The sequence below is a fragment of the Myxocyprinus asiaticus genome, chromosome 31 (genome assembly GCF_019703515.2).
Source record: "Myxocyprinus asiaticus isolate MX2 ecotype Aquarium Trade chromosome 31, UBuf_Myxa_2, whole genome shotgun sequence".
Lineage (NCBI taxonomy): Eukaryota > Metazoa > Chordata > Actinopteri > Cypriniformes > Catostomidae > Myxocyprinus > Myxocyprinus asiaticus.
The window spans coordinates 5,347,481-5,419,569 of record NC_059374.1 but is presented as its reverse complement, the minus strand read 5'-3'; the positions used below and the strand labels follow the sequence as shown (position 1 = coordinate 5,419,569).

Sequence of the window (72,089 nt, the reverse complement as noted above, 5' to 3'; positions counted from 1 at the left end):
ACGTCGCAACGCTATGAGGACGCGTCCATTGTAGACAGCGTCATTGATTATAATGGGAAATTTGTTTTTGTCACATCATGCCGCACAGCTCGTGTCTGATGTAGACAGAACGTTATTTTGCTCTGCTGATCATGTGCTTGATAATGCAGCAGGAGCATACATCCATATGGGTTATAAAGCACGCGTGCGATGTGTTTTTTTTAGGGACAACTGGGAACAATATCTTAACTAAAATAAGCCTAAACACGCTTCTAAACACAGAGATAAGGTACAGCTTCACTTTTTATTGCACGAATCTAATGATCTTAATTCTTTTGTCAGTGTACTGTAAGCTACAGAATATACTGAACTAAAAATCCATGCAGGACTTTTGTGAAATAGTGACATGATGTGTTAATAATGCATGATCTTACTTTGATTCATAATTAAGAATATACAATATCATACATAATAGTATGATTGAGCCTGTGAGACATTTAGTTTTTCTCTGTAATAATTGCTAGGATCGTTTCCAAACTTTCAAACCTGATCTGTCAAACATTCTTAAAGTGAAAGTTCACCCATAGCATGGCTGTGACGTGGCATGGAGCAGGCTCAGGCGAGGCTGTGACATGGCATGGAGCAGGCTCAGGCGTGGCTGTGACGTGGCATGGAGCAGGCTCAGGCGTGGCTGTGACGTGGCATGGAGCAGGCTGAGGCGTTGCTGTGACGTGGCATGGAGCAGGCTGAGGCTTTGCTGTGACATGGCATGGAGCAGGCTGAGGCATTGCTGTGACATGGCATGAAGCAGGCTGAGGATCCGGGGCAAAAGATGGTGCTAGCTCAGCGACCATGACGAGGAACTCTGGCTTAGCGACCATGACAAGGAACACTGGCTCGGCGGCCATGATGTGGAACGCTGGCTCGGCGGCCATGTCGTGGAACTCTGGCTCGGCATCTGCCTCCCCCACAGTGAAAATAGAACCAGTGATCTGCAGGGCAAGGTCGATATACTGAGTGAGGCTGAGGGAACTGCGACCGCCAGGCATCAAAGTGGAGATTTGCTCACTCAATCCAAAACGGAAAATGTCTTTGAGGGCCACCTCATTAAAGTCCACCTGGCAGGCCAGATTGCAGAAGTCCTCTACATAATGCTCCAGGGGACGATTCCCCTGATGTAGGCGGATGAGTTGAATTGCTGGGTTCATTGTTCGGTCAGGTATTTCTGTAACGATGCTGCTGCTGGCAATGATGATGACGATGAAGTAAAGAGAACCCAGGTGCAGTTTATTTACAAAGAGCAATTATTCAAACGTGAGTACAAAACAAAACCAACATAAATGAATTGACTATAAAATAAAACAAAACATAAACATGAACATGAAATTGACTTGGCTTGGCTTGGCTTGGCTTGAACAATAACACGACGTTACACAACACATCTACAATACTTGACAAACAGAACTCTAAACAAGATAATTAAACAATAAACCAATGAAAACAAGACACATGAACATGGAGGGAAAACAGGAATCACATGACATGAACCAGGAACTAGAATTTTCAAAATAAAAGACATGAAATACAAGGATCAACAAAATACACGACATATCACTAAAGGACGGCTCCCGATGCCCCAATACATATAGAAAATAGGAAAAAAGCACAAAATACAGTCAGTAAGGCACTTACAATGGAAGTAAATGGGGCCAGTCCATAAACATTAAAATACACACTGTTTCAAAAGTATAGCCACAAGAGGTAAACATTATATGTGCTAACATTATTTTAACAAAATAAATTTGCTTACTAACCTTATCTGTGTAAAGTTATATCCAATATTTTACAACTTTGTTGCCATAGCGATGTAACACCCATACAGTAAGGTTGTCACGATACCATAATCATATCTTACAATACTATACCAGCTAAAGTATCATGATACTACATGATGTTAATTCTTAACGCAGTTTGTCATAGCAAACAGAGCATTGGCTTTTGGACTCGGAGGACCACGGTTCAAAGCCAGACATGAACTCAAGCTGACAAGTGACACGACAGAGACATAGAAGCGACACAGATTGATGTGGTTGCTTCAGAAAATATGCTTTTCATTTTTAAAACACTATGATTAAGGTTAGATGTTGGTTAAGGGTAAGGATGTCTGTTTTGTTAAATTCTCATTTCTCTTTTCGGACACTATTGTTTAAGTTTAGGGTAAAGTTTGGTGCCTGGGTAGCTCAGCAAGTAAAGATGCTGACTACCACACCTGGAGTCGCAAGTTCGAATCTAGGGTGTGTTGAGTGACTCCAGTCAGGCTTCCTAAGCAACCAATTGGCCCGGTTGCTAGGGTAGGTAGAGTCACGTTGGGTAACCTCCTCGGGGTCGCCATAATGTGGTTATCGCTCTTGGTGGGGCGTGTGGTGAGTTGTGCGTGGATGACGTGGAGAATAACGTGAAGCCTCCACACGCGCTATGTCTCCGCAGTAGCGAGCTCAACAAGCCACGTGATAAGATGCGCAGATCGACAGTCTCAGACGTGGAGGCAACTGAGATTCATCCTCTGCCACCCAGACTGAGGCGAGTCACTACACCACCATTTAGAGCGCATTGGGAATTGGGCATTCCAAACTGGGGAGAAAAAGCGGAGGTAAAAAAAAGAAAAAAAAAGATATGGGGATTAGGTAAGGGCATAATATTAATAAGTATGTCCTTAACGCCTCTTGCACGAAACTTGCGCTTCCGCATTAGATACCTGGGAATTTGCACGTGATGAAGTCTTACAGTTTATGCGAACAACATCGTGCGAGACCATACGAAATAGCCAACTCTATGACTTTTCGTGAGATCAGGTTGTCTATAACTGGATCTACATGTAGTGTTACTGAGTTCAAACACAAGCTTCTCATGAGACACATCCAGACATGGCGCATCCTCTCTGGCACGGTACATCTGAACAAATGGCACAAAGATGTTCATGACAGATCTACACCTGTGCCTAATAAAGATGCTACTTTTAGTAGTACATTTGTCAGAAGTTTGTTTACAAACACTGCAAATTCCTGGGGATATTTAGCTTAATCTGAACCTTTTAAAACTATTTTAAATCTTAATATCATTATGTGTTTTGTAAGTATGTGAGTAAGGGGGCGGTAAAGTGTGTGGGATTGAGGAAGAATCAGGCAATACCAATGACATTTTTGCAGAGCCAATGATGCCCTCTGTTGATTACATATGATATTGTGCATTTTATATTACACATGGGTGACACTTTACATTATGTTCCCTTTTTTTAAAGGAATAGTTCACCAAAAAATGAAAATTCTCTCATCATTTATTCACCATCATGCCATCCCAGATATGTACCGTATGACTTTCTGTCTTGTGCAGAACACAAACGAAGGTTTTTGGAAAAATATCTCAGCTCTATAGGTCCATACAATGTAAGTGAATGGGGTCCAAAATTTTGAAGCTCCAAAAAGCACACACAGGCAGCATAAAAGTAATCCATAAGACTTCAGTGGTTTAATCCATATCTTCTGAAGTGATCCAATCAGTTTTGGGTGAGAACCATTGGAGCCTTATGGATAATTTTATGCTGCCTTTATGTGCTTTTTGGAGCTTGAAAGTGGTGGATCCCATTCACTTGTATTGTATGGACCCATGGAGCTGAGATATTCTTCTAAAAATCTTTGTTTGTGTTCTGCAGAAGAAAGAAAGTCATATACATCTCGGATGGCATGAGGGTGAGTAAATAATGAGAGAATTTTCATTATTGGGTGAACTATTCCTTTAAGAGTTTATAAAGGGGTTCATTAATGACTAATAAATCATTTACAAATGCATTATAAATCACTGATATGCAGTTACAACAATGTGAATAAAACAACTTTCATGCAATACTTGTTAAAGAGTGAGCATTATAAATTATGTGTAATAAATACTTAATAAATACACTTATTAATACTTATATTAATCAAAAACATAAAATGCCCTAATTCATGATTAATGTCACAATGCACCAAAAATAGACTAGATTAAAAGGAGGGATTATGTCATTTTGCTACAGTCCTCTTTGTGTATATGTTTATAGGAATTACTGAAATATCTTCAAAAAAGATGTCAAAAGAAAGGTGCTACTTCGAGTGATGTCCCAACTTAGTCCTTGTTACCTAAAGTTCTTTTCAAAAACACTTTTCAGGTCTTCATGCTCATTCACAGCATCATATACTGTAATAAAGCCTGATGACCATTAAAACATATGGAACTTTATATACATAGGTTTCTAATGCTGGCAACTCTTAATAAATGCTTCATATATGTGTTCAAGTTACAATAAGGTACATTTTCATAGGTAACTAATGTTGAATAAGTGTTATTAAGTATTTATAACGGTAGTATGGCTCAATATTTGGCAAATGTTGTATGAAAGTTATCCTTTTTGTACATGTTATTATAATCACATGGTTTATAATGCATTTGAAAATGAATCATTAATCAATAATGAACCCCTTTATAAACACTTAACAAAGGGAACATTAATGTAAAGTGTACCCACATGGGCTATGCTCAGAATGAAAGACTAGTGTAGTGCTTACTGAATTCTGTGCAGTGTAAACTGTATACTGCTGACTATTTTTTAAATAATAGCATGCAAAACAGAATGCATCATGCAATAATAAACTTTCAAACAGTAGTATTCTACATTATTGTCACATGACCTCACTGCACAACATGTTTAATTCAGCAAGTGACATCCAGTTATATTGGAATGAAAAGTTATTTTGCATTTGTAATCTAATTTTGTGGAGAAATGTCTTAGCTTTATACAGCTTGATGAAACAGTGAGTTAGAAAGAGATTTACAATTGTGGTTGATATTACTTCCTGTTCATTCATCACATTAGTTCATCATACTATATTCCACGCAGTGTGCTCTGATAGACATCACTCAGAGTATCCGGGTATTCCATGCATACAGAAAATCTGCATACTATGTGCAGTATACAGTATATACTGTATACTGCAGAAGAAGTAAGAGAAGTTAGAAGTATATGATAGTATATTCCGAACATGCCACTGATGCATTCACCGTCTGAATCACCAATTCCCTAGATATTATCTGAGTAGATTATGCTAAGTAGATTTAAATTAAGTATTAAATTCAGTAGACTTAATTATGAGCTGAAGGTGAGTGTAAAGTGAAATTATATGATGCCTCAAGGCTGGACACAATTTTAAATAAAAATAATTAATAGTCACTGTATACCCAGATGAATTGAATAAAATAAAAGTCTAACTGCACTTAAAAAATTAAGGAGACGGCCAGCTTGTAAAATTTCAAAACTGAGCAGCATAGCTGTATTGATACCAAGTAACTTACTTGAATGAGGACCGTTATCTGTGATAATTAAATACCTTCAACCATTATGCAAATTATATTACAAAACTTTAACTTACAGTGGCAAAAAATAAAAAATAAATCCCCTTTGGAATTACCTGCATTTATGTATACATTTGATCTGGTTTGATCTTCATCTAAGTTACAACAATGAAAATGTTTTAACTAATAACACATAAATTATTATATGTTTCTTGTACATATTGAATACATCATTCAAACATTCACAGTGTAGGTTGGAAAAATGATGTGAACCCCTAGTCTAATGATGTCAACAAAAGCTAATTAGAGTCAGGAGTTGGCAAACCTGGTGTCCAATTAATGAAACAACATTGGAGGTGAATGTTAGAGCAACTTTGACTTATAAAAAGCACTCAAACATTTTGAGTTTGCTATTCACAAGATGCATCTGCCGAAATGAACCGTGCCTTGCAAAAAATAGATCTCAGAAGACCAACGATCAAGAATTGTTGCTTTGCAAAAAGCTGGAATGTGTTACAAAGTTATCTCGAAGAGCTTAGATATTCATGTGCCCACAGTTAGACAAACTGTCTATAAATGGAGACGATTTAGTACTGTGGAGACTCTCCCTAGAAGTGGCTGTCCAGCCAAGATGATTTAAAGGGGACACTGTAGAATGCTCAATGAGGTAAAAAAGAACCCTAGACTGACAGCTAAAGATTTGAAGGAATCATTGGAGCTGGTTAACATCTATGTTTATGAGTCTACTATACGGAAAACATTAAACAGGTATGGTGTCCATGGCAGGACACCACGAAGGTAGCCGCTGCTTTCCAACAGAAACATTGCTGCATGCCTGAAGTTTGCCAAAGACCTTGATACTCCACAACGCTACTGGGAAAATGTTTTGTGGACTGATAAAACTAAGGTTGAATTGTTTGGGAAGAACACGCAGTACTACGTATGACGTAAAAAGGCACCACATGTCAACATAAAAACATCATCCCAATGGTGAAGTACAGTGGAGGGAGAATCATAATTTGGGGCTGCTTTGCTGCTTTGAGGCAGCATCATCAAGGGAAAAATGAATTCTCATGTTTATCAAGATATCGTACAGAATAATGTGAGGGCAGCTGTGCGCCAGCTGAAGCTCATTAGAATTTGGGTGATGCAGCAGGACAATGACCCTAAACATCAAAGTAAATCCACTACAGAATGACTTCAAAATAAGAAAATCCACCATTTGGAGTGGCCCAGTAAGAGCCCAGACCTTAACTCAATAGAAATGCTGTGGAATGACCTCAAGAGAGCCGTTCACACCAGGCATCCTAAGAATATGGCTGAGATGATGCAGTTCTGTAAGGAAGAAAGGTCCTAAATTCCTTCAATATTTTGTGCAGGTCTAATCCTCAGCTACCAGAAATGGTTGGTTGAGGTTACTGCTGCCAAAGGAGAATCGACCAGTTATTAAATCCAAGGGTTCACTTATTTTTTCCACAGCACTGTGAATGTTTTATGGGATGTGTCCAATAAAGACATGAAAGATTATAACTGTTTGTGTGTTGTTAGCTTAAATGCATTGTGTTTGTCTATACTTGTGACTTTGATGAAGATGAACTCAACTAATTCCAAAGTGTTTGCATACTTTTTCTTCCCAATGTATATCTTAAGCTTAAACTAGAAAAAGCAATGGTTTTATGTATTTTTATAAACCTGTTATAACCCTATAACAGGACCTTTTAGATACTATATAATATAAGATCTAAATATTTTGCTCTATACTGCAGCTGATTGGACCAGCCGGTCATATGGCTCCTTCTTCTGTTTATAAGCCTAACTCTTATTGGTCATGATGTCACAAAGCTCCGCGTTGCTGAACACAACCCACTGCTCATTGTATTGGACACTTCCCATGAAAATATCAGCCAAGCTCTGCATCAGTTCAGTCTTGCCATCCAGTTTTACAGGGGTCTCACAGCATCCGAAATCTTTGCCCACCTCCATCTCATTCCCCATGAGTAGAGTGGCCTCCACTGCTGCAAATGCTTCCTTCACTTCTGCTACACACTGACGACACACACACTGTTATGCAGTACCTTTTGAATCTGTCATTTTGGAAAAAGATGTGTGTGTTAATTTAAAGAAGTGTTTGTATAAAAGGTATACCAGACTTTAAGAAATATGCTATGGTAAAGCTCTGGGCATGTAAAAAAACACACACAAACCTTAAATGTGCTCTTATCTTTTTAGAGCCACCCACTGCCTCATTCATAAGACTATGACCAACCACCTGAAAATTTAAAGACAGTTACACAATATATACAATATAAACAACTATATACAATAATAACTGAAAGGGTTGTGATCTAGTTCATTAGATTAACTAGATTAAATGATCTCCACCGGTGTTTCTGCAAAAGAGACTGCAAACCCCTCACTCTGTTATATGAGCTGAAGACCAGTTGAGCAAGAACGGGCAGAGGACACCACCACTCCATAGATAAGATGAGGAAACTAGAAGAGAACGAAATATTCTCAACAACAGTGCACACAAAATACAAACCGAATAAAATAATTAAAGGAATAGTTCACTCAAAAATGACAGAAAAACTGAATTTTCATTTTTGGGTTAACTATTCCTGTAAGATGCACATAACAGACCTACTGTAGGTGGAGATTTAGTCCACCAAAAATGTATTGTTTAAGGAATAATATCATACATTTAATATATCCCGCTTACTGTAGGTCACTTAAACTGTTAGTCAAGGATTTTGCACTGAAAACTACCATTAATTACCAAAAATACAGATTTCCATTTCCCTCTCTCTGACCCATAAAATATAAAGCCTTTTAGATGTCTGTTGAAATGCCTCACGGGTTAGTTTGTACTCCTCTTTTTTGTAAAAAAAAAACTAAAAACTAAAAACAAAAAAACACCTGGAATAATAGCATCTTACTGGTGTTTACGAATAATAGAATAAATCTCATTTCCTTCTTATTATGTCAGCGTGACTGGGTGTGCCCAATTGCTGAATACTGAATAGGTGTCATTGATGTGTTAATATTATCATACTGGTGTCGTCAGAAAGTTTTACTGAATGGTGTTTTGGGACTGGATAAGAAGTTCCAGTTTTGAAAGTATATGTATGTTTTCTAATTACTTGGCTAATTTTATTTTTCATGATATGACCACTTTAAACTAAAGATAAAATAAAATGTATATATAAAGTTGAATTACTTTTATTTTTTTTTTATTTTTATTTTTTTTTTACAAATTTACATTTAATGTCCTGCAAAACACAGTAATTACACAAATAAAAAAAATAGACTCCAATTATTCATAAATTATATTGTATGTGTTAATAATCTTATGATAAACAGAAAAACTTTTTTTCCCCCCTAAATTTGTAAACATGTAGTTCTGGTTCTGTTCACTCACTTTGAAAAGTCTTATTTCATTCCACTAGATAGCAACAAGCCCTAGAAATGTTTTTTTCTTTATCACATTCCATCACAATATACAGATGTGAAATGTTGGTGGCACTCTAATGCATTTTAGCCCTCACAGATGTGCTCATCCACAGACATTCAGTCTAATTTTCAGTTCATGCACCACCCTCGTTATTTCATCAAATATCTCAGCCTCTGAGTGTAATAGAAGCTCAATCTAGATGTCATTAGAGAGCTAAGATCCTCCCATTTGCTGTTCGATGATATAACATTTTATCTTCAGTAGTCAAAAACATATTTTTCTGATGATTTGTTTAGCTTGCTTTTCCTGCTGGATGGCATATTTTGTTCTGGACATCTAAGATGTTACATTGGATTATTCATCCAAGCAAGCTCACAGACAAGTGAGCTCTAAGGTAAAAGCAGATATAAAGTTTTTGACTACTATGGGTTTACAGCAGCAATGATCGGCGCATTCACATTCCTGAGAATGAGAGCTTTCATTTGAAATAGGTCTATGACATCCATTTTAGTGCTATGTAAAAGACATTTATTTTCATATAAATATTTCTACTGTTTTACCTCTAGAGGGTACTAATTTGCTAATTTTTTTAAGGATTACTTTTGTTATTTTATGTAACATAAATGTACAAGTGAAGGTTATCTCTGAAAAGTTCTGATTCTAAGCTTACAAATGATACCTCACATACCTGGCTTTTGTATATGGGGACCTTAACATTTTAAACGAAAACATTTTCACGATATAGCGCCTCCCTTTGGACCCACCGGCAGGTCCATAGAGTATAAAATGATTAGGGAACAAACCTTTCCTCTTAACCAAGCTGAGAGAGCTCCAGGATAGGAACCCCCAAAACTGATCTAAGTGTTCTTATGGGAGAGACTGAAATACTGGCTGATCCAATGATGGAACGCAGCCAGGTCAGCCAGAATGAAACAGGAAGATCCGGATGTGTGGAACAGAGGTCTGTCAGAAGCACTTACGCCTGCTGGCTGGAGAGATTTCTCTGATTCTCTGTCTCTAGACCATCAGGGTCGATGCTCTCCCCATAGAAACGATGTTCCAGTGCTACCAGTAGCACCCTGTGTCTCTCTGCCATGTCCATGTGATGACCTTAGAGACAGAGTTAAATAAGTATTATTGAACTAAATAACTATTATTGAACTATTAAATATGTTGGATAAATGATCTAACATACAATTAACCTAGCATGAAATGTAGCTGGATTTAAACACATGAAATGTCTGTAATCCCTCAACAATGTCATAATCTGTTAAACTAATATTTGATTAATTGTGGTAAACAACTATAATAAATAAACAAGAAAATGCATATATCAATGCACTTACAGTGGAAGTCTGTGGGGCAAAGGATTTCCACGTGATTAACATTAAAATGTGTACATTACCCTATTTTAACGTTATTTTAACGTTACATTTTTAACAGTGTTTTTTTTATTTATTTTTTATTATTAACATTTTTATTGATTCATATGCACATGACAGTGAAAAACTCAACACATATATAAAGAATCAACAAAGGCTTTGCAGTGGCAAAATAGGGGCAAGGATTTCCTGTTCAATAGAAAACCAGGGAGGGGCTCTTTTAGGTGGAAATGACCAATGAGCCAAATGTCTGAGACTGAAAGCATAGTAATAAAACAAAATCTTGGGTAGGCCTAGCCCACCTTTGTCTATCGGCCTATGTAACTTATTAAAATGCAATCTGGGACGTTTACCATTCCAAATGAAGGACTTCACTATGCTATCAAATTGCTTGAAATAAGAGAGGGGTACATTGACAGGGAGAGATTGTAGCAGGTAGTTAAATTTTTGGAATACAATTCATTTGAATAACATTAACCTTCCCAATCATCGATAAATGTAATGAAGCCCACCTGCCCACATCGCTCGAAAATCTTTTTATTAAAGGGTCAAAATTAACACTAACTAAATCAGACAAATTTGCTGGGAATAAAATCCCCAAATACTTAATGCTCTGTTTGGGCCACTGGAAGGTGTCCGGCTGGAAAGCCGTTACTGGACAGTACGCTGTCAGAGCCAAAGCTTCGGATATAGACCAATTGAATTTGTATCCTGAGAACTTGGAAAAGGAATTAATAATTCTGTGGAGTCAAGGCATAGATCTAGTAGGTTCAAATAATAAAATATCATCTGTGTAAAGCAGAAGCTTATGTGCCACACCTCCAGAAATCACCCCTGGAAAATCATCCTCCTTTCTTATCTCGGCTGCTAATGGTTTCAGGGCAAGACAGAACAATAATGGGGAAAGTGGGCAACCCTACCGAGTGCCCCTGTCTAGAGTAAAATAATCTGAAATTAATCAATTTGTTTGTACCGCTGCTACAGGGTGTCTATAAAGTAACTTAATCCAACCAATTCTCCTGAATTATGGGTACTCCCGAACCCATACATTTCCAAAATCTTAAAAAGATAATCCCATTCTACCATATCAAACGCCTTTTCAGCGTCAAGTGAGATGGCAGCGACCTGAGACTGATCATTCGCTACTGACCACATGATATTGATGAAACGCCTGATGTTATCAGAAGAGCTATGGCCCCGAATAAACCCCACCTGATCTATATGTATAAGAGATGTCTTAACCTTACTTAATCGGTTAGCCCGAATTTTTGACAATATTTTTACATCTAGTTGGATCAGGGAGATTGGACAGTAACTTTTACACTCGCTTGGATCTTTGTCCTTTTTAAGAATCAGACTGATCCGGGCTTGTGTCATGGTTGGAGGAATCTTTCCATTCTTTAATGATTCAGTATAAACTTCTAACAAAAGTGGAGCCAGTTCTGTAGCATAGGATCTAAAAAATTCTGCGGCAAAACCATCTGTCCCCGGAGCCTTGCCAGTAGGTAGGGACTTAATTACCTCATCAAGCTCCTCCAAGGTTATCTCAAGAGAGTTTTTTTGCTCAGTCGTCAGTTTAGGAATATCTAATGGTTCCACAAAGTTTCTAATATCTTCATCAGTAGACGAAGACATGGAACTATAAAGATCAAGATAGAACTCTTTATAGGCATTATTAATATCAATGGCTGTGGTAAAAATTTCACTGAGGGAATGATAGAAAGAGACTCTCTCTGCTTTATATATCTAGCCAAAAGCTTCCCTGCTTTGTCACCCGACTCAAAGTATGACTGTCTTGCCCTGAATAACCAAAACTCCACTTTCCGCGACAAAATAGTATTATATCTATATTTCAGTCGGGTCAATTCTCTGAGGCCATCAGCTGACATACGGCGCTTCAGCTCTGCCTCTGCACTTTTAATATTCTCTTCCAACTCCACGAGTTCTCGTGCTTTGGATTTTTTGATGAATGAGGCATACTGTTTGATCCGACCCCTAAGAACCGCCTTAAGTGCCTCCCAAGCCACGCCCACAGAGGATACTGAGGACCAGTTGGTCTCCATATAAACACTGATTTCAGTCTTTATCATTTGTTGGAAATCAGGATTTTGCAAAAGGGACACATTAAGGTGCCAACTATGTGATTTATTTTTCTCTGTATATGGCAACACTTCTAAATTCATCAGGGCATGATCTGAGACTAAGATATTTCCAATTGAGCAATCAACAACAGATGAAATGAGGAATTTGGATATAAAAAAAAAATCTATTCTAGAATAAATCTTATGGACTGATAAAAAAAATGTATAGTCCCTACCAGATGGGTTCAAAAGTCTCCAAATATCCATAAGACCAAGATTTTTACACATCCTGTGAAGCGTCAATGTTGCTCTAGGGGGTTTACACACTTTTGCTTCACTGTGATCAAGGACTGAGTCCATCAAAAGATTAAAGTCTCCTCCCAATATTATATCATGAGGGGTGCCAGCGGTTTGCAGCATCCTTTCAAGATCTATAAAAAAGCCCTGATCATCAGCATTAGGTGCGTAAATATTAGCCAAAATCAACCTTTGCCCTTGAATTTCAGCTAAAACAAATGTGGAAATGGGGCGTCAAGGAAACGCGCCTTGTCAACCTCTCTCATCTCGACCAGGTTGAGCCAAAGGTGGCGCTGCTGGACCACCAGGGTGGACATCGCCTGCCCGAGAGACCGCGCCGTGACCTTCGTCGCCTGGAGAGCGAGGTCGGTCGCTAAGCGCAGTTCCTGCATCAATCCTGGGTCAGAACTACCCTCGTGCAGCTCTTTTAGCGCCTTGGCTTGGTGTACCTGCAGGAGAGCCATGGCGTGCAGGGCGGAGGCAGCTTGTCCAATGGCACCATAGGCCTTAGCCGTCAGAGACGACGTAAACCTACAGGCCCTGGATGGGAGCTTCTGGCGCCCGCGCCAGGTGGCGGCACTCTGCGGGCACAAGTGCACCGTGAGCGCCTTATCCACCTGGGGGATCACCAAATACCCCCTGAAAGACCGGGATCGGATAGTAAAAGGTGCCTCGTCAGCTCCTCATGCACCTTCAGGAAGAAAGGGACCGGGGCGGGGCGCGGCCGTGAGCGGCGCTCTGGGCCCAGGAACCAATCATTGAGCTGCGAGGGTTCAGGGGAAAGTGGAGGGTTCCACTCTAGCCTGACGCTTGCGGCTGCCTGGGAAAGCATGTCCGTCAGCTCCGCGTCGGCCTGAGACTGGGCAACCATACCTGAAGGAGGAAGCCCTGTCGAAGCCTCCGTGTCAGACTGGATAAGTCCGCTCTCCGATGCTGCGATCGAGAGCTCATAATCTTTCCGGGCTCCAAATAAGAGGTCAAACTCACCCTGAGATGAGCCGGCGGTCTCATCCGAGAGCCCGATCGGGGCAAGCAAGCGTGCTGAGGAATGGGAGGTCCATGGGGGATTACCCAGCGGAGGTGCTCCCACTGAAGTCCCCAAATCGCCCCCAGTGCTAACTGACACGGCCTCATACCTGTAGGTAGAAAGACTGAGGCGGGGAGCCGCTGGGGTGGCTTGCCCTCTTACAAAGGAAAGCCGCGACCACAACGTTGCCATAGTCATGTTCTCGCAATGAGGACATGACCCATCCATGAATGATGTCTCCGTGTGGGCAGCGCCCAGACACATAAGACAGCGATCAAGGCCGTCAGAAGCGGAGAGATAACGACCGCAACCAGGAATAATACACAAACGGAAGGGCATGTTTAAAAAGACGTTCCGTGAGTGCCACTCTTTTAGTTAGGAAGAGAAAATCTGAATAAGTGGTTGCGAGCCATCTCCTTTTATACCCATATGTTCGGGGAAGTGGCATGCAAATTCCACTGGCCAATTCCCATTTGCCTTTTTTCAAAATCAGAGGTGTTTGGGGCTCCCAAGAGTGATCCCTAGTGTCACTACATCGACACAACGTCGAGTGGGTGACAGATAGGGAAAACTTGTTTAAATGAATCTCTGTGCAGAAAAAATGTTTAACAAAATTAATGAATAACTGAGGATAACAAAATCAGTATTTTGACAGGCGGAATGATTTAACAAAAAATCACAAGTTAATTATGTGTCACCATATTAAAGACCCCATGAAATGGTTTGACAAGATAGATTTTCTTTCCCTGCATTTGCATATTTCTTTTTATTGAAACAGGAATTTGTTGGTGATATAAGTTTTGATTTGACAGCTGATACATTACTTGCTATTTGCAGTTGCTAGTCTGTGGTATGGTATTAAATGGAGGGACATTCTTCATAGAGAGCATTTAAATAGAAAAAATAATAATTTACTATGGTACAGGCAGCAAAGATATTTATAAATGTGCATATATTATTATAAATCCTTTATGATAGCACTTAAATCTTTAAAAAACAATAACATTAAAACTACTCATTTATCTTTTTTGCACTTACACCTCTGTACTCATACTCTGTACTCAGTACACACATTTACATTGAAGACATATTTTGATAAAAACGAATTGCATTTTCAGGACACACCATTTGTCTTGCGCATCCACAAGTTTCTGACTGACATGTGTCTGACCTGTTGGCTAGTGAGCATTGCTGTAGTATGTGTGAATCAGTAGCACAGCATTATGGTATACGATTCCCATGGTATAAGCTACTGACGCAGCTTTGAAGTGACCGACTCGAAAGGGAACGTCTGTCTCATGAGACACTGCATAGCTTGCCTTACTACTGGTTTCTCGCTGTCAAGGGACAAAGAGATGGCTTCTCCCTTCAGTCAAAAAATCCTTACGAAATGCTGCTATACTCCAGTTTGTATGTGTTATGAATCCAGCCTCTGTTGTTCCTCCCACTCACCACCAGAGGGCTCCATCACCTGGAGATTGACTTTAACTCTCTGGTCTCCATTTCCCATAATCCCCATACCTGTCAATGATTATCTGTTCACCTGTTTCCAATTCACCCAACTATTTAAGTCTCACTCATTGTCATTGCCAAGTCTTGTTTTGCCCTGGCTGACATCTCTGAGCATTCTCTGTATTTACTGCCTTTTCTGTGTATTATTCTGGACTGTTTTCCCTGATTTGACCCGTTGCTGCCTGCCTACTGTTACTACCCTGTTTACCCGGATATTACCTGTGATTGCCTGCCGCCTACCCTGACCTCTTGCCTGTTTAATAACTATCTCTCTGGTTTGCCTTGTATATTACTATTGCTGGTGATTTATCCCTGCCTGTCTACATTACTACGTTTATTGTAAATAAAGCTGCACTTGGATCTCTACTCCGATGACTCATCATTACAGTATGCCACATGATGACACACGTATAAGGGGCGGAGTGCCAAGCACCATCTGCCAAAAAGATTGGTGTGATTTCATATGGGCTTCAGAGATTATCACTCCTGATAGGATTTCCATAGAGTCACCCTTACAAAAATCGAGAGTTCATGGCAAATTTGCTGCAAACTTTCCTCAACTTTGCCACTCATTATTTTCACATGCAAATGAGCTTGTGATTTGCCACAAATGTTTGCCAGAAGTTTGCAGTTCTTCACCAATAGTGTTGAACCTGCAGCAAACCTTTGGCAACAATGGACAACTTGCCGCAAGTTTGCTGCAAAGCTCATTTGCATGTGAAAATAATCAGTGGCGAATTGACACATTTGTGGCAAATTTGCCATGAACTTTCGATTTTTGTAAGGGCAGCTACTGACGCAAAGTCTCATTTCATCCTTTCAGGGGACCAAGGTTACAACCATAATCAAGACGTGGTACATGTATGTTAATTTGTGGCTCTTACAACAAAAAATGTTTACCACATATTTATTGCAGTTTTACTGAAGTGTACCCCAAATTACCCATGGTATTACTATAGTAAAACTGTAGTAACCATGTTTTTTTGCAAGATTTTGATTTTTATTACCATAGTTTATGTTTCCCTGTATCATAACTGTGGTTTTATTTTACCATGGTAAATGTTGTGGATATGTTTTACGACAAATACCAACAATAGTTGAACTGTAGTTACAGTAGTAAAACCATAGTCAATTTTGTGGGAACTGTGATTTTACTACAAATATCATAGTTCAGCTATGGTTACTGTAATAAAACCATGGTTCATTTTTGTAAGGGATGGAAGGTAGGCCTATTGAGAGGGAATGCAAACTATTGCCAGGGAATGCCAAACCTATTGTGAGGGAACACAAAACTATTTCAGAAAATAAATTCCCTCCCTGTCCTCTAATGTCATCAACTTTTTTGGTCAATTTTCCAGGAAGTGAAAGACTGTAAATTGTAAATGCGTATCTCAGTCCATTTCATGGGGTCATTGACAATATTGGATTTTGTTTGAGTTGTTTTGTGACCCGATGGATGAAATTACATTGAAAGCAGGGTGTGGGTGTATGGCCCAGGTCCATGTCTCTAATTTATACCTGAGGGAAGATTTTTGTTTTGTTTTTCCTGTCTATATGGTTCAGAGGTTGGTGAATCCTGCCTCCTTTGGGAATGACAGCAGAAGCTTGCATCATCATATGCTGTTTTACTCTAGCCGTTGAATTTCACGCACACACCCTTTCATTTTCCAGAGAACTCGACCTAGAAAATGTATGATATACAGTATCATGATGGTGTGAGTGTTTGGTAATATAATATTGCCAAGGTAAGCATAAAACGATAGCACACGCTTCAGTTATCTACACAGATCTAAACAGATTCACCAAATGAAATACAAACTATACTGCACATAAGATTAATCGTATTGACATTAAAGTTTATTTATGACACTTTAATTAGTCAATAACCAATTTGATATAATGGTCAGGAGGTCAGCAGTTGTACATTAAAATATGACTATATGGAAATATATAAATCAAACTTTCATGAATGTACAGTGCATCCGGAAAGTATTCACAGAGCTTCACTTTTTCCACATTTTGTTATGTTACAGCCTTATTCCAAAATGGATTAAATTCATTATTTTCCTCAAAATTCTACAAACAGTACCCCATAATGACAACATCAAAGAAGTTTGTTTGAAATCTTTGCAAATTTATTAAAAATAAAAAATGCAAAAAAATCACATGTACATAAGTATTCACAGCCTTTGCCATGACACTCAAAATTGAGCTCAGGTGCATCCTGTTTCCACTGATCATCCTTGAGATGTTTCTACAACCTGATTGGAGTACACCTGTGGTAAATTCAGTTGATTGGTCGTGATTTGGAAAGGCACACACCTATCTATATAAGGTCCCACAGTTAACAGTGCATGTCAGAGCACAAACCAAGCCATGAAGTCCAAGGAATTGTCTGTAGACCTCAGAGACAGGATTGTATCGAGGCACAGATCTGGGGAAGGGAACAGAAACATTTCTGCAGCACTGAAGGTCCCAATGAGCACAGTGGCCACCATCATCCGTAAATGGAAGAAGTTTGGAACCACCAGGACTTTTTCTAGAGCTGGCCACCTGGCCAAACTGAGCGATCGGGGGAGAAGGGCTTTAGTCAGGGAGGTGACCAAGAACCCGATGGTCACTCTGACAGAGCTCCAGCATTTCTCTGTGGAGAGAGGAGAAACTTCCAGAAGAACAACCATCTCTGCAGCACTCCACCAATCAGGCCTGTATGGTAGAGTGGCCAGACAGAAGCCACTCCTCAGTAAAAGGCACATGACAGCCCGCCTGGAGTTTGCCAAAAGGCACCTGAAGGACTCTCAGACCATGAGAAACAAAGATTGATCTCTTTGGCCTGAATGGCAAGCGTCATGTCTGGAGGAAACCAGGCACCGCTCATCAACTGGACAATACCATCCCTACAGTGAAGCATGGTGGTGGCAGCATCATGCTGTGGGGATGTTTTTCAGCGGCAGGAACTGGGAGACTAGTCAGGATCGAGGGAAAGATGAATGCAGCAATGTACAGAGACATCCTTGATGAAAACCTGCTCCAGAGTGCTCTGGACCTCAGACTGGGGCGAAGGTTCATCTTCCAACAGGACAACGACCCTAAGCACATAGCCAAGATAACAAAGGAGTGGCTACGGGACAACTCTGTGAATGTCCTTGAGTGGCCCAGCCAGAGCCCAGACTTGAACCCGATTGAACATCTCTGGAGAGATCTGAAAATGGCTGTGCACCGACGCTCCCCATCCAACCTGATGGAGTTTGAGAGGTCCTGCAAAGAAGAATGGGAGAAACTGCCCAAAAATAGGTGTGCCAAGCTTGTAGCATCATACTCAAAAAGACTTGAGGCTGTAATTGGTGCCAAAGGTGCTTCAACAAAGTATTGAGCAAAGGCTGTGAATACTTATGTACATGTGATTTCTTTCATTTTTTATTTTTAATAAATTTCAAACAAACTTCTTTCATGTTGTCATTATGGGGTATTGTTTGTAGAATTGAGGAAAATAATGAATTTAATTCATTTTGGAATAAGTCTGTAACATAACAAAATGTGGAAAAAGTGAAGCTCTGTGAATACTTTCCAGATGCACTGTATATTATGCAAATAAGGATCCATTCGTTAACATTAGTTGATGCATTAGGTATCCTGAACTAACAATGAACAATATACTGTATATATTTTACAGAATTAAATAATCTTTGTTAATGTTAGTTAATAAAAATACAATTGTTCATTGTTAGTTCATGTAAGTTCATTGTGTATTAGATATATATATATAGACATTATTTTATTTGTTAGGGGAAAAATTTAAATGTTTGTGAAAAGTGTTTTAGAAAGAAACTTAAAAATAAAGTAATATGCATAAAATGTGATTACTTTTTGATAAAGTAATCAGAGCAGTTTTCTGAAAACTGTTTCAAAATTTGAGTGAAGTAATTAGTAATTTATAGAGGATTACTTTTTTGAGTAACTTACCCAACATTGAATTTATTAGATAGTTATAGAGTGTAAAGTATTACACTTTAAGATTTCATATAAAGATTTGTTGGGTTTAAAATGATAGCACAATAGATATACTGTTTAAAATGAAGCCAAAAAGTATTTGGACACTTTCTGGTTATCAAATGTTGGTGGAAAACGTTCATAGTTAATGTAATGAACACCTGTGGTTACTCTGCTAGGACTTTGTGAACTTGAGGGAAATTGACTTTCACAACAACAACAACAAAAAGGCTCAGAAAAGTTAAATTAGTTTCGAGAAAAGATTTAACATTATTTTAATTTTTTAAAGAGAAGCTTGACTGTAGTGTAACTACTTGAAGTTGTACAGTTTCAAAGTAGCTTCCCTAACAGTTTGCAAATGCCACTTGGTATGATATTTTATAATCTGATGCAATGACAATTTTAAAAGTGTGGCTTAATTTTCAAAATGGTCACTCATGGTTTAGGCAGTGCATAACTATTTAACAGTCTATCTAAATGTGAAAGAGCTAAATAAATCCATTTCTTATTATAACTGCATTAGAACAGCAAGTAATGTTTTCAAAAAAATGAGGAAGACAATGCACAGATCATTCTGGAATTCACTCACTGAAAAACTTTGGATTCAAATAATCCAACTGTGGATAGATTTAGCATATTCATTCAGTGTATTTTTAAGACATTGAATAGGTAAGTTCCACAGCCTATTGAGGTAAAAGATGCTGCTTTTTTAGAAATTGTATTCCTATAGAGAATGCAGAATCAGTCTTACCTGGGCAAACCTGGTCAATAAGCAGGACTACTGTTACCCATCTCATTATAGCTGATTATCATATAGTCATCTGTCTATATGAACTGTATGGTTTGGTGGTTTATGTGGTCTGCAATGTAGTATTTATACCCAACTGAGGGGCCAATCAGCTGTATGATGTCCACAGTTTTGTGTTTGCCTTCATAAATGTGTCTAATAGTGTATGATAATGATAACCTGAAACCTGGATGTTAAATAAGCCATGAAGGGATGCACATGGTTAGCAACAATACTCAAATAGGCTGTGGCATTCAAGCAATGATTGATTGGTATTAACAGGCCCAAAGTGTGCCAGGAAAACATTCCTCACACCATTACACTAGGCAGGTTGGGTCCACGGATTCATGCTGTTGGCACCAAATTCTGACCCTGCCATCTGTGTGCCTCAGCAGAAATTGAGATTCATCAGACCAGGCTAAGATTTTCCAGTCTTCAACTGTCCAGTTTTGGTGTGCCCACTGCAGCCTCAGCTTTCTGTTTTTGGCTGACAGAAATGGAACCCAACTTGGTCTTCTGCTGTTGTAGCCCATCTGCCTCAAGGTTCAACATGTTGTGCATACCAAGATTCTGTTCTGCTCGCTACAGTTGTACAGAGGGGTTATCGGAGTCACCGTAGCCTTTCTGTCAGCTCGAACCAGTCTGGCCATTTTCCGTTGACCTCTCTCATCAACGAGGCATTTCCGTCCACAGAACTGGCGCTCACTGGATGTTTTTTTTTTTTTTTGTATTTGGAACCATTCTGTGTAAATTCTAGAGACTGTTGTTTGTGAAAATCCCAGGAGATCAGCTGTTACAGAAATACTCTAACCAGCCCATCTGGCACCAACTATCATGCTAAGTTTGAAATCCCTGAGATCAAATTTTTTCCACATTCTAATGGTTGATGTGAACATTAACTAAAGCTCCTGACCTGTATCTGAATGATTTTATGCACTGCACTGCTGCCACATGATTGGCTGATTAGATAATCGCATGAATAAGTAGGTGTCCAGGTGTACCTAATAAAGTGCTAAGTGAGTGTACTTTCTCTTTACAAATGCTCCATACATAATATTCATCTATGACTTACAATTAAGAATTCATTATTGCCTGGGCCAATGGGGTCAGTTCTGAGAGACCTACTATTGCTCGACAAATTAGACTATAGTTAAACTACAGTCAAGCTTCTCTTTTAAAAAAATTAGTTAGCTACACTACATTAAAACTATTTCAATATAAGAAAATATTTTTAGATATAGTATAACAGTCAGATGATATTATTTAATTCTGAAATCAGAAGTTCTGATTGCAGAATTAAATAATAACACCTGATAGTTATATAGTTAAAAGCTAAAATTAAAAATTAATTTATAAACGTTTTCTACCAAAGAAATGAATAATAATTTTGAAATGTGAATAAAATCATGAGCACTCGCATGAGATAAAGACTCCAGTCACATCAGTAACCTTATAAAAGTGTTTTTATTCTACATGGAGATGGTCCCCTCATGGGGGCTGCCATGTTTGGATCACATGACCATCAGATGCTTGCTGATGATGTGTTCAAGTCATGTCGGAATGATCGTATTTACGAGTTTAACGCACATGAATGCCACCACAAAGTTGTAATTATGGGTGGGAAACTCTCCGAGTTGGGGGCGTTTCAATTCAAGAATCATGGTGGAAGAAAATTTTTTGTAATAATTTAGTTTTACTTGAGGATTTTGACGGTGCAGTTCAGTTTGTATACATTTTTGCACTGTTAATGAAGGATAACAATAAAACTTGCCAGAAAATAAGCCTCATTTAGTTGGTTAATGCAGCGAAAAATGTTTGCAAGAAACTTACATTTCCCATTATTATATACTGTATGGCCGCACAAGAATGCTAAAATAGACAAAACACTAATTACACACCAAATGTGTGGTTTTGCTCTTCATTTTGTTGCAATGGTACTAAAAAAATATTCCTGCCTTGGCTAGCAAGTGAAAAAGAGAGAAAGAAGTCTGAAATTGCAAAGTTCCAATCCCAAGTAAAATCACTTGAACGCACATCACATTGGATTTACGATTTCCATCCTTGTAAGTACAAACGTCCCAGGAGGATTTAAACGCACCATTAATCTCAATAACCGCCATTATTGGACACTTTCACTCATGGATTAAATGAATCATGGCTATCTGTGAATCGAGAAGTTCCACAATATCATTGGTAACTCAAAACTGTTGTGTTTGAATGATGCTATATACAGGCGTGTAAGTCCAAGTCGACATATTCAAAAAATTACTGAGTGCACCTTTAATTAAAGTGACAAGAGGTTGAGTATTTTGAGTGGCCCACCAGGAAAAGTCCCCATGCTCCCAATTGCCAGTCCATCCTTGTAATTACCTAAATATTTCACTTCAAGAAAGAAGGCAAAGTCCCTTTAAGACTGCATTGAGCTCAATTGAATCAGTAAATAATTTCTGTGTACTAGTTCGTGTACACGAACCATCCGAAAGAACCGACTCAATAAAATTAGTTTCCTCATGTTAAATATAAGGGAATCATTTAATTTAACCGGTTCATTTACATGAATTATCAGAAAGAACTGATTCACTTATATGATTTGGTTTTCCCAGCTCTACTTTAGAGGGCAATTAGGTGAGCGCATTTGTTTACTCCCTCGGCTCCATTGCTGCGCTTGCAATACAATGTCACAAATGTTGCGAATTGTGACGCTAGAGTGCTACTCATCGGAAAATGTAGCTTGTTACTGGAAAAGCTACACTTTTGTGAAAATAGCTGAGCTACTGTCACGCTACTGAAAAATATAGTTAAGTTGGTAGCTTTGCTACTTTTAGTTAGTTACTCCCCAAGACTGCTGTGAAATAAACAAAAGAAATTAAAAATGTTATCTTTTCCCAGTGCCTCACAGAACCATAACCTTGCCTACAAATATACTTCAGTATTAGTTTTTACTGGAAGTGCAAAAATATTGTCACAGTTCATACAAGTTCTACTGTCAAATGTAATTTAATGCAGAACAAAAAAAATCATAAGATTGATAAGGCATAGGTCAAACAGTCATACTGTGCATCTAAATATCAAGTTTTATTGTACGTTCAGCACTGAACATGTTTTGTAGTTTTTGGTTAATTAACTAACATTTATGTGCCAAACAATATTTAAGGCACCCATAAAAATATTACATCACCCTGCAATTGTAGTAAAGCAATTCCAGAAAGAGTTTGCTTTCACTGAAGTTGATGAACGAATTAAATTTGTGCTGGCACGAAGCACTTTAGTTATAGAAATCATGTTTACAAAGACATGCACATGAAATATAAATCAGCAGGCGGTCTTCATGGAACTTTTTAAGCTGGTTTGAGTAAGCATGCATTCCCCTGTAGATTCTCAGAGCTTAGAGAAAGTAATTTCTTTAGGGCTTTTCTTCTCCATGGCAGCCTGAGCTGACTTCATCAGATCATGGGTTTGAAGCATGCTCATATTCCAGGTGGCCTGCAGACACAAACAGGAAGTAAGGGTCAGAACAGTGTTGTGTATTAATCACTAGGTGGCAAATCTTGATGGCAACTAACTGTTTCCTATAAGAATAATGTCTGAACATTTTTTGGAATCTTTAGAGTCCATTTTCTCAAAAACAAATTTAAATGATAATATCTATGCAACAGTTTGGGATATAAACATAAAAAACTATATCTTTAGAAAGCTGCGACCTTCTTTTTTACTGCAGTGCATTAAATTATGATTCTGTAATTCTGTGAAAGGTGATTGTGGATCAGTATGACTCAAAACGATTTTTGCAATTTGCAACGTACAGTCTTTCTCTTTCCCAAAAGAAACGGACCAAAAATATTGATTACTCATCTTGTTTTCATATAGAGATTTTTTTCTAATAAAAGATCTTTAGAATGAGAACATAAGATCTCACCATGTAATTCAGGCCATCTGGAACACTGTGATCTCTGGAGTAAATTAGATTGACTTTGGTTCCCTGTACTGCAACAGGACTCCTGCTTGCGATCTCTTCTGCCATCTCCATAGCTCCGGCCATCATCGTCTCTTTATCTGGAAACACACGGCTGTGTGCGAGAAGAGAAATGCACACATATAACCGTGTCTAATAAAGTTCACAACTACAACAAAAAAAACTTTTATTCATTTTTATCACGCATACACAGAATTCATCACACCATTTATTAAAACTAATCTGCAAAAATTGGTCATTTTACAAATCTTTATGTGTGTGATAAGTTTGAGTGGCACATTTCAGCATGGATTGTTATGGGAATCTGTCACAATGTTATGCAGGCTTTCTAAAGTGTCTGTAATTGAAGGATGGGGCAGTAACTATATTGGACACAACAGCAAACCCGAAGGCAAGTGCTCTACCCCATTCTACATATGAAGAGATTACACAATCATAATAAAGGTAATTTACATAAACAAGACTTCGGGTACAGTAGCAAAAAAATGGCTTGTTTAGTACTAAGGGACCGTGGCCTAACTAGGCATAATCCAAACAATCCATCTGTCCACTGAACGCAGAACTGCTGTGCATTATGACACAATCAGAACGATCAACACAATCACAGCCAATCAGAAGATATATGATGTGTCATGTACAGTGGGGGCAAGAGTTAACAGTGGGTTGGAGTACCCAGGCCACCGCCAAAGAGATACAAACAAAGTGATTAATGAAATGTTCTGTCACTCATCATGACGAAAAAGATTTACATTGGAAGAGACAACTTGAATCACTTGTCACTTTACTGCATCACAAAAAGTGTAAGACACGTCCCATTTAAATTCAAATTCACATATCTCACCTGACTAATCCACAACTCTTGGCTTCATCAGCGTACATCTTCCTCGCAGTCAAAGCCAGCTCATTCACCAGACTGAAAGACAATGCAAGCAAATTTCACTTCTAAATTACAAAATGATCCATAATACAGTTTCTGATTAAGGCTATCCCCTTAAACTATACTTTGGCTGCCGCATGCCATTTTCCACACCCAAATTTAAAAGCTCACCTAATAGAAAATTATTGGTTTCATTTTACAGAACACCCACCCACCCCCCTAAAAAATGATTCCAACTATTCATTAACAACCTTTTATATGTTTACAATCTTTACATTTAGCAGACACTTTCATCCAAAGCGACTTACAAATGAGGAACATGGCAAGCAATTTGTCATACAACGTTCAACAACTGTGTTGTTGCTGTGGCAGTGTTGTACTGCCAGGTTTTCAAAGTGGCTGGATTAGTATAGCCACTAGCGCAGAAGAAAGAGACAGAGTTTTTTTTATTTTTTTTACATGAAGTGCAAGTTCAATAGTAAGTGCAGTTAGTGTGGACTGGTTAAGTGCTCGCGGAACAGATGTGTTTTCAGCTAGTTCTTGAATGTTGAGATGGTATCAGCAGATCGTGTAGATGTTGGAAGCTTATTCCACCACAGTGGAACAGAGAAAGTGAACGATTGTGAAACAGACTTTGAGCCTCTTTGTGATGGGACCACCAGGCACCGCTCGTTCATAGACCGCAGAGTGCGAGTTCGAGCATAGACCTGTAGAAGTGGGTGCGGTTCCATTGGCTGTCCTAAATGCCAGAGTCAAAGCTTTTAATTTGATGCAGGCAGCAACAGGTAGCCAGTGACGTGAAATCAAGAGTGGAGTGACATGAGCCCTTTTTGGCTGATTGAAGACCAGATGCGCTGCTGCATTCTGGACCATCTGCAGTGGCTTAATTGTGTAAGCTGGTAGGCCAGTCAACAAAGCGTTACAGGGGTCCAGTCTTGAAATGACCAGCGCTTGAACCAGGAGCTGTGCAGCATGTTCAGACAGAAAAGGTCTAATTTTCCTGATGTTATAAAGTGTGAATCTACAAGACCGGTGGTAGATGAGTTGTGGGTGGTAAAATTTAGCTGGTCATCTACCACCACTCCCAGGTTCCGAGCTGGTCTGAGTAGTGTTAGTGTAGTTGAACCAAGATGAATAGTGAGGTTGTGGTCAGCAGATGGGTTGGCTGGGATCACGAGGAGTTCTGTCTTAGCAAGGTTGAGCTGAAGGTGGCATTCCTTCATCCAGGCTGAAATGTCTGAGAGGCAGGCAGAGATACGAGCTGAGACAGTAAGGTCATCAGGTTGGAACGACAGGTAGAGCTGCGTATCATCTCCATAGCAGTGGTAGGAAAAGCCATGGGCCTCAATGATCAGTCCGAGTGATGCTGTATACATTGAGAAGAGAAGTGGCCCAAGCACTGATCCTCGAGGAACACCAGTGATCAACAGATGTGACTTGGACACCTCTCCTCTCCAGGAGACCTTGAAAGATCTGCCAATGAGGTACGACTCAAACCATCCAAGTGCAGTTCCTGTGATGCCCAGATCATAGAGGGTGGACAGGAGGATCTTGTGGTTCATCTTATGATGACCTGTCTTTGAAAGGCTGTGATTTAGGCTCTGTTTGCTCTATGTCCTTGCAAAGAGTTTATACCACTAGATGGCAACCAGTAATAAAACTATATTTTCCTCTATCATTTTCTATCATAATATACAGATCTGAAATGTAGGTGGCGCTCTAACGCAGCTGAGCGCTCACCATGTGCTCATCCATAGGCATTCAGTCTATTTTGTGATCCCATACACCTTCCCCACAGTTTTGTCCAATATCTCTGCCTCTGAGTGGACAAGAAGTTTAATTTTAAAAGGTGAGATTAAAGGCAAGATCCTCAGCTTTACAAAGATGCATAATATTTCATCATCGATAGTCATATTTTGATAGAACCTATTTTGCCTGTGTTTTGTTGATCATACATTTTCTGCTGGAGTGCATATTTTGTTCTAGACATCGGAGACATACCATTAGATTATTTACCCAAGCAAGCTTGCAGACAAGTATAATATGGCTCATTTTAAAGAAAACAGCCTAAGATAAGAGCTGATATGGAGTACAAAGATATAGATATATAATTTAGTTGCATTTCTCATAATGAGAGTTTTCATTTGCTATATGACTTGACTATTTAAGTGCTATCTGAAAAACGTATATTTTCATTTTTATATTTCGACATTACCATAAGGTGGAACTCATTTCCGACACAGAGGTTTTCAGGTCTTAACTTGTTATATTATGATAAATAAATACAAAAGTAATGGGGTTCTGTGAAAAGTTCAGATTCTAAGTGCTCAAATGCTACCACATATATCTATATATCCCTCAGGCCAAAGTTTAAGGGTTAAATCTCATACCTACGACTTCCAATCACTTTGGGGAGACGCTGCAAAGTACCGACATCAGCTGCCAGGCCAATGTCGACTTCCTGAAGAGAAACGGCTAACAGTTTACAATCATATTTAAATCTAAATGAATCTAAGATGGTTTTATATGCATAAGAATAGAGCTTTCTATTGGGACTACAATGAGCTTTGCTTTAGGGCTTAAAGTGATTAATAAATAGACAGCCCTAATAATATAATACGATGATTAAAAAGCATTAAAGGAAAAATTCCAGGTTCAAAAAAGGAAAGAAAAAAAAAAGGCAAAAATCTGGGTTACAGTGAGGTACTCACTATGGAAGTGAATGGGCCCAATCCGTAAGCGTTAAAAATACAGTTTCAATGACTACCACCCCTGGAGTCATGAGGTCGAATCCAGGGCGTGCTGAGCAACTCCAGTCAGGTCTCCTAAGCATCCAAATTGGCCCGATTGCTAGGGAGGGTAGAGTCACATGGGGTAACCTCATCGTGATCGCTATAATGTGTGGTTCTCGCTCTCGGTTGGGCGCGTGGTGAGTTGTGCGTGGATGCCGCGGAGAATAGCGTGGGCCTCCACACGTGCTACATCTCTGCGGTAACACTCAACAAGCCACTTGATAAGATGCGTGGATTGACAGTCTCAGACGCAGAGGCAACTGAGATTCGTCCTCCGCCACCCAAATTGAGGCGAGTCACTACGCCACCACGAGGACTTAGAGCACATTGGGAATTGGGTATTATATATAATATGGGGAGAAAAGGGGAGAAAATAAAATAAATAAAATAAAAAATACAGTTTCAAATGTAAAGCCACAAGATATAAGCAATATGCATGTTAACATGATTTTAGTGTGACAAAATCTCTTACTAACTTTTTTGTGTAAAGTTTTTACAATTGTACAACTTCATTCCCATGTGTGTCATCGGCATAGCAATGATAGGAAAAGCCATGTTCCTGAATGACAGATCCCAGTGATGTATTGTATATGAAGAAGAGAAGAGTCCCAAGCACTGAACCCTGAGGTACCCCAGTAGCTAGTCTGTGTGATTTGGACACCACTTCCACCCAGGACACCCTGAAGGACCCACCTGTGAGGCAAGACTCACACCAGCGAAGTACGGTTCCTGAGATGCCCATAGTCGACAAGGTGGAAAGGAGGATATGGTGGTTAACCGTAAGTAAATAAAATTATAAGATTCACAATTCTGCCTTTAAACCCTCCAAAAATGTATTCCGTTGTAAGTGCCTCACTGTAACTTAAATTTTTGCTTTTTTTATAGAAAAGAAGAGACGAGTCGCAATTATTTTTGTGGTAATCAACATTATGCTACAAATGCTGTCGATTGAGCTTAACTTGTATTGAACCCAGAATATTCCTTTAAATCACAACAACAATCTAATAAGAGCATCCAGGGCCCTGGGTAGCTCAGTGGTAAAAGACGCTGGCTACCACCCCTGGAGTTCACGAGTTCGAATCCCAGGGCGTGCTGAGTAACTCCAACCAGGTCCTAAGCAACCAAATTGGCCCGGTTGCTAGGGAGTGTAGAGTCACATGGGGTAACCTCCTCGTGGTCGCCATAATGTGGTTCGTTCTCAGTGGGGCGCGTGGTGAGTTGAGCGTGGTTGCCGCGGTGGATGGCGTGAAGCCTCCACACGCGCTATGTCTCTGTGCCAACGCGCTCAACAAGCCACATGATAAGATGCATGGGCTGATGGTCTCAGACGCGGAGGCAACTGAGATTCATCCTCCACCACCCAGACCGAGGCCAATCACTACGCGACCACGAGAACTTAAAAGCGCACTGGGAATTGGGCATTCCAAATTGGGAGAAACTCTAAAAAAAAATAAAAAAAATAAAAAGAGTATAATAATAATAATTCCACACCTTGACCTGAAACCAGGCATCCTGTGTACAGAGCCGTATATCGCATGCTGTGATCAGATCCACTCCTTTAATACAAAACACAAATTATACAAACACGACTGCTTAGAAAAATATGTTTAAAACAGAGAATAAACTTCATTGTGAAGTACTAAACAAATTGGTGCCAACAATTAAAGAAAAAGCATGGAGTGTGGTGGACCTGTAGAAACTAACCCCCTCCAATACATGCTCCATGTATGGCAACAATCACTGGTTTTGGACACTGTAAAAGAAAAAAAGAAGACATGATGAGACATGATGACACAGACTAGTTTTTATCACAAATACACCACCAACAGGATGATCAGGACCCCAACAAGATCTCACCTACTTTTCTACTACTACTGTTTGCCATGATAGTTCTCAATTATGCAAACAATGTTCTGAGCCAGATTTGAACAGGTGAGAGTAAATAAATTAAGTGAATAACAACTTAAATTTTGGTCTGTTCCTCACACAATATGACATCAGAAGACATGGAGAATAGTGCACAAGTTGTTTTGGCTACTTTTATGATACATTTTGGTGCAGCTTGACAGCCCCAGTTTTTAATCACTTTTGTATGGAAAAGAGCAGAATTTTCATATCTGGGTGAAGTATTCCTCTAATTCCTTTACCTCCCATATCATCTGTTCTTAGGACTTTAAAAACTTTAATATTTTTTAATGTATTGAGATGCTTTCACAGTACATGAATGACCTTTTCTATAACAGAGAAGGTTTCCTGGTATTTGCCTATGATGTGGCGCAAGTTCCATGAGATCCTTGCAGTGTCGTCTCCCTCAGGCTGTAGAATATCACTGGCCATGCTCATCAGGTCAATACCTGTGGACAGAGATTTACTATTCAGTCCTTAGTAGGGCTGTAAAAAGGGCTAAGAAACTAAATTTGAATTTTCACCTAAATATTACCAAAATCCAAAACATCAGTGATCACAAGATTTTTTAATCAACATTGTCTCACAAGTCAACAAGAGGGTGGACCAAATACATATAAACCAAATGGCACCTAGTTATGTTGTTTATTGCAAATATACCTAACAAAAACCCATTTTAAACAAGTGCATAAAACTTTAAAATTAAAGGTTTTTGCCAGTTCATATTCTCAAATTTTAGGTAAAAAAGTTAAACGAGAAAATAAACACTTCAGTAGACAGTTTTAAGTTACTACCATGGTACTCCAGCTTCAAAATACTGGCAGTACCACAGTGTTTTTCATTAATTACAGTTGTACAGTTGGTAGTAACATTCCCAGGTAGTAGAGGTAATCGGTTGAACTCAGTTGTGAAGAGCCATTTGTGGTGAAAATGCGACCGAACACACATCAAAAATTCAAATGTATTTTTATCTTAAATTCATAGAATATTTGAATTTCTCATTTTAATTTGACACACCGCCAGCGGCATCACGCAACATTTCAATGAGAGCACAGCAACTTCCAGCAACCACTGGTGACAGAGATCGCCTTGGCGAGCGACAAGACAAGTTGAGAAAATGTCAACTTTATGCAAATGACAAGCGACATTCGCGAGCAACTACCAATGAGAGTGAAGACAGTGGAGCTCATGTAACCCATCTGCTGGGAGTGAAAATACTGGAGACAATTCGCTAAACGGCCGCGGCAGCTCGTGATGCCAGAAGTTGCTATGCTCTCATTGAAAATGAATGGGATCTTGTTGCTTTCTCACGCGATGTCGCTGGTGGTGTGAATGGGGCTCAAGACAGAGAACTTCAAAGCTTCTGTGAGCGATTTTATTGTTCTGTATCATTTGTCTGTAACCACATACATGGATATGGGCTAATAAAATGATGCGTGGAAAACCGTGTCAGCATTCTGAGTGAGTTTGATTCATATATTGACATAATGTTAGTCTTGTTTAATGATATGGTGCATTAAGCACTGCTGCAGATTTTATAAAACGCCCTCCCCTGGAGAATGTTCATTTTTGGAGGCAAAAGAACTGATTCCTTGTCAAATTAGAATGGTATCTTAGTTTTATCGGCAGTATCATCTGTAATCAGCATTTCAAAAGCTATTATGACCAGTTGTGCAGTCCACCAATAACGTTAGAGCAGTAGGAAAGCCCACTAGCGACATATATTGCAGAGTCCAGCGACAATGCCGTCGGCGGTGAGCGGTTCTTTAGTGCTGCAGATTCACTCACTCACAAACTCACTCAGAATGCCAACACGGTTTTCAACGCATCATTTTATTAGCCCATATCCATGTATGTGGTTACAGACAAATAATATAGAACAGTGAAATTGCTCACAGAAATTTTAAACGTCTCCATCTTGCCTGCATTTGTCTCCAATATATTCACTTACAGCAGATGGGTTACGTGAGCTGCACTGTCTTCACTCTCATTGGTAGTCGCTCGCGAATGTAGCTTGTCATTTGCATAAAGTTGAAATTTTCTCAACTTGTCGCTCGACATGGCGATCTTTGTTGCCAACGGCCTCGACAGCCAAGTCACTGTGCTCTCGCTGAAAATCAATGGGATTGTGTCGCTATGTCGCACGATGCCACTGGCTGTGTGAACGAGGCTTCAGTTATACCTAGGTTTTTACATTTTCAGAAGACAAGTGAGTGTGCTTGGCTTGCCCAGGCAAAAGTCATGGCCACAATGCTAAAGTGTTGTGGTTGGTTGCCAGGGGGTTTCTATGTGGTTGCTGAGTGTTATGGGTGATTGATAGAGTCTTGCTGAGTGGTTGCTTCCTGGTACAAGTCAAAAGAGCCTCAAGTCTCTATAGCTGTTTTCCATCCAACTATTTGAAAATGCGCATAGGAAATCCTGAATGGAAATGCTTGATATGCGAATAAACTCTCAGAATTCGCATACAATTAAATGTGCTAGGAGGAGGTGGATTTTCTAGAGTTTCGCATTAGTTAAAATGCACATTTAAGTGATGGAAACGGCTTATTCGCATCAACGATGATGTGTCATGATCATTTGTAAAGTGCGATGGCAATGCGCTCGTCAGATGGTATAGGTGCGCGAGAGCTTGACGTGACTGGCTCAACGAAAGGCCGAACATGGTACGCAATTCTTCAAATGTAGCCCTGGTTAGTCGAAAATGCTTCACCCACAGATCATCGTTAAAGTGGGTCCTCACAATCCACCAGAACTGTTTTGAGCGCGAGCACTCCCAGATATATGGAGGCTATTATATATTATATGGAGGTATATTATGTGTGCTATTGCACCTATTCTGCGACGTCTCCTGGCAGTATTTAATAACAATGTACAATTGCTTTATTACAGCAAATACAGCTCTCCCCGAAGCAAAGAGGTCGTTCAGCTGCTCCATGACAAAAAGGCGGGCTCCTTCAAGATAATGCGCATTTACAGTTCATGGAAACACGCAATGTTTAGCATTTTCTTTAGTAGAATTTTCAGAAATGCACATTAAAAATGCAAAACATTTTGATGGAAACCCAGCTTATGATATTCTGGTCCCTAGATATGACTATGATAGAAATCATTTCAAATCACTAAACCCAAGTATACAATAACAATAGTTCATGTCTTAACAAAAACTACTCACTGGCATTGTTATTTACTAAGTTAGATCCCCACTTTCAGTTAATGTTGTCGAAATGAAGAATGGTGTACACCCAACAGACAAAATTGCAATTAAGAGAAAACAGACAAACAACTGGCCATATTCAACAAGTGTGTGTAAGATAGTGTTTGACCATTTTACCAGCTGTGAAGAGCTTCCCAGCACCTGAAAAAACCACAACACGACACTCCGGGTCTTCAGCAATCTGATTGAAGCAGTCAACCATTTCACTGCAAACAGAATAAAAATATGCACAAAACAATTCTGCATTAACATGTATATTGTGATCTCTGAAATCTATTTGCCATAAACATTAAATGAAGCTTGGGTGGGGTGGATGCTCTGAACAATATTGAACTGAGCAGCATTTGCTATGGTCATGGATGTCACACTGCACCTCCAGAATGCCTTGTTCATTGCATTGCGTTTCTCTGGACGACAGAACTCGACGTGAGTGATGGTATCGGCCGGGCGGGTGATTGACAGGGTGGTGAAGAGGGGGTTGGGACCTGTTGAAGTAGACATTCCTCTAACAGCATTCAGAACAGGCATCAACAGACCCTGTTCTGATCAGACAACACACACCGAACAGAAAGGCTTACAATGGAACACAACAGTTTAAAATGAAATCTATTCAATTTTAATTAGATTGAATAGATTTTTAGTGGATGTAGGAAGTTCACACAGGTGTCCAAGCACAGATGCAGTTCATCACATTAAAGAGACAGTTCACAAAAATACACAATATTTTCTCACCCTCGTGTTGTTCTAAACACATATGACTTTCTTTTTCAGTACACAGAGAACAATTCTGAAAAAAACATTCTGCTCACTGATGTCATACAAAGGCAATGGATGGTTACCAAATTCAAATGCATTTTTATTTTAAATTCAATGCATTAAAAAAAAATAATAATTTGACGGCCATAATCTTTAGTGCTGCAGACTGAATGTTTCTTTTACACCCTGTCTACACTGGACATGAGCGGCACATCACTTCGAAAAGCAATAAAACCCATTATAATCAATGATGCACTGGAAGCATCCAACAGTAAAAGGGTCTCCTGTTCCATTTTGCACTGCAATTGCTGGCGTTACTACTGCCAACAACACAAATAAACAGTTTAGATTGTTCATGCTTGTTCATGCTGACACGTCCAGTAGTGCATTTATTACTAGATATTTATATTTTCTGAAAACAAGTGAGTAGTGTTTGGCTTGTACATAAGTCGTGGCCTGTACTGAATGCTACGCCTCTTCAAGCTTCAAAAGAACACAAAAGTATAATTCAGATGTCTAATAAATTATTCCATGCGACTCATGCTTTGTTCTGAAGGAATACGATAAGGTTTGGTGAGAGACAAATCAAATGTATTATTTAGTGAAACACTAACTAGTGAACAACACAAGGGTGAGTAAATAATGACTTTTATTTATTTATTTTTTTGGGTAAATCATCCAAGTGTATCTGTCTGCTTCTCGCAAGACAAAAAGGAACACCCACTACATGACATGCCCACTGCAATTAACAGCCCCCTTGGACCAAAAAGCAATTCTAATGGCTGAAAAAACTTTTAATGCAATCGCTGTATGATTTATGTGGTCTCAACTATGTAAATCTGACAAAAAAATAACATTTTAATTATATGGCACTTATAATATTATTCAACCGAAGATATAAATGGTGAAACTAAACATTTCTCTGTTCTGTTTTCTTTAGATTGCTCACAAGCTAATTGGTTAGCCTATTAGCTTAGCAAACCACTAGCCTTTTTTAAATTATTTATTTCACAAGAAACATACATATGTATAAATAACATACAGGGGGATACGAAACAGATCTTCACATTTAGCGTACAAATATTAGTGTGACAAAAAAAAAAATGTCTTGTGCAATTTACATCTTTTCATTTTCATATTATCTCAAAATTTTATTAAACAGATTCCTTTTTTCAATAGAAGAGACGTCTCTTCTATTTAGTTGATTTCTTATTACCGGTCAATGCATTCACCAAGTCGTAAAACATTTTCAAATCTATACAAAATAACTTAAAACAAGCCTTAACAGACATTAACTTAGCTTTATGCAAATGAAATTTCCCAATAAGGGTTATTAATTTTAGTGTCATCAGTTATGGGAAAGCCAGTGTTACAGTCCAAGAACAGGATCATGTGTCCTCTATTGCAATTATTTTACAAAATGGATCAAATATTAGCAAAATGAATCAAATATGTTCTTCCTATGTTTCCCTTTGTCGAAGTCTGTTTCCACTTTGTCAAAGTCTGTTCCCCCTATATTTCTCCATTTTCAAAGTCTGTTTCCCCTGTTTCCCCTTTGGCAGAGTCTGTCCCCCCTATATTTCCCCATTGTCAAAGTCTGTTCCCCCTATGTTTCCCCTTTGTCGAAGTCTGTTCCCCCTATGTTTCTCTTTGTCATAGTCTGTTCCCCCTATGTTTCGCTTTGTCAAAGTATGTCCCCCCTATGTTTCCCCTTTGGCGAAGTCTGTCCCCCCTATGTTTCCCCTTTGTCAAAGTCTGTTCCCCCTATGTTTCCCCTTGTCAAAGTCTGTTCCCCCTATGTTTCCCCTTTGGCAAAGTCTGTTCCCCCTATGTTTCCCCTTTGGCAAAGTCTGTCCCCCCTATGTTTCCCCTTTGTCAAAGTCTGTTCCCCCTATGTTTCTCTTTGGCAAAGTCTGCTCCCCCATATTTCCCCATTGTCGAAGTCTGTTCCCCCCTATGTTTCCCTTTGTCGAAGTCTGTACCCCCTATGTTTCCCCTTTGGCAAAGTCTGTCCCCCCTATGTTTCCCCTTTGTCGAAGTCTGTTCCCCCTATGTTTCTCTTTGTCAAAGTCTGTTCCCCCTATGTTTCTCTTTGGCAAAGTCTGTTCCCCCTATGTTTCTCTTTGGCAAAGTCTGTTCCCCCTATGTTTCTCTTTGTCAAAGTCTGTTCCCCCTATGTTTCCCCTTTGTCAAAGTCTGTTCCCCCTATGTTTCTCTTTGGCAAAGTCTGTTCCCCCTATGTTTCCCCTTTGTCAAAGTCTGTTCCCCCTATGTTTCTCTTTGGCAAAGTCTGTTCCCCCTATGTTTCCCCTTTGTCAAAGTCTGTTCCCCCTATGTTTCTCTTTGGCAAAGTCTGTTCCCCCTATGTTTCTCTTTGGCAAAGTCTGTTCCCCCTATGTTTCTCTTTGGCAAAGTCTGTTCCCCCTATGTTTCCCCTTTGTCAAAGTCTGTTCCCCCTATGTTTCTCTTTGGCAAAGTCTGTTCCCCCTATGTTTCCCCTTTGTCAAAGTCTGTTCCCCCTATGTTTCTCTTTGGCAAAGTCTGTTCCCCCTATGTTTCCCCTTTGTCAAAATCTGTACCCCCTATGTTTCCACTTTGTCAAAGTCTGCTCCCCCATATTTCCCCATTGTCGAAGTCTGTTCCCCCCATGTTTCCCTTTGTCGAAGTCTGTTCCCCCTATGTTTCCCCTTTGGCAAAGTCTGTTCCCCCTATGTTTCCACTTTGTCAAAGTCTGCTCCCCCATATTTCCCCATTGTCGAAGTCTGTTCCCCCCATGTTTCCCTTTGTCGAAGTCTGTTCCCCCTATGTTTCCCCTTTGGCAAAGTCTGTTCCCCCTATGTTTCCACTTTGTCAAAGTCTGTTCCCCCTATATTTCCCCATTGTCGAAGTCTGTTCCCCCTATATTTCCCCACTGTCAAAGTCTGTACCCCCTATTTTTCCACTTTGTCAAAGTCTGTTCCCCCATATTTCCCCATTGTCGAAGTCTGTTCCCCCCTATATTTCCCCTTTGGCAAAGTCTGTTCCCCCTATGAGGCAAATAACACCTATTATTGAACGTGTGACCTTTCACCCAGTTAACTACACAAGTAATAAAGTCATAGACAGTTACAGAAAAGTAATACATTCTCATTACAATGTAAATGAAACTGACATTAGGACATATTGGCTAACAAAACATGAGTCTTTTGTTTTGTCATTTGTTTTCTTTAAAAGTATGTACAGAGCGTCTTGTCAAGGATGGTTCTTCATCCTATCATCATCTATTAGTGTTCACAGCGACATATATTACAATATCATTTATCTTAACTGTGAATACAATAAATTAGACACATGATCTAACAGGATGACTTACTTGTGAGAGCAGATCTGAATAGAAATGTCATTGTTGCCCTTTGACCAATATAGTCTCACAGACCAAAACTCAAAACTCACTTCAATAGTGTCGTTTTATCTTCTGAAGCTGTGTGAGACAAGTAAGTCCTCACAAAAACTGAAAGCAGGTATTAGGAGGGCTGTTTTATTTCTGTTTAGCAGGACGCCATATGCTTTATTTTTTACTATGACGTACGGTGGCTCATTGAGGTCAATCGGTGCCAGTCTTTTCACACGCTTTTCACCAGCAGATGTCCTCCGCGTGCAGTGTGTCGAACTCCATGTGATCGCGTCAGTGGCGCTTAGAAGTTTCAGAAAGTTTCCTCCCATCAGGGGACTTGCAATTTTTCATAGCAAACGAAAAAGACTTTTAATTCGATAGAACAATTCAATTTCACTGCATAATGAAGCACTTAAAACTTCATATAACATCAGAACTATAAACATGTTTCAATTCACATGTTTATTACTGAGAAAATAATTTTCTATAATGAAGACCTTTTATCTTTATTTTTATGGAAATTTCTCTAAATGTATGTACTTATCAAGCCTCGCATTTCTGTTTGGCTATAGCAAACGTGAATGTTGAATCCATGCCTGGCTGGCAAAAAAATAGCAGTTCAGTAAGACATTTATTATAGAAGTAAATGGAGCAAATCCATAAATGTTAAAATAGTCACTGTTTTAACCCTTGTGCATCAATAAAAAATAGTTACTCTGAGGTCCTTATAGGAAGAAATGTCAGCATTAAAAAACTGTCATAAAAATATTATATATTAATATTATTTTCCACTTTCAATGACTTCGATTTTTTAACCAACATCAGTCCTGATCATAACTACCTCATTTTAATTATTTTTCAGGATTTTAACCCTTTAAATGCCAGTTTGTTTGTTAAATGCCACTGTTGTTTTTTACACACACACATACACACAAATCTCTCAATACACACATACAAAACACACTCTGACATCCATACCAACACACCCACACAATTTTAGCTGCATCATTTATTCAATTGGCCTGCAGTGCTCTATAATACAGCAAACAGAAAATAGGAAAAAAGCATGTATTTGCTCCATAGGCTAAACATGAGAAAAATGGTGCCATCTGGTGGAAAATATTACAAATGTTAATTTTGAAGCCAGGGCTCCAGAATGAAAGCATAATATCATAGAATTCATGATATTATGCTTTAATGGTACTGGGATCAAATACTGTGGTTTTAATGGATTTCAATGGGGACATTTTTGTCCTTAAGGTCCTGAGTGTAACTATTTTGTGTACACAGTGTATTATAGATGTTTTATAGGAACTGAGGTTGAAATATCAAAATTCCTCCAAATATAACATTATTTTAGTGTGATAAAATTGCTTACTAACAACATTACTTGTGTAATGTTAAATCCTATTTTACAACTTTGTTACTTTATTTGACGACATAACATTAAACCCTAAAAGTGATTTAAATTACTTTACAGTTCAAACAATACACAAGTTTTAACAAAAGTATTAATGTAAGTGCTTTTATAAAATTATAAGATTTACATTTCTGCCTTTAACTCCTTCAAAAATTGGCCCCCATTCACTTCCATTGCAAGTGCCTCACTGTAACCTCAAACATGGCAAACTGGTAAAACACTGGCAAAGGATGTCATGTGTTACATTTATTTCAACCACTTTTGGCATTTTATAATATCTCAACTATATTGAAACAACTTAGATTTATTCTGTTTTTAGAAAAGGAACAGTGTAGTGTTACAATTGTAGCACATGTATTTTTCATAAATTAATCTCTATTGACTCCTCTAGCAATTGGGCCCACTTTGCACATTCATAGCAACAGATTCATTCCTTCATACTTATGTCAAACAATCTGTTGCAGTGTTACAGGTGTTCAGGAAGGTGCTTTAGTTTTTTTTCTATTAAAATAACATTCAGTAGGTATTTTACCATTGGTGGACCTTTAGCTTAATTTTACCCTATAATCTAAAATCATGTAGCAAGCTTATTTATTAATATATTACCTGTTCAAAACTGTATAAAAAAATAAATAATTTTTTTTTTTAAATTGTGTTTGTGTGTGTGTGTGTGTGTGTGTGTGTGTGTGTGTGTGTGTGTGTGTGTGTGTTTGCAAACCCCATTTGAGAAGAAATTCTGCAATTTGTGGGTAAGATGCAGTACCCAGTGCAGCAGGTGGGGAAGCTAGAGAACAGTATGGGGCCAAGGGGTACATTTGATAAAAATTTGATTTTTAGGTCAAATTTGATATATAGATGTACAAAAAACAATTAAAGTTGCATTACATCCATAAAATCCAAAGGTGAAAGGTCACAACTGGTTCTATACATGTCAGATTGACCCGTTAAGACAATGGCAGGAACAATTTATTTTAAATTAAATGTAATATTCATAAATGTATTTAGTATGCTCCTCACAATGCACAATCATATGGTTAGTTGCATTGAATGATCACATTTAGCATTGTATTTGCTACCCCACCTGCCGCTCACATCACTAAATACGATGCATTCAGTAACATTTTCAATGTGTAACTGGTGTAGTCTGCGTTGTGTGTTTGATGGAATTAGACACTGGACATCCGTGGTTGGGTCGACTCGTGATTTATTCTGATGAAAATAACTCTGTGCGTAAGTCCGCCTTTTGAAACGTTCTCTCCCATCCGGAAACAATGCCGAAAGGGCAGAGAGAAGAGACATTTAAATAATAAAATGATTCAACAATGATAAAGTCATTTAAAGCAAATAAAGTCATTCAAGACAAAGCAACAACTCTGATGAAAAAAAAAAGTCTCTGTACAAGAGTTCACCCTTTGTAACTTTCTGTAAAATAAAAATGACGTGGAGTGTGATGAGCATGAGTTTCAAGTTCATAGAAGAGACAGAAAATATAATATAGCTTACAAAAAGTCAAAACAAGAAAATGATCAGATATATGGGGAAAATGATATGAAATATGAATTAAAGGAAAAATTCATATAAAAATTATTTTTAAGAAAAAGATTATGTTAGATTAATTGGAGCTCGGCATAAACAGAGCCCTTCTATCAACTGAGCCTACAAGGTTAGCATAGGTCCATACAATGCAAGTGAATGGTGGCCAGAACTTTGAAGTTCCAAAAAGCACATAAAGGCAGCATAAAAGTAATAAATTTGACTCCAGTGGTTAAATCCATATCTTCAGAAGTGTTATGATAGCTGTGAGTGAGAGACAGATCAACATTTATGTGTGTTTTTACTATATATCTCCACTCTTACGTTCACATTCTTCTTCTTTTGTTTTTGGTGACTTGCATCTTTGTGCATATCGCCACCTACCAGGCAGTGAGGAGAATTAATAGTAAAAAAGGACTTAAATATTAATCTGTTTCTCACCCACACCTTTCATATAGATTCTGAAAATATGGATTTAACCACCAGAGTCTTATAGATTACATTTATGTTGCCTTTATGTGCTTTTTGGGCCTTCAAAGTTCTGATCACCATTCACTTTCATTGTATGGACCTACAGAGCTGAGATATTTTTCTAAAAGTCTTTGTTTGTTTTCAGCAGAAGAAAGAAATTCATAAACATCTGGGATGGCATGAGAGTGAGTAAATGATGAGAGAATTTTCATTTTTGGGTGAACTATTCCTTTAATGAATTGACTTCCTGTCCGCTAATCTTCAACATGTTTTACACTAAACAGTCCTTTTGGAGTGAACTATGTGTGGAGTTCACTACGATAAAAATGTTGTTTTGTAAGAGAAGACACTGACAATTTTGCGACAGGTAGGTGTCAGTTTACGGTCTCTCGCCATTTATTTGTATGGTATTCGCAAACGGTGATGTATGTCGTAAAAGCTATAGTTTTAAGCGTGGAGGTTGTTATCTCAGTATAGAAGTTCTCTGGCGTAAACCTACCTCTCCCATTCAGAAACAATGGCGAAAGGGAAGAGGAGAAGCTAAGACAGGAAATTATTGTGAACACAATTGCTGTCCAAAAATTAAAGGGACAGAGACGCACACATACACAGACAGGCACATCAGGTACACAAAGAACATTTTGTGTAATTTTACATATGAGAAATACATGACTATGCAAAAATGTAATTTCATAACTGTTACAAATGCATTTTTTTTAAAAGAGGTCATATATATATATATATATATATATATATATATATATATATATATATATATATATATATATTTTTTTTTTTTTTTTTTTTTTTTTTTCCTGAGGTCCACTTATTATGTATTCCTGAAATATGCCCTAAAGGGCAAGCGCCCCCTTTGACCTGGCCATGCTGTGTGCGTAATTTTAGCACCATCAGCCAGTCAGCATTGCCAGCATGTAGGGACATCATTTTCCTGTGGTTTCAGAGTGATTAGTCACATGGCATTTAAGGCTCAGTTGATTGGCTAAACACAATGTCTCCAGAACTGAATGCCCATGAGCAAATATGGCAGCATACTTCCAGGGGGGCATGTGCCAGTCGAGCAACTGAGATGAATGGGAATCCTAACAAATCCCAGCTTTCTCCCTATTACAGACCTACTAACCTGGTTCCATCATAGGACTTCAGTATGTGACACATACTTTTCATGATCTAATGAATTCCTGATAGATAATATCAAGTCCTGCCCTGCATTTCTTCTTGTTGAATATCCTGTTTCACTCAAAAATACGTCACGTTATGAAATTAAATGCATTGCGAACATTATTTCTTGTTGACTTTAAAGGGTGTTACATTATCATGTTATATATGTTACATATCAACAGTAATTAATTACAATGCCGATCCTCTCATGGTGGTATTATATAGATTGCTCTCATTATGTCTAAAAAGGCGTCTTAGGTTCTGAATGGCAGTTCTTTTGGTCATTTGAAAAACAAATCTTTTTTGGTTTTGATATGAGGAAAGTATTTTGTACAACCCCCTTTGGACTTTTTTTCTTAACATTTTCTTTTAGCTACATTTTCTCCCAGAACTTTTTTTCAAACATAATATTTGACTCAGCTTTATGTATGCATATTGTGTACATATTAAAAAATGCATTTGTGAAAAGTATGTGTCACATACTGAAGTCCTGTGATGGAGCCAGGTTAGGAGGTCTGTAATAGGGAGAAAGCTATTTGTTAGGATTCCCATTCATCTCAGTTGCATGACTGGCACATGCCCCCCTGGAAGTATGCTGCCATATTTGCTCATGGCATTCAGTTCTGGAGACATTATATTTAGCCATGTTTCAGTTATCTCTGAAAGTCAACAATATGCAAAACTAAGACTTGTGAGAGGGAAGGGAAAGATTTTGGAAATTTTCAGTTTCAGACATTGTCCCCTGTGTCTGCTCTGATATTTGTTGCTCTGCTCTCTATTGTTGCTATGTAAAAAGAACTGGTGTCTGAACCGAGTGAAGTCACTTAGTTAGCTTTGAATATACTGTATATCTATTGTACTATTGTACTTCATATGTCAATAAAGACATCATTGTACAATGTCATGCCTTTGTATTTTTGTATTTGCTCTTCAAAATACATTTCAGGTTACACAAGAGCATTTTCTGCCACTCGTTTAAAAGATAAACAGGGAGAGGTTGAATGATTGTTCTGTCAGCCTTTTTTTTAACATCTTTTTGATGTATCGCTTTTTCACAGATCTTTGCATTTGAGAATTTCATTTCATCTTTGCAATCTAATGTCTTCTAACATTATTTGAGGTTTGCATTGATGAGTCATGGTTGAGCTCTTGTATTTTTCAGATATGCTACTGGAAGTGTCTGAATGTATTGTTCATAAATAAACATTTGGTCATTGAAAATAGGACTTAACAAGGATACAGTGGGGTTCAAAATTTGAGTAATGTGCTTGTTTTTTTTTTTTTTTTAAATTAGCAATGAAATCTGACATTACACTGGAGTTAACATACAATTTTCTTACTCGATTAGTGACATATATATATATATATATGTGTGTGTTTGTGTGTGTGTATAAATACTATATATTTACAGTTAATACTCGTTAATCAATTAACGTTTTTTTTTTCTGTAGCATTTTTACAGTCTTTTACCATTAAAATTGCAGACATTTTTTACAGTGCAGAATCTTAAATATTACTTATTCATTTTACACCATAACGTTTCTTTGTTTTGTCTCTTTTTTAAATACTAAAACTTTCTTTGTTTCCAATTTTAAATTAGGTTTTGATTCCAGTTTTTATTTTTATGAGGACTTTTGAACTCCACTGTGTACAGTATAGGCCTATTGTTGATTTTGTTGGTGGGAATAAACAACTATAAAACATTTGATCTTGTAAAGTTTTTAATGACCTCTAACAACCTAACAAACATAAAATAAAGTTACATGTAATTTAACAGTATTGTTTTTGTCAGCCCCGCTTAAAAAAAATCACCACAAACACTTCAGTTTTTCAATTATTCAAGCAGACTAGTGGTGTTATGAGTTTTCACTGTCATTTCATAAGGAGATAAAATCTATAAAAAGGTGTGATAGCGAGTTCGTCAGTTCACATCACTTGTTGCAGATTAAGAGGCGCTGTTTAAAGTGAATACTGTATTGCCAAATCACAGACCACAATGTGGTGAAACGTCATGAAAATGAAGATGTGCCACTGTGTAACTAGCGGTATGCTAAGCTAATAGGCTAACCGGTTAGCTTGTAAGCTAACTGGAGAAAACAACAATTTTTTAATTTTATTTCAACATTTATATCTTCGGTTTAATAATATGATATTATATGTGAATTCTGTATCATATTTACATAGTTGAGAGTGACACAACATGAATCATACAGCGATGGCATATGATTGTAAAAAGTCTTTCAGCCAATAGAATCGCTTTGTGATGTTTATGTTCACCAATAAAACTCACCGGTCTTGTCTTGAGGGTGTGTCCTTGACTGCCCCATTTTCTGTAGTTTCCATCCATTTCATTTTGATTCACGACAATTGTAACGGGACAACATGGCGACGCAGACGGCCCGCTACTACAGCGAAGGCGGCAGAGCGACAAAACGCCAAAAAACCGATAGCGACGGGGGAATGGCCACTGTAAGACGAGTCTTTATATAAATATTGTCAGATGTTTTACAAAGGATTTTATTTGGCACAGCTTTAGTCAGCTAGCTGGCTGAAATAGCACTGGTTAGCCAACCAGCTAACCAAACAATTGAGTCACAGCAAACTGAGGTCTGAACTGCTGCACAATTATTACATAAACACACCAGCTGCTGAAATATAACAACGTGAGATGAAAATGTAGAGAATATTTTATGCATATGTGCGAAATAGATTTATTTGTTACGCCACACAGATGCTAACAGGGGGTTGAATGAATGGATTGCGCCGCATGTAACCTTGCTGTTTGCATACATGATTATCAACATGAAGTTTAATAAGTATTTACACGTTTATGTAACTCGTTAAAAGTGTTGGATGTAATGCATTAAGTATTAATTACCGTAATTAATTTTTTTCCATAAAAAAAGTAAAGGGATTACTTTTCATTTTTCAGTAATTTAAGTCCAGTTACTTCTGATGTAATTGTGTTAAATACTGTAAAGACTATAGAACAATTCTATATAAAACAATAATTAATTTAAAATCAAAATTTAACGTCTAATGTTAAAATATGTTTTCTAATTTAATGCTGCCCCATTACATTCTTTGGTCAGTTCATTAATAATTTCTTTGATTTTATATGATTTATTTGAAAGAATTAAAAGAACAGTTTCATGTCTATCCTTATATTTTTCATCCGGTCGAGGTTGATAAGGTTTTAGAAAGTAATTAGTAATAAGTAATGCAATTACTTTTCAGACAGAGTAATTAGTACAGTAAACTAGTTACACTGTAGACAATGTAATTAGTAGTTAGTAATTAATTACTTTTTTCTTTTTCTCTTTTTTTAGAGTAACTTACCCAACACTGCTTGTTAGTGTAAATGCCAGTAAACGACTCATTTACCTACGTGAAATTACGCAAGTTAATGATCGTGTAATGATCCATGCTTGCTAGACTAATGTGATTGTATATATTGCAGGAAGGATATGATGACCCTCATAAGACGCTTCCCTCCCTTGTGGTGCATGTCAGAGGGTTAGTGGATGGGGTTTTGGAGGCAGACATTGTTGAAGCCCTTCAAGAGTTTGGAACCATCAGGTAACTTGCTACAACTATGTTAAACTTTGCTCTACTTTTTGACCTTGTATGTCGTGAGGTGCGTTGTGGATCATTCAGTCTCTCTGCAGTTATGTCGTGCTGATGCCCAAGAAACGTCAAGCCCTGGTTGAATATGAGGATATGAGTGGATCTTGCAATGCAGTTACTTATGCCAACGACAACCAGATCTACATCGCCGGACATCCTGCATTCGTAAACTACTCTACCAGTCAGAAGATTTCCAGGCCGGGTGACCCGGATGACTCCCGCAGTGTTAATAATGTTTTGCTGCTTACAATTATGAACCCCATTTATCCTATTACCACGGTAAAGTACCCGCACTGCAATCATACTGCTTGCCTTCATTTCACTTTAAAGATGTGTTTATTCAGAGCTAACATTTTTATCATTGTACAGGATGTTCTTTATACTATTTGCAACAACTGTGGTCCTGTTCAAAGAATCGTCATCTTCAGGAAGAATGGTGTGCAGGCCATGGTGGAATATCCTTTACTGTTTCAGACTGCAGATCAAACGCTGTTTGTTAGGTCACAGCTGTTGTCTTCAACTCTGTAAAGGCTCTAATTTGTGTTTGATTCTTTGTGCACCTATCCATTTAATTTGTTTACATTTGTGCTTGTGTTTTATGATGTCTGGGCTAGGCATGTTTTAATAGCATTGTTGAGAAGTTTCCTTCCAAGTTAATGTACATTTTAAGTATGTTGCATTCCAAGAATGCTTCAAATAACTTACATTTCTTTAATTCCTCAAACATTTGACTCCGTTCAGAGTGCCCAAAGGGCCAAAGCTTCACTCAACGGGGCTGATATATATTCTGGCTGCTGTACTCTAAAGATCGAGTATGCCAAGGTGAGGTTCTTGAATTTCAAACTATTCAAATGAGAAATATTATTGCCTAAGGATGTGTGTGAGCACAAAATTTATTTTTTAGTGCTCTCAGTCGATTAAAATATTTAATTGCGATTAATCGCATGTTTCTTTTTATAGTTAATTGTATAACAGCGATATAGTGCCAAAATTTGACAAATATTTGTTTCCTTACAAAAGAAACCAAAACAATATGTAACAATGTTTGTTTTTTTGCATTTTTCCAAACAAAGTCTTCCACAGTATAAAGATGGAAATGCACTCAAATAGAACCAATTCAAGAAACATTTAACTTTCCCAAAGGCTAAGTCCACACTAATAAGTTTGATTGAAAATGCATCTTTGGCCTTCAGTCCACACTGATATGGCATTTTTGTCCAATGAAAAAGGAGCTTTTAGAAAAGGCTCTCCCAAGTGGATAAATGTGAAAAAATGCCGTCTTCACACTCTAGTGTGGATGGGGAAAACTGAGATATTTGAGAACGATGACATATTTGTTGTCATGTGACAGTTATGTGATCCATTCAACCCAAAACAATCAAGATGGCATCCCACGTTGTAGCGGTGTTATTATGCCTTCTATCCACTTTGATGGAGTTGTTAAAGATAAATGTGAAGGTTGTACAAATGTAACATTGCATTCCTACAAAGGCAAAGTTTACTTTGAATTGCTGTCTGGCAACGGAACACGAGAACAATTGTGTTTCAGACTGTACATGGAAATGACGCAGGGCCACGCTTCCATTGACAAGTTACTTTTGGGAAACGTTTGAAAATGGAGAGTGTTTCAAAAACACAGTTTTCAAATGTATCCAGATTAATGTCTACATAGCCTAATTTGGAGGTTTACTAATTGAAAACTAGTTCCTGTTGGATGGATATTAGTTGCACTGCACATTAAATCTCTTAAACACTTAAACATTATTAATCAGCCGGCAGGCGGAATCATCCCCTTCGTTACAGCAGTCGTGAAGCCGCTTTCACAAAATTCGCATCAGGACAACAACACACCTCTCAAGCGGCGCTTTGAAGTTTGTTCTCCACATAAAAAGCACTGCGTAGAACGGGCGAAATCGTAATGGCTTACTACCCATAGTGCTCTTACTGCTTCTGCCATATCTAATATGCCATTCCGAACACAGCCAACATTTTGTTCTGCTTTTAGCGCTGGTACTCCCCATGTAATGATACTACAGCCAAATTGTCCAATAATCGTTAGCTTATGCTCTAAAAGATCAGCGGCAACTGGGTCAAATTTTAAATTGTTTGATCTTTGAGTGGCGTGTCGGCAGAACTCCAAGCTAGCCCATCACAGCCGGCCCCTCATCAGTGCCATGTATCATGTGGTTGGCTTTTAGGTGGCAGTTAAGACTTGACTTGTTGCTGTGGTAATTAAATTTCACCTTACAAAGGGTGTGAAGTACTTTTATATTTGATCCAAATGGGTTTGTTTTGTAAGATGTCATTTCTCCATCACTTGATCATTATTGAGAAACACGCACGGAATCGCTGTTATGTGTGTGTGTTTGTGGTGTGTACGTCAGAGTAATGTTCACGGACACGTCGCAAAGTTTCCACACTATTACAACCAGTGTTTAGATCTCACACAGAGCTACATAAAATGTCAGAATCTAATGTCATATTGGTAAATGTATTATTTGCGTTTAAAAACATTAACGTGTTGAACATTTTAAATTAAGCGCATTCGTTAATTTCGACAGCTCTAATTTTTGTTTTTTCCTCCCAGCCAACACGCCTCAATGTGTTCAAGAATGACCAGGACACATTTGACTACACCAATCCGAACCTGGGCAGCCAAGGTAATGTTAACCCTATGTATGCTCTGACATTGCTCAGCGCCTTTTCTGCCACTGTGGGGGAAATAAGAGGGTGGGACTGGGGCATCTTAGCGGTGAATCCACTTTTTCACCTCCTCTGCGCTGAGTGTTAAGCTTACCAGAGTCCACACTGTATGTTTTCATGGCTCTGAGGGGGAGATAATTCCATATCCCTTAATGCTAAAGCATCCTCAGATCATGATTCTCTTAATATCGCCTAAGCTTCCTTTTCCAGCAAAGCCCATCACATATCCATGGTTTGAGGGGCAAGTGGCTTACTGGGTAAGCACCACAGAGGCCTACAATCAGTACATGGTTCATTCTGACAGCTTCTTCTATAGCTCTTAAGTTCGAGCTCAAGTAAACATGATACAACGTTCACAACCAGTTTTACTTTTATAATGTGATGTATATTTGAGTGAAATGGGAAACATAAGCTGGGACTAGATTCTGTCCATGGCTCCGTTCTTCGTATGTTGAATACTGAGATATCTGGATTGAATTGTTGGTACTTTTTTTTTTTTTTTTTTTTTTTTTTATTAACAATTTTATTGATTCCAAAAATAAAACTTACAAACACAACATAAAAAATGGAATAAATTATTAACATTATCACCACCACCCCCCAAACATGCAGTACTGTGGTCACCAACAATTAAATAATCAAAATAAAATACCCCCCCCCCCCCCCCCCCACACACTTCTTGACACACAAATCCCATTTCCCCAGCCTTCTAAAAAAGATCTCAAACGCCGCCACCTCGCCCATCTCCCTGCACCATTCCCTAAATGAGGGTGCCCCAGCCGACTTCCATCCCCTGAGGGTGATTTTTTTTTTTTTTAATTTTATACCAATCATGACTCTGGCTAGCACCCAACTTTTTAAATATCTGTCCCCAATGTCCAGAGTCCTCCCATCACCCAGGATACAGAGTCTGGGGCTACATGAAAGTTCAGTGTTCAACCCCTCAAAAAGTTCTGAACCCTCAACCAAAATTCTTTGTTCTTTACACATCCCCAAAATAGATGTATTGTGTCCCTGTCTTCTGTTTGGCACCGCCAGCAGGTGGGTGTGTCTTTAAGACCCAACCTATACAATCTCCAGTAGAACTGATGCAAAATCTTAAATTGCATTAGACGGACCCTTGCATTTCTAGATGCAGACTTGATGCTTTTTAGGATCCTGGCCCACACTCCCTCCTCCAATACCAAGTTAAAATCCTTCTATAATCTCTTGAGAGAAGACGAAACTCCATCCCCCAGACTCTGAATCAACAGGGAGTAATACACTGATGCTTCATGACCTTTCCCAAAAGCAGTAATCATCATTTCCAGAGTATCTGCCACTTTAGGGGGGTGTACACTACTCCCACAAATAGTACAGAGCAAGTGGTGCAGCTGTAAATACCTAAAGAACTGGGATCTAGGAATCTTAAAATGTTGAACCAAATTATCAAAAGATCTCAGTACTCCACTCATATAGGTCACCAAGTGTAGTAACCCCCCTCCCAATCCACTCTGACCAACAGAAAGGGGACTTATTAATGTGTAATTTAGGGTTCAGCCATATGCATGAGGCAACACTTAAATAAATGTCAGAATTAAACACTCTGGACACTTTCGTCCAAACCAGGTGCAGATGCGAGATAACGAGGTGTGACTTCTCCGATTAGTTTGATCTAAAGGCTTTGCAATGGCGAAATAGGGGCAAGAACTTCCTGTTCAATAACAAACCAGGGAGGGGTTCTCTCAGGTGTGAGCGACCAATGGGTCAAATGTCTGAGACTGAACACGTAATAATAAAATAAAATCTTGGGTAGGCCTAGCTCACCGTAGTCAGTCGGCCTATGTAACTTATTAAAATGTAACCTGGGATGCTTACCATTCCAAATGAAGGACTTCATTATGCTATCAGATTGCTTAAAATAAGAGAGGAGGACATCTACAGGGAGAGACTTGAGCAGGAAGTTAAATTTTGGAATGCAGTTCATTTTAATAACTTTAACCTTCCCAGTCATCGATAAATGTAATGAAGCCCACCTGCCCACATCGCTTGAAAACCTTTTTATTAGAGGCTCAAAATTAACTGTGACATTTGCTGGGAATAAAATGCCCAAATACTTAATGCCCTGTTTGGGCCACTGGAAGGCACCCGGCTGAAAAGGCGTTACTGGGCAGTACGCTGTCAAAGCCAAAGCTTCGGATTTAGACCAATTGACTCTGTATCCCGAAACTTTAGAAAAGGAATTAATAATTTTGTGGAAGCAAGGCATAGATCTAGTGGGGTTGGAGACGAATAATAAAATATCATCTGCGTAAAGCAAAAGTTTATGCGCCACTCCTCCAGCCTTCACCCCTGGAAAATCATCCTCTTTTCTTATCGCAGCTGCTAATGATTCCAGGGCGACACAGAACAATAATGGGGAAAGAGGGCAACCCTGTCGGGTGCCCCTATCCAGAGTAAATAATCTGAAATTAATCCATTTGTTTGTACCGCCGCTACGGGTGTCTATAAAGTAACTTAATCCAACCAATAAAAGTATTCCCGAACTCCTATATTTCCAAAATCTTAAAAAGATAATCCCATTCTACCATATCAAACACCTTTTCCGCATTAAGTGAGATGGCAGCGACAGGAGACTGATCATTCGCTGCTGACCACATGATATTGATGAGATGCCTGATGTTATCAGAAGAGCCCTGAATAAACCCCACCTGATCTATATGTATAAGAGATGTCATAACTTAATCAGTTAGCCAAAATTTTTGCCAGCCTTTTTACATCTAACTGGATCAGGGAAATTGGACGGTAACTCTTACACTCGCTTGGATCTTTGTCCTTTTTAAGAATCAGTCTGATTCGGGCTTGTGTCATGGTTGGGGGAAGCTTTCCATTCTTTAATGATTCTGTATAAACTTCTAACAAAAGTGGAGCCAGTTCTATAGTATAAGATCTAAAAAAAAATTCAGCAGCAAAGCCGTCTGGCCCAGGAGCCTTGCCTGTAGGTAAGGATTTAATTACCTCATCAAGCTCCTCCAAGGTTATCTCAGAATCAAGAGAATTTTTTTGCTCAGTCGTCAATTTAGGGAGAACTAATGGTTCCACAAAGTTTGTAATATCTTCATAAGTAGATGAAGACGTGGAACTGTAAAGATAAATATAGAATTCTTTAAAAGCATTATTAATATCAATGGCTGAGGTAAAAATTTCACCACCAGCAGATTTCACTGAGGGAATGGTAGACAAAGACTCTCTCTGCTTTATATATCCAGCCAAAAGTTTTCCTGCTTTGTCACCTGACTCAAAGTATGACTTTGCCCTGCATTACCAAAACTCCACTTTCCGCGACAAAATAGTATTATATCTATATTTCAGTCGGGTCAGTTCTCTGAGGCCATCAGACGACATTCGGCGCTTCGGCACTTTTAATAGTCCCTTCCAACTCCATGAGTTCTCGTGCTTTAGATTTTTTGTTGAAAGAGGCATACTGTATGATCCGACCCCTAAGAACAGCCTTAAGTGTCTCCCAAGCCACGGCCACCGAGGTTACTGAGGACCAGTTGGTCTCCATATAAATATTGATTTCAGTCTTTAACATTTGTTGGAAATCAGGATTTTGCAAAAGGGAAACATTAAAGCGCCAACTAAATGATTTCTTTTTCTCTGTATGTGGCAACATCTCAACTCACCAGTGTGTGATCTGAGACTAAAATGTTTCCAATTGAGCAGTCAACAACAGATGGAATGAGGGATTTAGATATAATAAAAAAAAATCTATTCTTAAATAAATCTTATGAACTGGAAAAAAAAAATTCATGGGTTCAAAAGTCGCCAGATATCTACAAGACCAAGATTTTTACACATCTTGTGAAGTGTCACTGTTGCTCTATGGGCTTAAACACTTTTGCTTCACTATGATCAAGGATTGAGTCCATCAATAAATTAAAGTCTCATCCCAATATTATATCATGAGGAGTGCCAACGGTTTGCAACAACCCTTCAAGATCTATAGAAAAGCCCTGATCATCAGCGTTAGGTGCGTAAATATTAGCCAAAATCAACCTTTGCCCCTGAATGTCTGCTAAAACAATAATGACTCTTCCTATTTTATCTTTAATCTGTTTCAGAAATTTTAATTGTAAATGTTTATCAATATAATGACCCCCCTGCTCTTACTTGAGCCAGCACTAAAGAAAACACATCCACCCCATATCTTCCCAAATTTTTCAGCTTCCTGTGGGGGAAGAAGCTTTTCTTGAAGAAACACTATCATATTTCTTACGCTTAAGAAAAGAAATAACCTTCCTTCTTTTTATGGGGTGCCCCAACCCATTCACATTACATGTGGAGAGAGAGAACCCATTCACATTAACATTTGACATATTGATATAATAAAATAAAAAAAATTGTCAAAAGATTATACAGACCACATTTCCCATTAATGCATCAATCAAACCCCGAACCCCCCCCCCCCCCCAAACAAAACGAACAGAAAAAAGAAAAACGTGCGCATAAACCCCGTGCACGACAGCGCCAACCGGCGTCAATCCCTCCAAACTCATGAGTCCATGTACGCACGCAAAAACCCCCGCGTCATCTTTGCCGTCGGATTGCTCAAGTCCGGTGCTTCTGCACAGGTTTTGTGAGGCAAAATTAAATAACAGAAAATACTTTGTAAAACAAACTCCAGCCAATAGGCAGAATAAACACAAAGAACGTGTAGATTCATTCGCAAAACTGTCTTGAAGGTGTGTTCCTCCACAAAACAAACTCCAGCTGATATAAAGCTGTTCAGTTTCCTTGGACAGACAGACAATTGTTCAGTGAGCTGGCTGTTATGAGTTCAGCAGATGATGTAATCATTCTAATGTCCCTTAAAAATACTCTACAAAAACAAATTCCCACCAACAGGTGTAAGCACAAAAAACGATCAGATTCATCCACAGCTGACCCGAAGGAGTATTATTCCACAACACAAACTCCAGCCACTAGGCGGAGCCAGCACATAAAGAAACAAAACAGGCATCCCGGTTCCTTGGATGATCAAGTGTGTATTGAGCGAGTCAAATTCACTCGGAGGCTGCCTACAAAAAATACATGATGACTTAGTCCGACAACTTTATAAAAGACGTCCTTTATGTGAGCATGTAGATATTTTGCGGACATCCATAGTGTCCATTCTCAATCTGGCCGGGAACTTCAGTGTAAAAGCGATCTTCCATCAATGCAAAGGTTTCTTGGAGTGTCATGCCACAAACAAACTCCAGCTGCCAGGCGGAGCCAACACAAAAAGAAACAAAAATGGCACCCACCTTCCTCAGACAATGGAGACACTGAACAGCGAGTTAGTCCACTCACATAAGAAATGCCCAATGGTTTACTCACCCATAGTTTGTATGAAGGCCAGTGCCTTTTTGGGGCATAAAAATACTTTGCTGCCGTCTTTGGTGTCTATTCTCAGTTTGGCCGGAAACATCAGTGCACAAGCGATCTTCCGTTGATGTAAGAGTTTCTTACATTCCTTGAACCGATCGCGTTTCTCTCGTCGCATTCGCAAAGTCCGGGAACAAGAAAATACTGTGATTCTTCCAAGAAAGCTTTCCTTTGCTCCTCGCCTGGCGCAACATGAGATCTTTATCGGATGATCTCAGAAATCTGGCCAGAATCGATCTCCCCTAGCAGATCCGCGAGTCGGGACTCTGTGAGCTCTCTCAATTTCCAGCTTATGGCCCGCCATGTCGAGCAGACTTGGGAAGAGCTTGTCCAGGAATTTCACCATATCTCTGCCCTCTTCATGCTCAGGAATTCCAACAATTCGTATGTTATTCCTTCGGTTCATATTTTCGAAATGTTCTAGTTTTCCCAAAATGTGTTCCAAGTCTATTTTGGACACGGCGGATTAGCAGATAATTCCCTTTCTGTTCTTTCCAGATAATCGATTCGTTTTTCAACTTCTGTTACTCTTGTGACCAATTCAGAGAATTTTGTTTCCATCGCCGTAATTGATCGACGTATTACAGCAAGATCCTCCAAGTCAGCAACAACCTTCATCAGCATCACCGAGATGTTGGATAGTTGACGCTAGATTTCATCTCCAGACGTGCCTTCCAAATCGAGTCCCAGGCTCGCAGTCCCGTCCAGCAAAGTGCGCAGAGCTAGCCGCTCACACGTCTGTTCCTCGCGTGGTGTCACGTGTCCCTGCATTTTTTAAAAAAAATTATTATTTTTGTTGAATTTTAACATCACATGTACAGTAAACCAAGTAGACAGAAAAAAACTACAAAGACAAAACCAATAATTCTTGGTGTTGACTCAATCCTCAATTGTTCTTTATTCAAAAATCATCTCGGAGTTGCTGTCAGTCATGAGCAGGCCCAGACAGAATCTGCGTGGATAGAACACCGCCGAAAACTCGATTTCCGCAGAATTGTGACATCTGTCATTTATAAAAGTTCAACACATTCCTCATCCCTTGCATGTTTATAAAATATTTTGGCTAACTTCATAATGCTTTTAGCAACCAATAAGACTGTAGTGCTCTCAGGTTCATTTAATACATTTTGCTATGTTTAAATCTCTTCCACAGATTTTCCCGAAAAAAGTCAGCGGATTCTGTCTGGGCCTCATGAGGGAATAATTTACCTAAATTTTCATTGTAGCCTTACATTATGTGCAATTTTGAAAGACTTTTAAAAGTAACCTTTTATTTAATATCGTAACCCGCATCACTGTACAATTAAATTATTTGTGAAGTTCATGCGAGTACATTAACATCTGACTAAAAGATATTACAATTAAGACATTATGCAAATCAAATTAATGTAAAGCTCAAAGTATACTTCGGGCAGACGAGGACGCTAGGCGTCTGTGTACAGGCAGTGTGACGCAAATTTTGTCAGAGTGCTCGAGCACTGAATTGAAGTGCGGCCCAATTTTTCTGAACACACATGGATCTGGAATTATTTGTGGGTATACAAGGTGGCAACACTCACAGTTATGTATCCAGATGTAATCACCACTTGACCAGAGTAGACAAATGTAGAAATAACAGTGGATGTGCACGTCAAGAGTGCGTGTGTGAAGAGGTTAGGAGATACCTGCATTTCTATAACTCGAGTCTGAAACAATATAGACATGTTTATGGGTCTAGACCATGGAGCTATAAAATACCTGGTGCGAGCTATCTGTTAGCATCCCCATTAATCTCTATGACTTTGCTCAGCTAGCGAAATGGAGGATACCATCTTTGCTTATGGGTGCACAGTTCTAGGATCGGATGTCACGTGACTGATCACTCGTCAGTGTGAATAGATAGGGAAAAATATAAATCAATTTCATGCTTTTAAGAGCCCTTCAAAAACAATCAGTCACTGGATGACGATGTGCTATAATGTAATGAAATAATTGAAATGGTTCTGGAATTTTTTTTATATCATCATAAAACACGGCTACTTTTGAATGGCTGTCTAAGATGAATTTTTCTTTTTTTTTTTTTTTTTTTTTTTTTTTTTACAATAATGTGCATTTATTGTTCACATTATGACCAGGAATGTGCATTTATAAAGTAAATAGGGTCAGTTTTGATTTCATGTTGGATTTTAAGACATCTCACATGATTTTAGCTCATGGTATTTGTTTATTTTTCATGTCGAAATTTGTTTGGTCATCAAAGGTGTTCCCAGAGAAGTTTAACAACCTTTTGAAGACTTTAGAATGAAATGGTCTTTGGTGCTTGCTCATGGCCATTTGCGCCTCACATTCATGTTGTACATTTAGGGTGCTTTCACACTAGCACATTTGGTGCCCACCAGGGTTCTTTAAAATTCTATTTGTTTGGTTGATGTGAACTCAGCTGTGCACTCGCAAACTGCACCTGGGTTCGCTTGAAAAGGTGGTCTGATATTTGATATGAACACAATCGTCGTAAATTGCAGAAGTGAACCACGATTGACGTAATTCGCAATTATTGTGGTATAATGTATTTCTCATACCTGCTCGTCTCCAAAAGAATCACCTTTAAAGAGTAGCTCACATATTTCACATCAGTTGCAAAGCTGTTATGTGCAGGTAAAGTTTTGGTGGTCGTATTCTCCTGAGTCGTTATCTAGTTAGTGTTAAACAGCTGCTGCTCGTACTCGTGGTGCTCGCATTGATGACACAATCGCACTACAGTTCAGACCCAAATAATATGATGTGAACAGAAACCAGCAGGGGTTGGGGGGCATGATCAAACTCTGGTTCAGACCAAGCAATCAAACCAAGTGTGAAAGCACCATTTGAAACCAATATTAAAGCACACAAACTTCCAGAATTCCAAGTACAACATTTGAACACTCAATACATCTGGACACTGGGGACATTTCCTTTATTTCATTGAAGACACAAGTTCCTCAGTCTTCTTATACTACCAGTCAACAAAACAACTGCTTCCTATACCAGCAACAACATGTCTCCAGGACAAACACTCATTTTACTCCCGTGAAACTGCAGGACATCCTGACAAACACGTGATCACTCAACATTTAGCACTCACCACCCTCCTACAGAACCAACACTTTTCAAAAGCCAACGAAGACATGCTACCAGTTTTACGTCACATCACATTGAAGGATTTGGGGTTGCAAGTAATTATGGCTCCTACACCCTTTCAGCTTTCTCCCGTGTTTTTTTTTACGGGTCAAGAACGAGACACACTGCACTGTGACACACCATCTTAACCGCACTGCAAACAAGGGATCTCTTTGACACTCATCCTCAAGTGACATCACAACACAATGCTTCATTCATGCCAAACTGCTGACGTCCACAGACAAACAGCCTTCTCTGAACCTGTCTGTCTTTCTCTGGGCTACGTCTTCTCTCTCTCGCCTCGCTGATCGTCACAACACAAATACCCACACACCACCTACAAATCAACACGCCTGACAGCTGATGACACTAAAACCACTCGAGACACAGAAGACACTGCAGACAACGCACTGACATGCAGACAGACAACATGCGAACTTTTTACCTGAAATTCTGCCTTGGAGGCTTGTGTTTCAGATACGCTCTCTTCCCCCAACATGTCATCCTCTAGTCCTTTCTCAGTCTCCTAAACGATTCCTCCTCTCTCTCTCTCTCTCTCTCTCTCTCTCTCTCTCTCTCTCTCTCTCAATATGTGACGTTTTCCCTTTTTTTTCAGTCGTATGACTACTGTGTAACACCTTCCGTATGATGCAGGTTGGCTTTGTGTTCCTAGTGGAAATGCCAGTCAATCTGAACTGGGCAAAAATTGCTCCCAGCTTTTCAACATCCGTGGGAAGAAAGGCTTTGAATTGAGAATACGGATTATACGCCAGCCTCAGTGGAGCTTTGAAAGTGATCTGAAACAAAGACTGCTTTGGAAGTGGAATGGACTGGTGGGTGGAAGAAATGGAAAGTTTTTGAATGTGATGTGGTGGAGAACGCTGTGAAGACTCTTACGGCATGTTCTACCTGCCTCAACCTTCATCTTCCAACCCTTGAGTTTGTGCTGTAAGTAACCCCAAGCTTCTGTTGTCTTGGAGTGATGCGCTCATAGTCTAATATTACATGGGGGTGTGTGACCAAATGTTTGACTAACTTTCAAGCATTTTTCTCCCTGTTTTTTTTTTTTTTTTTTTTTTTTTTTTCTCTCCGTTTGGTTCAAATTTCATGCAATTCAGCAAGGCACATTAAAATGCATTGCTGTGTTGGGTTGTGTAATGTTGTTGTTCTTAGTAGAGATGTTTTGAAGATCAGATGCTTATAGGAATAGGCTGCCGTTATTCTCAGTTTGTCTTTTTGTAAAAAAAAATATTAATAAAGGCACGGTGCCCTACATTTTAACTTCCTACATAGACCTGTGTTATGTGAATGTTCAGAAATGTCTGTGAGATTTATGTTTGCACTGTGTGTACCTGAACAGGTGCAGATGCTGATGGCAATGGGGGCAATCAAGGTGTGTGTCTGCAGTAGACATTCTGTCCTCTCCCACCCACTCACTCCCAACAATTAAAGGAGTGTTCCAAGTTCAATAGAAGTGAAGATCTATACGCAGCTAACCACAGAAAATAGTTTCTGCATTTTCCTCAGTTTTTAAAAACAAGCAAAAATTGCATGTACAGGAGTGAACTTAAAATGTAAGTCATAGGAAATGCGGCAATATACTTCTAGCAAAATCGATGAACGAATGGATGTGATGTCAGTTTGAACAAAATTTGACCAAATAGAAGGTTTTCAATGTTTGAGCTGTGTTAGTGTTTGAACTCACAGGAAAACTTTGTACCAGCTGCTAAACACCTTGTTACTGCACTTTGTCCACGTGATCGGTGGGTGTGACCCGGGGCTCTACCTATTTTGATTTTGACATTTTCTCTAAGTTAATTTCCCCAGTCAGTCTAGATCAGTCAACATGAACACACCAGTGTGAGAGTTGCCAAGCTGGTGTAAACTGACCTACATATGGTCACGTAGAGACATTTTCCAAGAACAACGATAACTTTTGCATGATGTGTATTGATACCAAAAAGGGAATGATAATAGAGAAAAATCTATCCTCAGGAAATACATCTGTAATGCATAACCAGAAATCATCCACCTAGAAAAGTAGTCCCACTACTAAAATGAATAAGACAACTTCATAATGTACAGACCACATAATAAAATGTTTTACTGAAGAAAGTGCATTAGCAAAAATAAGAGCTGCCAATTTCTGCTTTTAAATTCTCCAGAAGCCTCCATTGTAACTGCATTACAGTATGTGCATTTAAGCAATGAGTCAAAATTACTTTCTGTGGTAATCGACGGCATGCCAGATGCTGTCCACAGAGCTTAATTTGTATTGAACCAGCAACATTCCTTTAATATGACATACATACCTTGTAACAGTATCGCCCCTTATTTGGCATCCAGTGTTTGACCCTCTTTCTGCTGATCTTAAAGGTCAAGTCAGTCACATCAGTATTCACAAAGTCAGTGTCCTGTCGGCACTCAGCAAATTCATCTTTGACTCTCTCTCTCTCGCCTTGTTTATTTGCCCCTTTCCTTTCTTGGCCTTCTTCCCTCTCTCGCCTCTCAGATATGAATGCCAACCCCAACAAGCGCCAGAGGCAGCCAGCTCTGCTGGGAGACCACCCTCCAGAGTACGGTAAGGCTCGCCACGGCACACGAGTACAAACACATTTGGCCTATTTGCTCGCAAACGGGAGTGAATGTTAAAAGGACAAAAAAGTGGGGTACATTTATCACAGTGGCAGCAAGATGGTGCTGTGTTGACGTTAAACTAAAGTGCAGGGTGTGTCAAATGTTTATTCCTTAACCTGGCCACAACCCGGATCCACATGGCCTGTTTGTCTTTTGCGAATTCTTAGGTGGTTATCACGGATATCAAGATGAGAGCTATGGTGGACCCTATGAAGGGCGACGAATGGGGCCACCCATGGGTGCTCCAAGGCGTGGTGGAACCAGTCAGCGGTATGGGGGACAGTACGGCCCCCCTCCTCCACCTCCGGGTGAATACGGCGCACATGCGGACTCGCCGGTGGTCATGGTCTACGGCCTGGATCCCGTGAAAATAAATGCAGACCGGGTCTTCAACATCTTCTGCCTGTATGGCAATGTGGAACGGGTGCGTAAAACGTCAAAAGTTGAGTATGACGATGTCAAAATGCTCGGACAGGTTCATTTGAAAGTCCCCTTTTCCAACCATATATAGGTGAAATTCATGAAGAGCAAACCTGGAGCTGCCATGGTGGAGATGGGAGACTGCTATGCTGTCGATCGGGCCATCTCGCATCTCAACAATAACTTCCTGTTCAATCAGAAGCTGAACGTATGGTATGTTCTGACTGCAGTTCTGACTCTTAGGGTGAATCTCACAAAAATATATCAGGGTCACATTTTACCCTAAAATCAAATGAAGAAAATAATTAGATTTTGCATGAATAAAATTAAGCCTATTTTTTGTGTTGTGATTCGGTGTTGGCCTCAGTCATGAAACATGAGCAGAACACATTTTTGTGTAAATTGTTCGTAAAGATGTATTGATGTAAATTCTTGGATTCATGAACGTTTTTGTATTTTCAAAACGTTAGTTGGCACGAACAAAATTTACATCTGCTCCCGACCATGTGTAAATCGTAAGTAGGATATCCGAAAGTGTTGTTCTTTCAGGCAAACAAAATTATGAAATTAAATAATGAAAAAAAAATAGCTAATAATTAAATGAGTGAAATGAATCTTAAATGACAAATTAGTAAAAAGGGGGGGGGGAAAGCCTTGTTTTCTACTTGGATTTATTTTTCAAAAAGAGCTTGACATGCGGTGAAAAGTTAATGGAAAGGCTTAGTTTGAATTTACGTTTATATTTATGCATTTGGCAGATGCTTGTATCCAAAGCAACTTACAGTGCACTTATTACAGGGACAGTCACCCTGGAGCAATCCTGGAGTTAAGTGCCTTGCTCAAGGACACAATGGTGGTGGCTGTGGGGATTGAACCAGCAACCTTCTGCTTACCAGTTTTGTGCTTTAGCCTACTACGCCGCCACCACGTTTGATTTTTTTCGAAAATAAATTAATGCCCTCTAATGTGACTGGTTGGACAGTTTTTTTTATTTTATTTTATTTTATTTTTTTTGTTCTATATATATATAAGCTCTATATAATTTAGGATTCATAATTTTAGTATAGGCATCGGTAAATCGTGTTTATTTGATAAAGTATGGTCAACGCTAATGCTGTTAAACTAATAAATCAACATATCGCAACAGGTGCTTGCACAATACAATGGGAAAAAATAGAAAAGATCACACATTGTTGTATGTTGTTTGCTAGTCTTTAATATCCATCACTTTTCGGTCAAAGATCTTCTTCCCGTTGCAAGTATATCAACATTACCATCATGATTTACCTGAGAATTTTCACAAATGATGCTGGCTATGCGCTAAACTGAACCAGAGAAGGTTAATGGTGGTGGACATTATCCTGCCGGCGTGAACTGAAATTTTTTTTTCACGTCATACACTATTGTGAGTTCTAAATTAAAATTTTATGGTGTGAATGCACTATATTCATAAAAACGATTTCATTACTGTTCCGCATAGATGTTAACATTTAATAGCGAGTCTGGTGCCCTCCTTTTATATAGCGTTTTCATGGGTGTGGATTGTCAATGAACGTGCACAATCCCCCTATTTACAAATGTTTGGAATTCACTAACATACACGTGTTTTACTAACAAATCTGGGGAGTACAATGCTTTTGTGAATCCGGCAGTACGTTTTCGGGAATGTCCATTTTACGTGCAGATTACTCTGAATATACTTGTACTGTATATTCACAAAAGTTTCATGAAAAGTTTCATTTTCGTTCACGAAAAATAAAACTTTTCGCTAACTAAAATACAAATTAAACAAGATTGTAATAAACCAAAACTAAACTAAAATAATTTTTCATAACTCTAACTACAATAAATATTGACCTTGAATTAATTTTAGTTTTTGATGCAGTATTATAAAATTTTAAACATTTACATTCTACTTTATTTACACATGAACATGCCACTAGATAGAGGTAACACAAGACTGCCCTGAGAAGTTTAATAACGTTACTTTTTTTTTTACGTTACCGAGTGAATTAACCCCCCTCGCAATCCACTCTGACCAACAAAAAGGGGACTTATTAATGCATAGTTTGGAGTTTAGCCATAGGCTCGAGGCAACATTTAGATAAATATCTGAATTAAACACTCTGGACACTTTTGTCCATACTGAGTGAAAATGTGAAATAACGGTGTATGATTAAACATCTCTATTTAGTTTGGTGGAAAGGCTTTGCAATGGCAAAATAGGGACAAGAAATTCTTGTTCAATGCAGAACCAGTTCATTGGCTCTCCAATGAGCCAAATGTCTGAGTCCGAATGCATAATAATAAAACAAACTCTTGGGTAGGCCTAGACCACCTTTGTCAATCGGCCTATGTAATTGATTGAAATGTTGTCTGAGGCACTTACCACTCCAAATGAAAGACTTCGCTATGCTATCAAATTGCTTGAAATAAGAGAGGGGGACATCTACCGGGAGAGACTGTAGCAAGTAGTTAAATTTTGGAATACAGTTCATTTTAATAACATTAACCTTCCCAATCATCGATAAATGTAATGAAGCCCACCTGCCCACATCGCTTAAACCGTTTTGTTAAAGGGTCAAAATTAACTCTGGCTAAATCAGACACATTTGTTGGGAATAAAAGCCCAAATACTTAATGCCCTGTTTGGGCCACTGGAAGGCGCCTGGCTGGAAGGCCATTACTGGACAGTACGCTGTCAAAGCCAAAGCGTCGATTTAGACCAGTTGACTTTGTATCCTGAGAATTTGGAAAAGGAATGAATAATTCTGTGGAGGCAAGGCATAGATTTAGTAGGGTCAGAGACGAATAATAAAATATCATCTGCATAAAGCAGAAGCTTATGCGCTACACCTCCCGCAATCACCCCTGGAAAATCATCCTCCTTTCTTATTGTGGCTGCTAATGGTTCCAGGGCAAGACAGAACAATAATTGGGAAAGAGGGCAACCTTGACAGGTGCCCGTATCCAGAGTAAAATAATCTGAAATTAATCAATTTGTTTGTGCTACAGGGTGTCTATAAAGTAACTTTATCCAACCAATAAACTTACTCCCAAACCCATACATTTCCAAAATCTTAAAAAGATAATCCCATTCTACCATATCAAATGCCTTTTCGGCGTCAAGTTCTATTCTCAGTTTGGCCGGGAACAGCAATGCAGAGGCGATCTTCTGTTGGTGTAAGGGTTTCTTACATTCCTTGAACTGATTGCGTTTCTCTTGTCGAATTCGCAAAGTCCGGGAACAAGAAAATGTTATGGTTCTTCCAAGAAAGCTTTGCTTTACTCCTCGCCTGGCGCAACACGAGATCTTTATTGGATGATTTCAGAAATTTGGCCAGAATGGATCGAGGCCTTTCTCCCTCAGCAGTTCTGCGAGCCGGGACTCTGTGAGCTCACTCGATTTCCAGCTTGTGGCCTGTTATGTTGAGCAGACTCGGGAAAAGCTTGTCCAGGAATTTCACCATATCTCTGCCCTCTTCATGCTCAGGAATTCCAACAATTCGTATGTTATTCCTTTGGCTCATATTTTCGAAATATTCCAGTTTTTCCGAAATTAATTCCAAATCTGTTTTGGACGTGGGCGGATTAGCAGATAATTCCCTTTCCGATGACTCCAGATAATCGATTCGTTTTTCAAATTCTGTCACTCTTGTGACCAACTCAGAGAATTTTGTTTCCATCGCCGTAATCGATCGACGTATTACAGCGAGATCCTCCAAGTCAGCAAGAACCTTCATCAACATCACCGACATGTTGGACAACTGACGCTGAATTTCATCTCCCAACGCACCATCTAAATCGAGTCCCCGGCTCGTAGGGCCGCTAGAGGCCTCAGCTTGAACACGTAAGTGTCTTTTAATGTCTCCAGAGTCTGAGGATTTTGACTTCTTTGCCATGTTTTCTTCAAAGAGCAAGTATGTAACTGGGTGTATCGAATCTCACAGGATCACAACATGAAAATAAATTTAAAAAACTAGCAAAGTTTGCAGAGCTCGTGTCTCACACGTCTGCCTCTCGCATGGCGTCAAGTCCCTCTCAATAACGTTACATATTTAAATGATACTAGTAAAAGCTTTAGCTTTGGCAGCCATAAAGTACTTAGGGCTGCAACTAACGAATATTTTGATAATCGATTAATCATTTTTTTTTATTATATATATTTTTTTGAATTGTAAAGAATATTTGGTTTGATTTATGGTACTGAATTCTACTACATGATTCTATACTCTCTCAAAACTTTGAACAAAGCCTAAATCATAAGTTAAATTTCAGTTTATTATTAATAATATTATTACTTTCAGGACATGCAAAACAGTTCCTTTCCTTTCCTTGTAAAGCTTAACAAATAGTACTATTCATTAAAGAGTAAAATGATCCATCAGGGACGGAGTAGGACAAAAAAATCAGCCCAGCAGAGGGCAAAATGACACCAGAATAAAAATATGAATAATTCTTCCCAGCTGAAAAATACATAATTATGTTACTGATTACATTATTTAAAATTCATTTTAACTGGTAGTGTATGCTTATCCAGTAAAATAACGTTTGCCATAGTATAAATTTACTGGTGAAATTAGACATTACATTTGGCATTATCAGGACTATCAAATATCAGGACCCTTAGCATTTTTATACATTATATTCAGCATACAATTTATATAGTAGGGTTGTCACAGTGTAACCGGTTTTACTCGGTACATGGGACAACACTGGTGTCAAATTTTATACCGGGTAAAAGGGGGAACATTATGAATGGAACTGCCATTATCAATAGAATAGCCTAACGGATAGAATAGCCTTAAATAAAGAATAGTTGCCTAATGAAGAGTTTGCAACCCATGATAAATGAACCTAAATAACGCATTGAAAGCCAGAAGTTCTTTACCAACGTATCAAATTACACAGGCAGCAAAGTATGCACACTGACAGAAGACGTTTAATTGCAGGTAGCGAATATAATGTGCATGGTGGGTAACTGTAAGACGTCTCGGATTTGGAATGACACAACAGATGCTGTTAGACACACAGACACACTTGAAACACATTTTATTTTACTTTTAAGAACAGATGACAGAAAAGCCATCTATGCGCATGTCTAACACGCTGTTTGTTCAGAGGCATGCAGTCTCGTGGAACACGCGTATGTAAAGGGTTCTCACTCTTTGTTTCAGTCTTCTGACATTTTTTTTTTTTTGCAAGAATAGTATCGTCTAATGAGTGCTGAAAAACGACCTCAGACCATCTCCGCTCAGGAGGTGCTCTGAGTTCAGTTTGCTTTATTTCCACAGAGCAGTTAATTGTGAGCACAACTCTGCGGGGTCACTTTATATATAGCCTATACATCTGTGAATAAATCATAAAATAATACAAAAACACGTTCACTTCGAACCATGATTTATATTTCATATTATCATCATTATAATTATGTTTACATTTATAAGTGTTTTAGATCTTAATTTGTATTAGTAATTTTCCACCTGTTGTCATAGACGGATACTTGCGTGACGGTAAATGGAAAGGTGGATATATGATTTTCTAAATGTAATTTTAATTGCTTTTTCGTTTAGTTTGAAGTGCGATTTTAATTTAGAAATGTCTTTTGGTTTAAGTTTTTCATTTTTTAAATAAATGAATTTAATTTTCAATGCAAAATCACTAACGCAAGAATATTCACTGATCCCTCAGCCGGGCGGTTGACAATGTAATTGGATATTGTGATATATATATTTCTTGCATATCGCCCAGCCCTAGGAGGGAACAAAACAAATGTTTTCACAGACATTCAAAGTCATTACCCTTCCGAAGCAGCTAAACTGGGTCCTGGGATGAAAGATTATAAAACACCAACATTAAACCCGCAATAACCCACAATATGTGATGTATTTGCCCGGACAACGAAATACCCGACTGGTAGCGCATGGTGGAGAGAATGCATGGATGAAGTAGGTTCATTGCCAGAGAGATGTTGCCCTTCACAACTGTTGAAAAGCCATCTTTCAAAAAGATGAACAACACATTTTAATTGCACTTAGTTGCTTAGTTAAAATAAATACAAAATAAAGTTCGAAGTTTGAAATCAAGCTGCCTTGTGTTATTTTGTAGGCTATTGCTTAACGAAAATTACCCCATAGTACCACTTGGGTACCAGCGGTAATACCGGTGTTAGTCGGTTTGAATGTGCACCGGTGTGAAAATTATGATATTGTGGCAAGTAGATTATATATTACGATCATCAGATTCACTCTCACGCTGAACAGTCTCATCCTAGACTTTTTGTCTAGACATCCTAAGCTCATTGTATTACATTCTATACATCTTCATTACATTGTATTACATATTAAATCTAAAATAGAAATAAAAATTAAAAAATAGCTTTGTTAGAACATTACTAAATGGTTGCTAGATGGTTTCTGGTCTAAGTCAAGAGGTCATCCACAAATCTTACATTCTGATCTCTTTATATGTGTGGGGACCTTATCAATGGAAGTCTATGGGATATTTAGCTCACTTTTTCGTCTGCCAGGGGCATGGCGTAAAATCACTAACTAACTTTCATCTGCCAGGCAGACATTGACATTCTGAAATACAAATCTTTTAGAGGATAAACCATGATTTTGTATTTGTTCAGAACAGATACAATGTTTAAGTATTCCAATCATCAGCCTTTTTTCCAATCCCTTTTCAGTTGAAATGATACTTTAAAAATGTGAGGTCAGTGTGAAAACCAAGCCTATGTTAACCGTTCAAGTTTAATCAAAAAGGAGGTGTACTGTGTATCAACTATACATACAAACCAACTGATACTTGGCACAACAACAGGACTGGGATATTTCGACAAACATTAATTTTAGTCCCTGCTCATGCCATTTAGCTGTTGACATCAAATAGCTTTGGATGGCAAAATTAATTCCAGTTTTATTACCATTTATATTTACCACTGTTGACAGCCTCTGTTGCAAAGTACCAAATATATAACCGTTTCATCACTGAATGGGTTTTCTTGTGTTTTAGTGTGTCTAAGCAGCAGGCAATCATGCCTGGCCAGTCCTATGAGCTGGAGGATGGGACCAGCAGCTTCAAAGACTTCCACGGCAGCAGGAATAACCGCTTCACTTCTCCAGAGCAGGCAGCAAAGAACCGCATTCAGCACCCAAGCAACGTCCTTCACTTTTTCAATGCAGCACCTGAAGCTTCACCAGACGTCTTTACCAGGGTCAGTTCACATCATAGTTTTATATATATACACACATACAGTACTGTGCAAAAGTTTTAGGCACTTGTGAAAAATGTTGCATAGTAAGGATGTCTTCAGAAATAATGACATAAGTAGTTTTCATTTATCACTTAATGTCGTACAAAGTCCAGTTAACAAAGTTAAATCAATATTCGGTGTGACCACCTTTGCCTTTAAAACAGCACCAATTCTCCTAGGTACACCTGGACACAGTTTTTCATGGTTGTTGGCAGATAGGATGTTCCAAGCTTCTTGGAGAATTCGCCACAGTTCTTCTATCTATTTAGGCTGTCTCAATTGCTTCTGTCACTTTATGTAATCTCAGACTGACACGATGTTCAGTGGGCGGCTTTGTGGGGGCAAAGACATCTGTTGCAGGGCTCCCTGTTCTACTAATCTAATCTTTTCTATTTGCAAAAGTAATGTTTGGGAGTCTAACATTTATATTTCCTATTGACACTAAAACTGAAGATATAAATAACCATCTTAAGACAAATGCTTTTGTGAAACATACCTAAGACTTTTGCACAGTACTGTATAAGCAAAACATGATTTGATGGTAATTTAGCTTTTTCATCTCCTTTCAGATGTGTGAAGAGCTTGGCGTGAAGAGCCCATCCAATGTCAAACTTTTTGCAGCAAAAGGTATGTGATGTAAGAAATGTGAATTTTTTTTATTTTTGCCCATAACTTTTGAACCGGATGGCCTAAAATCATGAAGTTGGTGTCTTTGGATTCTTTGGGTAATGCGAATCTCAACTATACCAATTTTTTACCATACCGGCCATACTGACTCTCTGCCATATTGAATTTTATTGTTATCTTTTAAATCCATTGTCTTTTTATGCATCATCAATATCATGTCCTGAAGATAACTGAGCAGATTGGAGACAGCGCCACCTATAGTTAAAAAGATAACCTACACTTTTGTGCTGACTCTAAACTCAGCTTGTCTCTTTGCCACTCGTTGAGCATGTCAAATGAGTGGCACAGTGTGTTAATATACTGGATTATAGTTCCAAAGGTTGTGGGTTCGGTACTCCAACTAGTTACATTCTTGAACAGTCTTCAACTGAAAGTGATTCGATAATTTGATTGCAGTTCTTTACTCTGGCCACAATTTGAGTAGTTTGGTACAATTAATAATTTAATTATTTTTAGGAATACGTATAGGCTACATAAAATGTTCTGTACAGGTAGATAATGTGCATCTTTAAATCAAGCAGGATCATGGAAGTAACAACCGTCAATATATGGTGTATAATAGTGAAGTGATCCTCATGATATAAAAAATATATAATTCATAATATTTAGGAAAGAAAATAACAATGAACTAACTTTGCTCAAATGGGCACACATGAATATGAATAATGTTGCAGAAAGCCAAACTCTGCATTGGTAATCTTATTCATTTAAATCGTGTCCTTTTTTCCTCTTGCATGCTCTCCTTGGTATGAGCGTTGGCATGTTTTCTGAGACTGCCTGTACCACATTGGGTGTTATGATTACTAGCAAATATTGATTATTACATTCTGTAATTAATGCATTGAATATTCAGTCTCAAATTGATTGATTTAATTATTATACCCCTAAACATTAACTTTGCTTTCATGCTTCATTGTACACTGACCCCATTTATATTAAATGCACGGCTTATTCCTGGAGAAATCATGTAAACATGAACGCTGTTTTGCTTTCCTGGTGTACCTAGCAACCAAAGTTGTGTTGTTTGTAATGTTTTATATGCATCTTCATTTTTGTAATATCACCTATGCCCTTTTAAATATTAGGTTCCTTATCAGAGAGGAGTTCGACGGGACTTCTTGAATGGGAGTCTGTTAATGATGCAATGGAAGCCCTCGCCATGATGAACCATTACCAGATGAAGAACCCCAGTAAGTGGCCTCATCCCCATCATTTAACTTATAGAGGGCAGGTCAATGATGTGACGCTAATTTCTTTTGTCCAAATCTAATAAATGATTCAAAAATACATTAAAAATTCAGTTCACACAAAACATTTACTTGAATACACCTCTATGGCATATTTTATTCAGGTCACATGGAGTAACCCTGTGAAAACTTCTTGATATTTGTAAAAAAAAAAAAAAAAAAAAAAAATTACCCCACGGTGTGTACATTCATACATTTAAGGTGCAAGGAAAAAATATTTATACTTTTGAACTTTATTTTTTTTACACCACATGAAAAAAAATTTAAATCATCGAGTCAGTTTGTTTGTTTTTTGGTAGAAAATAGTATGTTTTAAAAAAAGAAAAAATCAACATGGATCCAAAGATTACATTTCTAATTTTCTTTTCACCTCATACACCTATTTATACACCTATTCACCTATTTGTTAATGACCCTGGCCTCAGTTTTAGATTTTTAAAAATGGTGACACTGCCATCAGTAGACAATAACCATCAATCATAGGACCAAGATTTAAGGTTATTTTATTAATGTGTTATACTTGATTTCAATAACTGCCAACCAACTGCCTTGATTATTATAGAGACAAAGAAATTTTCACACCTGAGCAAAAGTCTCAAAGGGCCACGGAGAACTATTTCACACAACAGAGACCTTCATTACCATACCATTAACTTTTTTTTAATTACACCAGGAGCAACTTCAGTTACATTGTGGGTGGCAATTTCACAAACAGTTTTGAATCTTCAGTCTGACTGTATCACGTAGGGCTTCAAGATTTACAAATCATATTGTCGATGATTTCCCTTTATTGTAATCACGATTATTAATTTAGATTAAAGGGAAAGTTCACCCAAAAATGAAAATTCTCTCATAATTTACTCACCCTCATGCCATCCAGATGTGTATGATTTTTAGAAGAATATTTCAGCTCTGTAGGTCCATACAATGCAAGTGAATGGTGACCAAAACTTTGAAGCTCCAAATGCTCAAAGGCTGGCAGCACAAAAGTAATCCATTAGACTCCAGTTGTTCTTCTGAATTACTCCAATCGGTTTTGGGTGAGAACAGACCAAAATATAACCCAATTTTTACTTTACATCTTGCTATTGAGGTCTCTAGGCTTGATCATCATTTCAAGCTTGATTACACTTCCGAGTGCGTGACGCATGCGCAGAGCTTATCAAGCTTGAAATAATGATCACCAGTGCTATCGTAGATGTCAAGATTTATGGTGAAAAAGTTACATTTTGGTCTGTTCTCGCCCAAAACGGATTGGATCACTTCCTAAGACATGGATTAAACCACTGGAGTCTTATGGATTACTTTTATGCTGCTTTTATATGCTTTTTGGGGCTTCACAGTTTTCATAATTCACTTGAATGGTATGGACCTATAGAGCTGGTATATTTTTCTAAAAACCTTTGTTTTTGTTCAGCAGAAGAAAGTCAGTCATACACACCTGTGATGGCTTGAGGGTGAGTAAATGATGAGAGAATTTTCATTTTTGGGTAAACTTTTTCTAAGACTGTACTACTTTGTTTAAATAAAATGCAGAAAGTTGTGATGTTACTCTGCAACCATAAACAATTATCGGTCATCTCTGCTTCGCGTTGTGCCAAATGACACCCTTACCACAAAGTTCTTCCTCATTTGACTTGTTCGGAACACATCCTGCTCTGCATTTTTACATTACTCCATGTCGTGTCTTTCATGTGCTCTGATGTGTAAATAAGTACAGCTCAAATATATACCGTGGTGTAGCAAAGTCTTTACTGCTTGACACATTTGTACTGTCACCCAGCCCTGATGCCATGCTTACTTATCCTGTTTTTCTCTGTGCCTCTCTCTCTGCAGATGGCCCATACCCATACACACTTAAGCTGTGCTTCTCTACTGCACAGCATGCAAACTGAGCAGCATCTTTCATCATGTCCCAGTATCTTCGCTCACCTCATCACATTACTTTCCTGCTACGTTTATTGTCTGTCATTGTGCAAGTGTGAGTGCAGACGTGTTGAGTTAGTCTTTATATTGATTGAGCCACAGCACAAGCTGAGAGTGAAACTGACTGAACTGTCACCATATTGTTTTTAATGGACAAGGAGAGTTGAAATGCTTTTGTACCAGTATTTTTTTGTTACAATTTATTCTTTTTTTTTTTTTTTTTTGTGTGTGACTTAAGTCTGTGCTTAGCACCTCTCTTTTAGAAAAGTTAACCAGTAAAGAAGAGACTGCAAATGTTTTTTTTTGTTTGTTTTTTTCTTGGATTGTAAAATAAAATAAGTGATAATGGGTCTTTGTTGTGATTGCTTGTGTGAGGGAACAATTGTGACTCATGTTTTAAAATGCTTTACAAGTGTTTTCTTTTTTTTTTTTTTCAATAGCTGCCCAAGATGTTAGTGTTCAGCATATATTTGCAATCTGGAAAATAAAATGTTATCAATTTAATAAAGAAATAATGTGCTCATTCAAAAATTGCTCACTGCCACTTGCTAATAATTGCAGAGCAATGCTGCACTAGCATGTGATGTGATTAATAGATCATAGACTATATCCAGACTATAATATTTCCTCTGTCAAAAGATAAAGGGTTCATTTAAAAAATATGATGGTATGACATTTAGCCATTTAAAGAGTTTTAAATGATAATCTTTTAAAAAACAGTTGTTGCCAAAAATATTGGCACCTGTGGTAAATATGAGCAAAGAAGTCTAAGAAAAATGGCTTTATTGTTTATCCTTTTTTATTTTTCATTCAAAATATTCACAAAAATCTATAATCTAATGGATATCAAACAATTGCAAACAAGTTTTATCAAAATAATGTTTTTGTCAAATATATGTGTGGCACAATTATTGGCACCCTTTTATTCAATATTTTGTGCAACCTCCTTTTGCCAAGATAACAGCTATGAGTTTTCTCTTGTAATGCCTAATGAGGTTGGAGAACACATGGAAAGGGATCTGAGACAATTCCTCATTGCAGAATCTCTCCAGATCCTTTCAATTCCGAGGTCCACGCTGGTGGACTCTCCTCTTCAGTTCACTCCACGGGTCAGGGGACTGGGATGACCATGGCAGGATCTTGATTTTATGGTCAGTTAACCAATTGTGTTGATTTTGATGTGTTTTGGATCATTGTCCTGCTGGAAGATCCAACCAGGGCCCATTTTAAGCTTTTTGGCAGAGGCAGTCAGGTTTTGATTTTTTAATCTGTTGGTATTTGATAAAGTCCATGCTGTCATGTATCCAAACAAGATGTCCAGAACCTCTGGCGTAAAAATAGCCCCACAACATTAAAGATCCACCACCATATTTAACCATGTGTTCAAAAAAAAATTGTACAACAGCATCATTTTTGTTACTACAGTTGTGTTCAAAAATTTGCATACCCTTGGAGAATCGGTAATGTATTAAAGAAAACATGAGTGAGCAGGCAAAACACATTTCTTTTATTTCTTATGGGATTCATATTCAGCTGTAGGTTATAACAGAATGGCACAATCATAAAATGAAACATGGCAACAAAGAAAAAAATGAAATGACCCCTGTTCAAAAGTCTGCATACCCTTAGTTCTTAATACTGTGTATTGCCCCCTTTAGC

General features: G+C 38.5%; 2 protein-coding genes across 7 annotated transcripts; one reads left to right on the top strand and one right to left on the bottom strand.

Moving 5' to 3' along the window:
* Window positions 1-22,818: 22,818 nt before the first annotated feature.
* LOC127422285 (delta(3,5)-Delta(2,4)-dienoyl-CoA isomerase, mitochondrial-like) lies at window positions 22,819-36,992 on the bottom strand. Of its 4 annotated transcripts, none has more exons than XM_051665701.1 (10): window positions 36,838-36,992; window positions 33,023-33,191; window positions 32,767-32,855; window positions 29,760-29,884; window positions 29,235-29,283; window positions 29,022-29,086; window positions 27,129-27,199; window positions 24,703-24,774; window positions 23,805-23,955; window positions 22,819-23,371 (listed from the first exon to the last, which is right to left on the bottom strand). In XM_051665701.1, the coding sequence occupies exons 2-10, from the start codon at window positions 33,175-33,177 to the stop codon at window positions 23,267-23,269; spliced, it is 882 nt and encodes a 293-aa protein (XP_051521661.1). In that variant the 5' UTR covers window positions 33,178-33,191; window positions 36,838-36,992; the 3' UTR covers window positions 22,819-23,266. The 4 variants fall into 4 exon arrangements, with proteins under 4 accessions (XP_051521661.1, XP_051521660.1, XP_051521662.1 ...); XM_051665700.1 differs by having other exon boundaries at window positions 29,221-29,283; window positions 29,795-29,884; window positions 36,758-36,987; XM_051665702.1 differs by having other exon boundaries at window positions 33,023-33,134; window positions 36,758-36,986.
* Window positions 36,993-43,728: 6,736 nt separating this feature from the next.
* LOC127422266 (heterogeneous nuclear ribonucleoprotein L-like) lies at window positions 43,729-70,779 on the top strand. Of its 3 annotated transcripts, XM_051665664.1 has the most exons (14): window positions 43,729-43,850; window positions 44,842-44,960; window positions 45,050-45,287; window positions 45,378-45,465; window positions 45,736-45,830; window positions 47,596-47,668; window positions 57,616-57,648; window positions 58,768-58,836; window positions 59,060-59,316; window positions 59,404-59,525; window positions 66,330-66,531; window positions 67,140-67,197; window positions 68,343-68,447; window positions 70,341-70,779. In XM_051665664.1, the coding sequence occupies exons 1-14, from the start codon at window positions 43,764-43,766 to the stop codon at window positions 70,397-70,399; spliced, it is 1,605 nt and encodes a 534-aa protein (XP_051521624.1). In that variant the 5' UTR covers window positions 43,729-43,763; the 3' UTR covers window positions 70,400-70,779. The 3 variants fall into 3 exon arrangements, with proteins under 3 accessions (XP_051521624.1, XP_051521625.1, XP_051521626.1); XM_051665665.1 differs by lacking the exon at window positions 57,616-57,648; XM_051665666.1 differs by lacking the exons at window positions 57,616-57,648; window positions 58,768-58,836.
* Window positions 70,780-72,089: the final 1,310 nt, after the last annotated feature.

Coding starts and splice junctions, on each gene's coding strand:
- LOC127422285 (XM_051665699.1), bottom strand. CDS start 36,788: ATGACATTTCTATTCAGATCTGCTCTCACAA. Junction 29,885..32,766: donor TGGGAAGCTCTTCACAGCTG/GTAAAATGGTCA, acceptor CTCTGTCCACAG/GTATTGACCTGATGAGCATG. Junction 27,200..29,021: donor ATGCCTGGTTTCAGGTCAAG/GTGTGGAATTAT, acceptor GTTTCTCTTCAG/GAAGTCGACATTGGCCTGGC.
- LOC127422266 (XM_051665664.1), top strand. CDS start 43,764: ATGGCGACGCAGACGGCCCGCTACTACAGCGAAGGCGGCAGAGCGACA. Junction 47,669..57,615: donor TCCGAACCTGGGCAGCCAAG/GTAATGTTAACC, acceptor GTACCTGAACAG/GTGCAGATGCTGATGGCAAT. Junction 66,532..67,139: donor CACCAGACGTCTTTACCAGG/GTCAGTTCACAT, acceptor ATCTCCTTTCAG/ATGTGTGAAGAGCTTGGCGT.